At 39.5% G+C, this 72,089-nt stretch overlaps 1 long non-coding RNA gene across 2 annotated transcripts; it reads right to left on the bottom strand.

Moving 5' to 3' along the window:
• Positions 1 to 4,654: 4,654 nt before the first annotated feature.
• On the bottom strand, positions 4,655 to 44,079 carry LOC125150356 (uncharacterized). Of its 2 annotated transcripts, XR_007146329.1 has the most exons (7): positions 44,068 to 44,079; positions 33,920 to 33,921; positions 31,321 to 31,428; positions 18,145 to 18,257; positions 11,541 to 14,218; positions 7,886 to 7,961; positions 4,655 to 6,675 (listed from the first exon to the last, which is right to left on the bottom strand). It is a non-coding gene; the product is annotated as an uncharacterized LOC125150356 (long non-coding RNA). The 2 variants fall into 2 exon arrangements; XR_007146328.1 differs by lacking the exon at positions 4,655 to 6,675 and having other exon boundaries at positions 7,396 to 7,961.
• Between the last annotated feature and the right edge of the window lie 28,010 nt (positions 44,080 to 72,089).

Below are 72,089 nucleotides of genomic sequence, written 5' to 3' on the forward strand. Positions count from 1 at the left end.
ATTAAATTTTATTGACTGCCTCCTACATGCCTCTCTTATCCTCGTATTGTTTTTACCTGATGAAGCTGATATTTCTTTTCTTCAATGTTCAACCAGGCCATTAAGCTACAAGCAGAATGGCTTTGACCTCTCATATTTCTAAGTTGCACGTATTATACAGATTTTTCATCTTATTCAGTCTTTTATTTCCCTGGGAGTCCATCAGAAGTTCCTGGGGGCTGAGCAGAAATACAAAGACGGTTTTGTTAAACACTGTTCAAGGTCGCACCCCAAATCTTTCCTTACTTTCAACCTCCAACGAATATTCCACAAATAGATTGGTACCTAATTATCTCTCTCCTGAGAGTATATTCCTTTCCTATCTAGGATTCTTCCATCCAGTTCCTATCAGAGATAAAGAGTAGCCACTACTCAAGACTAATTTGGAGTCTGAACTTTAGGAACTACTGTCCACTTTTTCAAGTATTGCGTCTTTTCTGAAGTTCACTGCACCATCTTTGCTTCCATGCCGGTCTGCCCAGATGTAGCCTACATGGCATATCCAAATTTGCTATGGGTTTATTCCCCAGACCCATGATCTGGAAACCTTGCCACATACAGATTATATAACATTGTCACGTGCAGTAATTTCTAAATATGAACATGTGAACATATGAGTAAATATGTCTTCTGAACAGGGTAACACATTCTCTTTTTTTCCTTTACTCATCCTTCTGTCCATTTATCCATTCTTCCCTTCCTTCCTCCCTCCATCCTTGTTTGTCTCTATTTCTCTCCTTTTCCCTCTCTCTCTGCCTCTACCTCTCTCTCATCGGAATAATCTGCAAAAGAGGGGCACTCTGAGGGATGACAAGCAATCTGTATGTAACACACTGATGTGTTCATCACAGATTGAGAAATGATCCCTCCTGAAGGATGGTCCATGGAATCAAACCAGTCATTGAATTGTTGCCAGAGATGCTCTGATCAGCCTCTGTAAAAGATAAAAATAGACGTGATGATTAGAGTTAAGTAGTAATTCCTGGACTTTCCTCTAGAGGGAGCTAATGGTCAGGCTAGAGAAAACCAAGTGAGCTTGGTCAAAAACTAGTGAGAAAGCTCAAAGGGAGGCAGCATCACAAGACTGAGTGGAGCTGAGCAACTAATCCTAAACCTGTGGACTTAAAAGACATCAGACACTCCCAAGAAAATATCTGAGAAACAACTGTTGTGAACCTCATCTTAATGCTATTTGCTCATGCTATAGTGCTAATATCTTGATTTCAGTCCTAGAGACTAATTCAAAGATAGTATGAACTTTCAGCCACCTGTCTATTTATCTGTCAACTTCCTGTTAAAATTTGTTGAGCTCATATTATGTACCTAATGTTGTCCCAGATTCTGGCCATGCCAAATCAAATGGTCATTGTCCCTAATCTTAAGGAATTCACAATCTAATGGCGAAAATAAATATAGAAGCAGAGAGTTAGAGTTTAGTGCAAAAGTGTTCATTTGAAGATATACATGTTACATAATATTAGGGAAGAAAGCAGATGGGGGATTAGCATCAGGAATTGATCAACCTACCTATAGCCATCTCAGAAACCAGGAGATAGGCTGACAAGGCATGAGACAAGGTCATCGTAAAAACCCTTGGGTCAGGAGCTTCCCATCATCTATCATATAACTTCTTCACCTGACATGCAAGGCTCACCACTCCACAGTTGGCTCTCAACTCCCACTGGTGGTTTGCAGAACATGTGTTATTATTTTATATGTTCATTTCATTGTATATGCTGTTTCTACCATTTGATATCCTCTCTTCTTTTATTCTGCCCTCTTATCCATCTGATATTTAGACTGAACCACCCTAGTCAATTTTGGATTGACTTCATGCTTCATTGGGTGTCAGCTCAGTTATTACCTATTCAGAGATATCTTTCCTTCTCACTCAGTCTAAAGTGGCAACTCCATCCACATTCACCATCACATCACTCTTTTTTATTTTCCTCAAGGCACTTTTCTATATCTGAATTTCTAGTTCATTTATTTCTTTACAGTCTGTGTAGATCTTGATTAAGAAGTAAATGCCATGAGACAGGGGCTTTGATGGTCTTAGTCACTGCTGTATCTTATGGTCTAGAATCAAGCCTGGTGCATAACAGGTGTGTACTAAATATATGTTGAATTGATGAAATAATTAACCAGTAGATCAATTTTTTCCACTAGGGTGCATGCCTCTTGGGAAAAGGGATCATCACTTTCTTTTTGTGTATTCTATGTCCTTGGTATATTCTCTGACACATAGTAGATAGTCAGTAAATATTTATTGACAATGAATGGGGGCCAAAAGAGTTCTTTCCATCACCAATGAATTCCATCATTTCCTCCCAAAACAATTAAATAAAGATTATTCAACACCACTTGGCACACAAATTATATGATTCCTGTTGAAAATCAAATCAATATGTAGAGAATCTTTTGGGGCAAATCTATTTTGAGGAGCCATTTTTATTGTTAATAATTTTATCAAATAATTTTATCCTTGTATCTGAAGAGAGCTCACTTAGTATCAGATTTCCTGGTGGAAGAAGCTCCATTATTTAGTTCTCATTTCTCCAAAGGCTCAAGGGGAGAGTGGGTGGTGAGGAAGTCATTTTCTCTCTAAAACAATGCCTTCTGAAACTTTCCCTTGAACAGAAAGTAGTGAACATTTTTTTCCAAGTTAATCACACATTTTAATGTATAAGAACCTTGGAGATATTTTGAAAATATGTTATAAATCTGAATGAATCAAATTATCTGGACCTTAATTTATTCAAAACATTGCCTTGGGTCATTTGGAGGGAAAGAATACTGAATCTTTGCCCCCAGGCAGTGTATAATCTGTTGATGCAGACAGGATAGTTGGCACACAAAAGGTAGTAAACTGCCCAATGAAGGGATCGCTTGTGAAATGATAGAGGAATTCAAAAAGAATGGCTGGCATGTCTAGGTCTCACGCTGAACAGAATTGAAGAATCACTCAGGGGGCCTTTGGGTAGCTCAGTCAGTTAAACTTCTGACTCTTGATTTTGGCTCTGGGTCATAATCTCAAGGTTACATGAGCCCAAACTCTGTGTTGGGCTCTGCACACTGACCTTGGAGCCTGCTTGAAATTCTCCCTCTCTCTGCCCCTCCCACTCTTGTGCTGTCTCTGTCTCTCTCCAAATAAATAAATGAACTTAAAAAAAAAAAAAATCAGCCAGTACAACCTGCCTTTCCTGCAAACTTTTCACACATATTCCCATTTGGAGTAGAAGTGTTGGAATTGGAGAATGTATATTTCAACCTTTGGAATGATTTGAATTATCTAATGTTTCAATATATATTATTTTAAGCTAACATAAATGATTTTCCACAAGAAAATTGTATATTATGAGGATAGTGATGTTAAAAAGAAATATCCTGGGGTGCCTGGGTGGCTCAGTCGGTTAAGCGTCCGACTTCAGCTCAGGTCACGATCTCGGGGTCTGCGAGTTCGAGCCCCGCGTCAGGCTCTGGGCTGATGGCTCAGAGCCTGGATCCTGCTTCCGATTCTGTGTCTCCCTCTTTCTCTGCCCCTCCCCCGTTCATGCTCTGTCTTTCTCTGTCTCAAAAAAAAAAAAAAAAAAGTTAAAAAAAATTTTTAAAAAAATAAAAAGAAATATCCTGGAAAGAACCTACCCCAACTCCTTATATGTTCCAAAGGCTTGCAGTACCTCTCCCAAATCAACTTACAGTGACACATCATGAGTATTTATCTCCCTCACTTGGACAAAGCTGCATGGAGACCGTTTGTCTTCTTCTAATAAAGTGTTTGATGGAGTAGGTGGAGTTTTCATTAAAGTAAGGAACGAAAACTCTTTTATCCTCCCTTGTGCTACACTTGGCTTAAGCTTTTGGATATCTCTGACCGTGTTGGCTTCTCTTCAGTTTTTTTAATTTACCAATCTCTTTCCTGCCTCAGACTTTTGCAAATTCCTTCTCTTTTCTGAAAAAGTTTTCCGCGTTCTCATTCTCTAGCCATGTCCTCTGGACTATCACCTGCTCAGAAAGAACCACTCTATTTAAAGTAGGTACCCTCTGCTACAGGGTGCCTGGGTGCTTCAGTCGGTTAAGCATCCGACTCTTGGTTTTGGCTCAGGTCAGGATCTCACTGCTTGTGGGTTCAAGCCTTGTGTCAGGCTCCATGCTGGCAGTACAGAGCCTGCTTGGGATTCTGTCTCTCCTTGTCTCACTGCTCCCCACCTACCATGCTTTCGCTCTCTCTCTCTCTCTAAATAAACAAACAAACAAACAAACAAACAAACAAAAAAGTGGGTACTCTCTGATACTACCTCAGCTCCTTGTTTTTTCCCCCTAGTAATATAGCTAATGTTTCATTATTATCTATTTCCTTCTCCACCCCACCCAGTACCTGCTGTTTTGTAACCTTCATGATGGCAGGCATATGTCTTATTGTCCATTCCTGCACTTCCAGCTCCTAACACAGTGCTGGGTACACAGAAGTCACAAATCTTTGATTGAAGAAATAAGAAATGCTCCTGTATCAGACCCACCTGTTAGTAACATTTTCTGTCAGGCTGCAGTACACATATAAATGTAGTGGTTTGTGATTTAGGCATAGCTTCCTATGCACAGATGTAACCCCACATCTTTTTTCACTGATTTAGCAACGCAGTGTATTGACACAGCATGGTAGGAAATCATTTGGATGTAATGTACAGTTTCGGAAGGAACAGAAGGAGAGCATGAGTTCTTTGAGAGTGAATATCTCATTTGGGAAGGTGAAGTATATGATAGGCTCTGGAAAGCACGTATGTTGATAACTTCCTATGGTTTACTGTTTGGGATTTCTTGGCCACCTGAACTCTTCATGCATTCTGTCTCTGTCTCTGTCTCTCTCTTTCTCTTTTTTTCTCAGAATGTGGTTCGTGGATCAGTAGAGTAGGCATTATCTGAAAGCTTGTTAGAACGATGATTAGATTAGCTTCCTACCATCTCCCTGTTATTGCCACCAAATTAGCTTTTCCATCACCAGCCACTCTCTTTTGCCTCAGTGGTTATGCATAATGGAGTTTCTTAGTGTCTCAAAGGTCTTAGTTCTCTGGACAGCTATAAGCCCTCTGTGATGCGTGTGAGGCTTCCAGGTGCCCGTGAACTTGCCTGAATGTGAAACAGATCTTCTATGAGCCCTTGCATTGGAGCTTCGGCCACATAAATTGCAATCAAAAAGAAAGATAGTAACACCAGCAATAATACATGCGTTACATTTCCATGGTGTTTCTCTCTTTTTAAAGCACTTGAATTTGTTATATTCACTGTGTTCTCTAAAAACTCAGGGATGGGGTAGAACTGGCGTTATTATACCTGTTTTGCAGATGAAGAAACAAAGCTCATAGAGATGAATCTAATTCCCAGATAGCATACTTGGCACATCTTTGGACTTCAGTTCTCTTTGCACTGCGCAAATCAAATCAAGTGAAAACCGAATGTGGGGATGCCGTTATGACAAAACATGGCTGCTGTTTTAAAGATTTGTGAAGTCATTGGGAAAAGCTTAATATAAGCTTTAAGGCCCCAAGAATAGGTCTTCATGCCTTGTGGGCTTTTAATGCTAAAATATTTTATTAAACAGAAAAAAACCTGAGAAAAGTGTTTCAGATGAGAGATGCCATTTGAAAGCAGCTGAAAGCCTTACCAGCAACATTTTGACGAGTTTGCTTGGGTTGAGGCCATCACTCTCTTCTTCTGTTGTGTTTGAAAATGCTCGAGGAATGCCACCTCTGTGTTTGCATCTCTTCAATTTATGACCGCAAATGAATTTTAGTTCAAATGGGATTGTTTCGGGATCAGGTGTTTTATGCCAGCTTCGGAATAAATCCTTAGGTATACCTCTAAGATGGCTGCACTCTTTCGTGATGAGACTGACTGTTGACTGGAAACCATGGCATTTGAAATTCCTACTCAGAATAAGCAGAAGATGAATTGTTTTATTTAAAAAAAATTTTTTTCCCCTTTCTCAAGGAGAGATTGGTTTCACACCTTTGGAAAAGACTAAATGTGCTTTCTCATATTCTCTTCAGGACACTTGGGTTACTTTGTGTGTCCAATGTAATAAACCTCTTCCCATGTGTGGGAAGGGGCGCCTGCCTGACTGCTCAGGGCCACGCAGACATTCTCTTGGCTGTGAAACACTAGGAGCCGAAAGACAAATAGGGCACTGGCTTAGCCGGGAGATCTTTCCTAGAGAGCTTTCTCTGCTCTGGGTACCCTGATGCAACCACCTACAGTCTTCCTATTCCCAGGCCAGACCTTATTGCCTGCACCCCCCGAAACCCTGAACGCCCCTGCTTCCGGCTGCCTCGGCCCCTATTTGGGTCCTTTCCCTTGGCTCTCTCAGCAGTGTCCCTAATTTGGTCTTCAGATTTCCCAGAACTAATGAAGCTTTTCTTTCCTTTGAATTTTTTTTTTTAGACATTCATCTCTTTTCCTTTACCATCTCCCCTTCCTTCTGCTCTGCTTCTTCTTCCTCCTCCTCCTTTTTCCTTCTTCTTTGGGGCAATCCTGTACTCCTTTTGGCTTCTCTGCGATCAGTTTTTCATGTGAGATGAAGACCAGTCTTTTCTGGTGAAATCATGGAAGTCCCAGGATATTGACAATCTGAAGCAATCACTGTAGAAACGCGTCCATTATACTAAGAGAGTAGCATTGTCCAAATGGTAGGACACCGTTTGCCTAATACCTATGTATTTAACCTGGACCCCTGATAAAAGAAAGTCCCATTTTCTCTGCTCTGTTCATGACAGGAAAAGCCTGTACCTTCTCATCTTGTTGCTACACCAGGTCAGCAGTTTTATTTAGCTGCAGTTGTGCAATTACCTACATTTTACCACTTTCCCTACTGTTCCTGACTTTACCTTCACCATGATAATAGATTTAGTCTCTGTGATTTTTGATAATTTGAGATTTACTCTTCAGTTCCCTCTGTATGTAACATAATTAAGTCCTGACCCTTGTGACCCAACCCTGGGGCTGCTTGATGCGGTTGGTTTTTCACTCCTCCTACTGCAGCCTTCAAGAAGTGCTCAGTTGACAGACCCAAGTCTTAAACTTCTGTTTCATAATTAAATAGAGCTGATAATCCGTGTTTAAGAAATCCTTGCCTGGGAGCGCCTGGGTGGCTCAGTCAGTTAAGTGTCTGACTTCGGCTCAGGTCATGATCTCACAGTTTGTGACTTTGAGCCCCACATTGGGCCCCATGCTGACAAAGTGGAGCCTGCTTGGGATTCTGTCTCTCTCTCCCTCTCTCTCTGCCCCTCTGCCACTCATACTCACTCTCTCTCTCAAAATAAATAAACTATAACAACAACAACAACAAAAATCTTTGCCTGATTAATGCGATGAAGGGCAGGGCCAGATATAATTAATCTGATTTTCCTACAAACTCTTCTCCTCTTTATCACTGTTACATATTTATTGAAATGCATATAAGTGAAGAAGGCAACAGGGAAGATACAGCTTACTTTCTCTAATAGGTGTACTCTAAGAACATGTTGTATAAACAGAACGGGCCTGTATGTGAATTCTTATTGAAATATCTTAGGGGATATTTAAAGATACATCAGAATAAAACCTTTACAAAGTAAAATCAAAAAGTCTTTGTATTCTGCATCAGTCAGGATAGGCTGGTTTGTGTTGCAGTAACAATTAACTTCCCAGTCATCACAAACATATTTATTCCTCAATTATTTGTCCAAAGTGGGTTGGTCAGGAAAGTCTGGAAGTTTGGTAGAAGCTCAGTCTTCACACATGCTTCTAGGATCACTCCAGCATGGGGAAGAGAACTCAGGAGACACTTGGACAAGAAATTAAGTATGCTGACCTGGAAATGGAAATCCAATGTTCGGAACTACTCCTGTTGTCCTGGCCAACCAAAAAGGGCTGAGACGATCAATCTTCTGTATGGGTGGAAGGAAATAAGAACTGGATATTAGTGAGCAGCACTAATGATGATCACATTCTGCCCTTTCAGTTACCAAACTTTTGCTCCTCTCTCCTCCCCGCAGGTAAAATACACTCTCTCTCTCCCTGCTCCTTTAAGGGAGACAACCCAAAATCCATCCAGTCATAGCACCAAGCACAAAGTCCAGAATCTCTGGTAGTTTCATATCAAGAATGATGCAACATATAGTCCAGATATAGCTCCTGGTGATCTAGAGACCTATACCTAAAATTGCAGGTTATCAACCTCTTTACTCACCCACCTACCCACACCCAGTGACAGTGATAAAACAGGACCTGGATAATTTCAATGAACACTCTTGCTTGGGTAGTGAACAGACAGGAGGCATACCTCAATTACTGGGTTGTTGCCACTCAGAAGTCTCACTGGGTAGATGTTATCAAGTGCCTCTTCCGGTAGAAGAGGGGCTTCCTGGTTCATTGTACTTATGGTCCTTGGCTCAGTCCAGTCTCACTTTCTATGACCTTCCATGACCACGTTTAAAGTGGGTATCAGGGAATATACAGCCCTTGGGGTTAGGCAGACTTCTTAGCTTACATTCTAACAAATGATGGCAAAAGTCTCAGTGTTACCTTAGGTCATGAACTGTCATGTTCTCTTTTATTTCAGGTTGATTTTGGGGGGCAAGATAATTCTCTCAAGAACTTCATTGGATTTCTTTCTCTTTGATTTCAGTCAGTGTCATGTACCAAAACACATGACAGTTCCTTTCCTATTTGATGAGTGTCTTTGCTTCCTCACTCCCATGCCTTTCCCTTCTCTCACGCATTCACTTCCCTGATGTCAGTGTGGGTGTCTTATGCTGGTCAGGTGTTCAGAACAACACTTTTTATCTCTCTGCTCTAAACAATGTTGTTCATTTTAAAGGATATTCTAGATGTCAGTGTGTGGTAGGTATAATAAGTGTCCCCCAAGGATGTTTACATCCTAATCCCTACACTTGTGACTATGCTGTTATGTGGTAAAGGAGAATTAAGTTTGTGAATCAGCTGACCTTAAAACAGGAAGAGTATCCTAAATTATCCAGGTGGGTCCAATGTAATCAGGTGGGTTCTTAAAAGCAGAATTGGCTGTATGGCAACTAACTTAAAAATAAATAATAATTTTTAAAAAAAGCAGAATTGGGAGGCAGAAGGAGAGTCAGTGTCAGAGTCCGAGTCATGTGATAGGAGAAAGACCTGACCAGCCATGGCTGGCTTTGAAAGTGGAAGGGGGCCATGAGGCAAGGAATGTGGGCAGCCTTTAGAAACTAGACAAGGTAAGAAAATGGATTGTCCCCATGAGCCTCCAGAAAGGAACACAGTATTGCCAACCCTTTGATTTTAGCCCAAAAAGAGCCATTTAAACTATCAGAACTATACAAGTAGATCTGCATTATTTTAAGCCATCGAGTTTGTAGTCATTTGTCACAGAAGCAACAGGAAATGGGTACACATGTTAAACATGCTCAGAGCTTTTACCACTACCTTTTAACCCTATTGCCATTATCCTTAATTTAGTTTTAGCTGCACGGCAGAGTTTGAATCAGCCTTTGTTGCTCAAAACCCCTTCTCAATTACATATTTTACTATTTAGGTATGGGGAGTAGCCATTTCTTCTAACACCACAAGCCCTTGAATTTGTGACCTTTCTATTTCCTTTTTAGTCTAGCTTGTAAACCAACCAGTTCATTCCGTAGCATACCTCTACCATAAGCTGATCTCGCCTTGTCACATAGAGCCGGTAGCAGCCAGCACGTTCCTAACATTCTGTTTTCCAACTTCCTCCCTTAGTTCTCCAGTTTTGTTCGGTATACAGTATGCATTCTGAGATATCGCACATGAAAACATACCAAAAAACATGGATCACCGTTCTTCCAGCTCCATGGATGGTTTCCTCAACAGTTTCTAGTTAATGCTACATTTTTGTTATGGTAGGAGCTCATTTCTGTGTACTAATTTTTGTTGGTTATCTACTCATAATGGAGATTATGGGGAGAGATTACGCTATGCAACAAACAATCCTAAAATCCTGGTGGACTAAAGAAGGAAGGTGTATTTCTCTTTCACACTATGTCTTTTCAAGGGGCTCTGCTACCTTGTACCATCTCCAGATCCTAAACTAGGAGAATAACCACAGTCTGGAGCATAGCAAATCTCTAAGGGACAGGTAAAGAGTGTAAGGCTAATCACATAGTAGCTCTTAAGCTTTCAACCAATAAGTGACACACTTGTTCAGTTACATTACCTGTAATTGGCCAAATCAAATAGCTCACTACCTCAAACCCAAGGGAACGGAGAAATGAAATCTTATGATATGCCTCTAAAGAGAGCAGGCAATATTTGGCGAACAGAAATAATGACTACCACATCCTTTAGTGGCTTTTGTAAATCGAGGTTTATTATAGTAGGTCTCAAGTATATTCAGAAATGGAGCTATATTACGAGAAAAGATGACTCTGCAGAAATATTTTTTTTGCATCTTTGCAATGGAATTGTAAGTGATAGACATATAATCATAATTATATAGTCATAATCAGCTGCTTATTCTGACTTCATATGTTAAAAACCTGTTGGTTTACAAGCATATTTTAGAATATAAGGAATACTTTTTAAAAAGACTGACATAATACCCCAACTCAACACTTCAGTATATATCCAGGAAAAAATCCAAAATTCCAACAAAGTAAAAATGTGTAATTCAATGTTATTTATAACGAGAAATTTGCAACATCCCATGCACTTTTAAAAAGTACAGTATAGGGGCACCTGGGTAGCTCAGTTGGTTGAGCACTTGACTCTTGATTTTGGCATAGGTCCCCAAATTGTGGGATTGAGCCCCATTTCTGGCTCTGTGCTGAGCATTGAGCCTGCTTAAGATTCTCTCTCTCTCTCTCTCTCTCTCTCTCTCCCTCCCTACCTCCCTCCCTCCCTCTCCCTCTCCCTCTCCCTCCCCCTCTCCCTCCCTCTCCCTCTCCCTCTCCCTCTCCCTCCCCCTCTCCCTCCCTCTCCCTCTCCCTCTCCGTCCCTCTCCCTCTCCCTCTCCCCACTCTGTCTCTCTCCCCTGCTCATGCTCTCTTTCTCTCTCTAAAAAAATAATAAAAAATAAAGTATATATACTCACTATAATATTGTGTGGCAATTATGTAAGTATTAAATGCTAGAAATTGCTCCCAACCTGACATTAACTTAAGAAGTAGAATACTGCACATGTAGTTTGAACTTCAGCTTTTATGAATATGACAGGAAGAAAATGAGACAGAAAATATAAATACTAACAGTGGCCATATATAGGTGATGGGTTTATGGTTGGTTGTGATTGATTTTTTCCATTTTTATTTTCCAAACTTTCTGCAGTAACAATATTTACTTTTATTTCCAAAAGAGTCAACATAATAAAGAAGAATAAAAAATTTATTCCTTTCTAAAAAAGGCTTATGATGCCTTTTATCAAGGCCCTTCAATAAAACTGTTGAAATGGAAATCAAAAACTAAAACCATGTTTGGTATTGATGTCCCTCCAAAATCCCCATTACCTGGAATTTAATTAAACAGTAATCTGAGTATGCTGTGAGGAGGCTTTGAAGATGGAGTTGAAGTTCTGAATCCACTGACTTCTAAACACAGTGAGTATCCTGAGTATCCTGATGGGCTTGGTGTAATCACATGAGCCCTTAAAAAGAGAAGAGGCAGGGAGAAGGGTCAGAGAGACGTGGCAGAAGGTGGGGGGGTGGGGAGGTCAGAGATACTCAAAGCACAAGAAGGACCCCAACCCGCTGTTGATGGCTTCGGAGATGAAGGGGGCCACGCATCAAGGAATGCAGGTAGGGATTTGAAGACTGAGAACCAACCCCTGGCTTACAGTTAGCAAGGAAGCTGGGACCTCACTTCTACTACTGTGTGGAAACTGAATGAGTTTGGAAGCAGATCATTCCCCAGAGCCTCTAATGAGGAACACAGCCCTGAGACACCTTGATTTTAGCCCAGTGAGACCTGTCATAGACTTCAGACACATGGAGACAGTGAGATTACCCATTTATGTCATCTTTAGTTGCTAAATAAGTTGTAATTTGTTACAGCAGCAATAGAAAACAATTACACCATGAAATGGAGGTGAAAAAACTATACTCATTCAGAGGGCTCATACAGTTACTGTAAATGAGGATTAAATATGGCTTTGAACTTCTTGACAGTCAAGGCAGAAAGGGAAACAGCAGGTGACAGTTTTATTCAGGAGAGCTCCAAACATTCCTGCGACAATTGCTTTAATCGGGACCTCCTCACAGACCTCTTTGCCTTTAGTCGTAGGCCATCCCAAGTCCAACTTTTATATTTATTGCATAGAATGATCTTTCCACAATCAAACTGGATTGTCATTTTCTGCTTAATATCCTTTGGTTGTTCCCCATCATTTACAGGATGAGTTTCAGGCTCCTCAACATGACACAAAAGCTCCTTCAAAATATGACCCCTGCTTCCACTTCCAAATTCACCTTCTGCTGTGGCCATAAAACCACCTGCACTCCAGCCACATACTTACAGTTTTCTCACACCGACACTGCTTTTACTCCTGGTGTTTACAGATGTTCCTTGGGCCCAGAATGGCTTTTCCTTCTTATTCTCCTGGGAAATGGTTCATACATCATGACTCAACTAAAGTGTTTTCTCTTTGGTGAAGCCTTCCTCACTACCTCCTCACTCATCCCCTGCATGAATACTAAGTCACTCCTCTCTCTGTCCCCCTAGTGTGCCCTGTTCCTTGTTCTGTTGCAGTATTTAGGTATTGCAACAAAATCACTGCCTTACATATCAGCCACTTGATGGTGACTCACCAGAAATACATATTATCTGAGTCTCGCTTTCCTCATCTGTGAAGCAGAATAATTGCTTTCATAGGTTCTTGTAAGAATTAGTTATAATGTCTGTAAAATGGACAGCACAGGCCCTGGCACACTATAGATATTTGGGAAATGGTAGTGTGACATAGAAAAAAAAAAGCATCTATGAATATGGTTGTTACTTAAGAGACGAATTTTATTTTATTTAAAAGGTTGAAGGAAAATACCAAAATAACTTTTGAGATAAAAACAAATATAGAGGTGCCTGAATGGCTCAGTTGGTTGACCATGTGACTCTTGATATCAGCTCAGATCTTGATCTCAGGGTCATGAGTTTGAGCCCTGTGTTGGGCTCTGCACTAGGTGTGGAGCCTACAGAAAAGAAAAAGTTAACTGACCTAGAAAGAATGGCAATGAGTTAGCTCTAAGTTCTCACATTCAGTAACAAAGACTGGGAAAAATATGTGGTTAGTAGTGAGAGGAACTTAAAAGCTCACAAAATGCCTTCTCTCACCTAGAGAGGAGTCATAGCTAGCATTTCAATTTTTAATTTCTTATGAAAAATAGGTTAATAATTACCTTAATCTTCAGTAGATTGGGCAAGTTAATTCATACATTTTACATTGCTTTTTTTCAACCAAAGGCAAAAAAGTAGTGAACTTAGCAAGAAAGAGGAAAAAGAGAAATTAAGAAGATAATGCAGAAGTGTCAAACATATTTACTATAAACACTGGCAAACAACCCTACTACAAAAGCAAGTACATGATATTAGTGATATACCTAAAATAAATAAACTTGGAAAGGTAGAAAATAACTCTTTGGGCAAGGCCTCACCCTGCCAATGAAACCTAATGGAAGTAGGAGCAGCAAAGATGTTAAGTCAAAAAACAGAAATAAAGTAAAAGGCATTTTAGTTGGAGAAAAAAAAAATAATTTAACATTATAAAAGATACAGTCACTGGTGAAATGTGTCAGTGTATAACATAAAATGTGTGTGTGCAGAGCACCAGAAGAAATAATCAGTGACACAAATGTACAAAATGTTGTTAGATCTCTTAGATCTCTTTGGACATTCACATATTAAGTTGGCAAAAGGATTGAATCAATATGAACATAGAGAATTTGATCACTATCTTAAGATTGGTATTTGTTTAGAACTTAGGAGCCTTTGTGTATCACAGAAAATTAAAAAAAATTAATTTCAAGTGTAAAAGTTCACTGGTCAAATTCTCTGAATACAACAGTTAAAGAAAGACAATTCCACTAGAAATTATAAAAGGGGATGCTTGGTTAAGCGTCTGACTCTTGATCTCAGCTCAGGTCTTGATCTCAGGGGTCATGAGCCCCTGTGTTGGGCTCCATGCTGGGTGTGAAGCCTATAAAAAAAAAAAAAAAAAAAGAAATTGTAAAAGAACTTTCTATGTAACTATTGGATTAAAAGGGAGATCAAAACTATCATTATAAATTGTTAATATATATCAAAACTTGAGGCTATATCCACATCTATACTTATAGATACATCTTTAATGCTATGATTAAATAAGAAAAATGAAAATGAATGGATGAGGATTAAATGGAGAAATCAGAAAAACCAAGAATAAGTTCATGGAAAAGAAGATAATTATAAAAGTAAAATCAGCAATTGATGAATTAGGGTTATAAAACAGTAGAACTCATGAATGATTTCAAAATCTGGTCCTTTTGGAGAGAAATTCCTCTTTTAAATAGCTTAACGCATACATAGCATTATCAATAAAAAACTAATGAGATGAAAAAAAACAAATAGTGAATGTAAAACTAGGACCAAGTAAGCATATAAAAGCACACGTGTCAGCCATTTTCAGAGAAATGATGAATTACCAAAATGATGTAGAAGTAGCAAACTTAAGTTCATAAAAAACCATGAAGAAACAGGAGAAAAATGTTTGGCCACAGTTTTATGATCAAATATTCTTTTAAGGACCATATAATTTCTGTGTTTTTGTACTATGTTAGAAGAGTTTTGCTGTTTGCTTATTCATTGCCACTAATAATTCAGTTTGATAAAGGCACTCTCTTCCCACATAAGCACACTGAACTATACATAATTTCACTCACGAATAAACACAAAACAAAAGATCTAACTAAAATGCTAGCAAATCCTATACAGATATATATTAAAAGAATAATAGATTATGACCAAATGGAATTTATTATAAGAACATAAAAATACAGTGTTGTCTGATATAAGAATAATGACCCCAGAACTATGACCCTGAAAAAATCTGCAAATAAAGAAGAATTTGTATATAATAAAGTGATGAAAGAAACCAGAAGGGGGGTCTAGGAGTTATTCAAGAGATAGTGCATACATACTATTGGTTTACTATTTTGGCAAAATAGAAGTGTTCATCCTTATCTCATGATTTATATCAATATCAGATAAAAGTTAAATGATAAAATAATAGGGTGCCTGGGTGGCTTAGTTAAGCACCCGACTCTTGATTTCAGCTCAGGTCACAATCTCACAGTTCATGAGTTCGAACCTCACATTGGGCTCTGCGCTGACAGTGCAGAACCTGCTTGGGATTCTCTGTCCCAATGTCTCTCTCTCAAAAATAAACTTTAAAAAAAATGATAAGAGAATAAGGGAAGGAGAGAGAGGGAGGGAAAAATATAAGTGATGACTAGGGAGAGAGAGTGGCTGGAGGAAGGGACAGGGAAGGAAGGATAAGCAAAAAGAACACAGAAATCACTAAAGATAGTGTGGGCAGATTCTCTCTGAGGGATAGGAAAGGACTTTCTAAGCATAAAAGCAATGGTGAAAAGCATGAAGAAAAATATCAATTGATTTAATTCCATAAACATTAAAATTTTGGTACATACAAACCCATCAGTATCAGTGTCAACTAACTGTTTTTAAAAGGTGCCATGAGTAAGAGACTGGGTTAGTCTTTTTGATGTATAAAATATATTCAAATGGAAAAATATACAAATCAAAAAAAGAAATACAATTGATGAAGTGTTACGAAAATACCCTTGGTAGCTTTGGTACTAAGCAGAAAAACTATGGTTTAGTCGACAATGTCCTGGAACCATGATAAACCTATAAAATTAGAAAGAATTAGGAATCCAAAGTTGTATGAACAAAACAACACCACTCATTACAAAATGTTTGTAAGGAAAATATATTTAATATTTTAGTTAAGGAATTCTCAGGTGGAAAAATGTGTAAATAAAATCTGAGTAATGAAAAAAGAAGAATTTGGTCAAATGATAGATTCAAAACTATAAAGCATAATTTAAATGCATTTTCAAGTTATTATGTAATTTTTGTGTTGGATTTAACTGTTGTAGGAAAAGCCCAAATTATAGGGCCATCTCTGGTTACTGGCACAAAGCTTAAAGAATCCAGGGGCCGAGGAGGCAGATAGTTGAGAGCACAGGTGTTTATAGCCCTTCTCTGTTCACTTGGCATCACTGAGTTACCCTGGGCTGGTAATTTAATATCTGCAAGTTTCATGTTTATTCATTTGAAAAATGGGCAACTGTGGCTATTGAGAGAATCGAATTATATAACCCATGCAGAATGCTTACCATGGTTCCTGACACTTAGAAAGTACTCAAGAAATGTTGACCATTATCCTTCTAATCACACTGGCACAATGCATCAGGAAATGTAATTTGGTGTTTTCTGAGTGGTTGTGGAAAAGAGACGAAGTGAAACCAGCTGAGGTGCTTTGGGACCCAGTTTGAACTATCAAATGAAGTTGTACCTTGGCTGAGTCATGTTATCTCTGTAATCAATCTTTAGTCTCCTTCCCTTTAAAATGGCGTTATTGCCTGCTTTGCCTCCCTCCTAGAGCAGCATATCAAAGTGCTTTGGAAGCAGAGCACAGTGGAATTTACCACTGTTAACAAGCCACCACCATTACTATGGCCAGAGTCCCTCTTTTTCTTATATTACTGACATCATTTCCCAGCTGGTGAAGGGAACTCACAGTGATCTTGGAAAACCTTCGTTTGGCATCTCCCCAGTGTGAGGTCTAGTACAAGGGGTCCAGGGCTGAAGAATATAGGCTGTATGATAGGAACTCTGACCTCAGGCAGAAAGATTGGTCTGCTAGCCATATTGATAGAGAAGAAAGACCAGACTTGGGGAGACCAGCCTGGAGGAGTTTGCAATAACACAAGTAGGAAGTAATGAGGGCCTGTGCTAGGCAGAAATGATAAGGGAAGTGGGTGAGCCCTCTGAGTTATCGTCTGAGAATGGGGGTCTGGTTGGTGAGAGTTTAGCTTACATGCCTATTGCATGGTCATCTTTGTTGCTGGAGCTCAGCATATTCCCATCCAGTCACTTCCTGTCACCCCAAATCCTGGATCAGAGATGATGGTCAATAGTGATGACAATCATAATGAGACTAGTTAATATTTATGGAGTGCCAGCTATGTGCCAAGCAAAAGTATTAGTTCACTTACATTGGCTCCTCAGAGAAATCTGATAAAATTGGTGCTGTTATTACCTCTATTTTTCAAACAAATGGAGGAAGAGAAATGTTAAATAGTTTACTCAAGGGTACACTGTAGTAGGTAGTACTTACTAAATTTAAGCCCCAGGCAGTCTGACTCCAGAGTCCATACTCTTATCCATGGTTCCCCAGTGATAATAACGATGACAGTATTAAGACCAAATATTGTGGGCTTTCTGTGTTATACCCAGTACTGAAGGCCGTACGTGAACTCTCCACTTGATTGATCAAGTATCGGCAGCTCAAACCCAGAAATTCTTTTAGCCAAGGCCTCCACTCTTGTACTAAAGAATTAAACCAGGCCAGTGCTCCTGACTGTAGCTACAATTCCTTTGAGTGTAAGGTCCACATCCAGGGAATGGAGCATTCAGGGGTGGAAATGGGTCTTGCAGAAAAGCACATTTCTATTCTCTAAAGTTCTGCCTGCTGCCAGAAGCCCTCCAGGTCTCATTCATTTACTCCATCTGGAAGGAAGCTTGCCAATGCCTCGACCCAGTATTGTGCCATCCCTAAATCAAGGGAAATACCCTTATGTCAATGCAGAGAGGCTTCCGGGCCACCACCTTACTAACATGAGCCCTGCAGCATATTATGTCACTTATTATTGTTAGTAATTCCCTTTCAAAAGCATTGTTTCTCCTCATTTTCCCTCAATTTTTTTCCCCCTGAATTTTGGCTATCCCACTCTCTTGGGCAGGTTAATGAATTTCTGTGAGCCTTAGTTTCCTCATGTATAAAATGAGGATAATAGTTGTGGGGATTAAATGAGATAGTCCATGCAATACAGTACTTACCTCAGCATTTGACCCATATAGTCAGTGCCCCATAGACATTAGCTATTACATCATCTTCTGAGTTTTCAACAACCTCACCCCATGGAGAAGGAAGGTATGGTACCCTGGCATCACTGAAAAATATTAATAAGTATAAAGAGTTCCTCAAAGAGCTGCCTTATGTAGAAAAAAATATAAAGAAAGATGGGGTTCTGGTTCCTCATCATACACTTTGGGGTTAAGAATAATTTAGGAACACAGGCTGGTAGGAAATTAACTAGCCTTCTGAAACATAACCTAAATTGCTAGAAAAACATGCTGTGTATTTCCATACAAAAGGCTCAAGGGAGAGCTATAATTATTGAGATACTAAATCATTTCAACTTTGTCCATCCCCAACATTGTCACGTTTGTTTTTCTTCATAGGAGAAAGGAGGTTGAATCTTGGATGGCTGGTGACTTGGAGGATGATGAAGGGGTAGGGAGAGTTTTATAGAAGACCTTCAACCCGCATAGTCTCTAGGAGAAGGCGGATGGAAAGGAAAATCCCAGGAGGAGGAAACACAATGGAAGGAGGAATGTGAGATGCAGGTGGATTAGAAGCAGCATCCCAGGGACATCAGTGTGTTAATGACTGATGGGGAGGGGAGGTTGGAGGCAGGGGTTGGAGGCTTTGAACCCCTCCAACTTTTGGGTTTTCATATACTTTTGGAGCCTCCAAAAGTATATGAAAGGGGATCTTTGGTGGAGCAAGAGAGGAATGGTGAGGCTAAGCCACAACACCAGGCACTGTTTTACCTTTGGAGCCACGGTGCCCCTGGCGGTGTTCCCTTACTGTCAGGACTGAGGAGAGGTCCAGGGGTGGGTGGTAGCTGACCCTGCCTCGTCCCTTTAAACCCTCACATCTCCCCCTGAGGACATGCAGCCAGAGCCAGGGACAAATGCAGGTTATCATCTCAACTTTTTCATGGCCTCTTCCCTAACTGCTGATTCTGACCCATCTGCGCTCTGTTTCTGAACTCTTTCCATTCTCCTCTGGCTTTGACTACATTACTCTGATGGGTACTTACGACTTCTCTTTGCTCTTGGACCAATAACTCCTGGCTACAGACTGGCACCTCCTTACTTCACACACGCCTTTGTCCACCCACATTCCCAGGGGACCTGGAGACTCTGTGTAAATAACTGGTTGATATTTACCAGTTATTTCTGGCCCTAGAGTGTGTTCTGGCCCAGCAAGGTGGACCAGATCAGGTGAAAAGCCTCATCTGGTTCAGCCAGAAAGTGCTCAGAGACTGGGAGGAAGAGCACCAGGGAGCTTATGCCTTCACACTGCTTCTCTTTACTTATTTGCTCTAAAGGAATCACTCCTCTCCCTTCTAGGTATGATTGCTCCGGTTCTTTTCACATCTATATGGTTGGTCGTCTGCATATTTGAATTACATTAGTGAAAAAAATTCAAATGAACAAATCCAATAATGTAAAGACTTTCAAAACTGGGCTGAGAAGTATTCTGAAAAATGAATACAAATGATTTCACTATATATATATTTTTGTTAATACAGAATACACTCAGCCTGGAATGATTTTTAGCTTCCCAGGGAACACGAAGTTTGATTAAAGAAAAATATATGCGTTTATGAATCCAAAAGGAACACAAGTTAAATGTGGTAAATGCAGACATTCTTATGAAAGAGGAACAAAGAAAACAGAAATCAAATGAGAAAATAGCCCCAGATATTAACATATGAAGAAATAAAATTTAAAAAAAAAAGAGGCCTCTTTGCTTCTAACTCTTCTTGAAAAGTTTTAGAGTTAAGAGCAAGGGAAAAATCCTGAGCTCATAAATTTATGTTACTTGATTACTTTTTCAAATGTAAAACAAAGAAAATCCTTGAGAGTAGAGAAGATACTGGGAAACGGGAAATGCTTCCATGCAGCATTTTCTATTTGCAAGAGAAAAATCTCAGGCTCGGAAAGAAGTACGTAAGCATGGATCAATAGCTCTGATATTTACCTTTCCTTGTAGAAGAGATTACAGCAATCTACAGTATCTGATTCATTGTCTACATAGTACTCTGGTTGCTGGTGCTGAGGCTACAGCATGTAACCCTAAGCAGGACTGACTTTTTAAAGAAAGAAAAGGCCAACCCCCCCCCCCAAAACCAACCCAAACAAACAAAAAATCATAAACACCACCACCACCATCACCACCAACTACAAACACACACAAACCCCTCTTATACTCTAAAACATATCCCTGGCTTTGTCCTCCTGAAAACAACGTGAAGATGATTGCACGGTAGCAAAAAGGTCCCTCGACTTTACTCAAATATAAGAAATGTCGAAATTGAGCTAAAAGATTAGATTGCCTAATAAAACAATTGATAAACACAAACCATTTGAGATAGATACAAAGAATGGACCATGACAACCCTAGAAGATTGTTTAATATAATGTCAAAAGCTACCAATATAAAAGATTCCAATTTACTCCTGTCTCCAGATGCTGGAAAAGCTTTTGACAGTTAATTGGAAGCTTTTATTTTTGACACTGGAAAGCATGGACTTGCCACAAGAATTCATTTCATGGGCAGAAACATTATCTGATCATCCAAAGGCCAAAATTAAGGCTAATGTGTGTAATTGGAGATCTTTTCTTTCTTTCTTTTTTTTTTTTTCTTTCCATTTTTGACAAGGAAGCAGCCATAGGCCGTTCACATTTTCCTCTATTATTTGGTTCATCAATAGAATCTCTGGCAGGCAAGATGAAGGAATAAAAATGGGGTACTTAAGGCCCACAATTTTATTGTGAGTAGATAATGCGGTTCAATTCTGGGTTGCATGTAGATTTGTGAAATCCACTTCTGGGGAGTCAAGTGGGAGGCCGAATCCCCTCTCCTGGTAGAGGGGCCTATTTGGTTTAGTTCAAGAGGTATTTTCCTCTTAGGAACAAGTTCTTTATTGCTAAATAAAGATGCGTGTTACAGATGGTGCCTTCTTTGTCCTTGGAAGCAGTAACCTATTCGGAATTCAGCCTATTTCTCCTGTTCTTGCCCAGTTTTGTTTTTTTTTTTCCAGAATAATCTCTATGCAGCGGAGCAGAACTTCCAGTATTAAGTCATATATTTTTCTAATTTCTCTTTTCTTTTCTAATTGAGTATATAAAGAACTCAGGTTATCTGATGAGGAAATAGGTGCAAGAGTACTACAAATTTTTATATATACACAGAAGGTACAGATGTTCAACAAATCACAAAGGAAGCAGGGTAGAGAATTGCTTTAAAGCTAGTTGCACCTAACTGTAAAAAAACAGTGGGAGGTGTGCAGGCCTTATCCTCTCTTTTTAAACAACTTTATTGAGCTGTAATTAATATATCCTGCAGTTTACTCATTTAAGGTGTACAATAAAAAGCATACAATTCAAGGGTTTTGGTATATTCACAGAACTGTGAAAGCATCACACAATCAATTTTAGAATATCGTATCATCTCTAAGAGAAATCCCATATGTAATAGCAGCCACTCCTTACTTCTTCCATCTCTAAAAGCCCAAGGCAATTACTAACTCACCTTCTGTTTCTATGTATTTGCCCATTCTGGACATTTCATATGAATGGAATCATACAGTATGTGGCTTTTTGTGCCTGGCTTCTATTATTTGGCATGTTTTCAAGATTCTTCTCTGTTGTAACACAAATCATAACTTACTTTCTTTTTATGGATGGATGACTTTTAGTTGTATGAATGGACCACATTTTATCCATTCATCAGTTGATGGACATTTGACTTTCCACCTTTTGACTATTATGATTAATGCTACTATGAACATTTATGTACAAGTTTTTATGTGAACATGTTTCCATTTCTCTAGGATATATACCCAAGAGTGCACTTCCTGGGTCACTTGGAAACTCTGTATTTAAGCAGACTGTTTTCAAAGGAGGGGGTACCATTTTACATTTCTCCCAGCAGTGTATGACAGAGTTTCTTCAGATCCTCATCAACACTTGTTATTATCCGTCCCTATGATTATAGCCCTCCTAGTGGGTGTGAAGTATCTCATTGTGATTTTGGTTTTCATTAATATCATGCCTTAACATGGCTTAACACGAAATAAAACATCTTTTTAGTTGCCTATTGGTCCTTTATATATCTTTTTGAGAAATGTCTGTTCTTACATTTGCCCATTTTAAAATTCATTGGCTCCTTACTACTGAATTTGAGTCCTTTATATATTCTTGATACAAATTTTTTATCATATATATGATTTGCATATCAAATGTCCCACTCTGTGGGTTTTATAGTTTGTCTTTCCATTTTCGTCATAATGTTGTATAACCCAAAAAAGTTTTTAATTTTCATAAAGTCCAATTTACCTATGTTTAGTTGTCTGTGCATTTAGCGGTATGTGTAAGAAACCACCAACTAATCCAAAGGTATAAAAATTAGTACCTATGTTTCTTTTAGGAGTTTGTAGTTTTAACCCTTACATTTAGGCCTTTGATTCATTTTGAGTTAATTTTTTGTATGTGTTGTGACATAGGAGCTCAACGTCCTTTTGCCTGTGGCTGTCCGATTGTCTTGGTGCCATTTGTTGAAAAGACTCTTCATTTCCCATTGGTTGGTACTGGCACTCTTGTCAAAAATCAATTCCCCATAGGTATATGGGTTTATTTATGGGCTCTTGATTCCTTTCCATTGATCTATGTGCCTATTTTTGATATCAGTACCACACTGTCTTGACAACTGTAGTTTTGTAGTGCATTTTGTGTCAGGAATATGAGTCTTCCAGTTTTTTTTTTTTTCTAAGACTGTTTTAATTGATTCATCCAGATGAATCTTGGGAACAGCTTATCAATTTCTGCACAGAAGCCAGCTGGGATTTTGATATTGTGTTAACTCTGTAGATCAAAAGATGTAGGGAATGTGCCATCCTAACAATATTAAGTCTTCTGATCCATGAAACTGGGATGTCTTTAATCTTTACATAGACTCTGAATTTCTTTCAATGACGTTTTGTAGTATCGCAGAACATAATTTTAGCCCTTGCTTTATTAAATTATTCCTAAATATTTTATTATGTTTAATCCTATTGCAAATGGAATTGTTTTCTCAATTTCGTCTTCAAATTCTTTATTGCAAGTGTATGGAAATAGGACTGGTTTTTGTGTATTGATTTTTTTGTTTGTATTCTTGCTGAATTTAATTAGTTCTGGAAGATTTTTGGTGACCTAGAGACTTAGGATTTTCTTATATACACGTTTGTTGCCAGCAAATAGTCATAGCTTTGCTACTTCTTTCCAATCTGTATGCTCTTGCCTGATTGCCATCACTAGAACAACCAGTGCAAGGTTGAACAAAAGTGGTGAGATCAGACATCCTTGTTTTTCTTGATCTTAGAGAGAAAACATTTGTCTTTCATTGTTAAGTATGATGACTGTGGGATTCTTTGTTGGTTTGTTTGGTAGATGCCCTTCTATCAATAGAAGGAAGTTCCATTTGTACTTTGTTGAATGTTTTTGTTATGAAAAGGTGTTGGATTTTGCCATATACTTTTTCTGTGTCTATTGAGATGATTTGTGCGTTTGTTCTTTATTCTCATGATACGGTATATTACATTGATTTTTGGATGTTAATGCTACCTCCCATTCCTGAGATTAGTGCCCCTTGGTCATGATTTATATAATCTTTTATGTATATTGTTAGAATCCGTTTGCTAGTATTTTGTTGAGCATTTTTGCATTTAATTCATAAGAGATATTGGACTATAGTCTTCTTATCTTGTGATACCTTTGTCTGATTTTGGAACTGGGGTAATAATGGCCTCATACAACGAGTTGGGATGTATTTTCTCATTTTCTGTTTTGGCAGTGTTTGTAAAGAGTTGGCATTAATTCTTCTTTCAGCATTTCATAGAATTCACCAGTGAAGCCATCCAGGCCTGGGCTTCAATAGTTACAGGCTTATTCAGGTTTTTAAATTTCTTCTTCATGAGTTTCCATAGTTTGTGTCTTTCTAGGAATCTTCCAGTTGCATCTAAGTTATTTAATTTTTTGGCATATAGTTTTTAATGATATTCTTACATTTTAATTTCTATAATGTCAGTAGAAATTTCTTCTCTTTCATTCTTAATTTTAGTAATTTGAGTCTTTTTCTTTTGGTCAGTTTAACTATGTCAACTTCGTTGATCTTTTTCAAAATTTTTTTATTTAATTTTATTTTTTTAATCTACATCCAAGTTAGTTACATATAGTGCAGCAATGATTTCAGGAGTAGATTCTTTAATGCCCCTTACCCATTTAGCCCATCCCCCCTCCCACAAACCCTCCAGTAACCCTCTGTTTGTTCTCCATATTTGAGAGTCTCTTATGTTTTGTCCCCTTCCCTGTTTTTATATTATTTTTGCTTCCCTTCCCTTGTGATCATCTGTTCTGTGTCTTAAAGTCCTCATATGAGTGAAGTCATATGATATTTGTCTTGCTCTAATTTTGCTTAGCATAATACCCTCTAGTTCCATCCACATAGTTGCAGATGGCAGGATTTCATTCTCTTTGATTGCCGAGTAATACTCTATTGTGTGTGTGTGTGTGTGTGTGTGTGTGTGTGTGTGTGTGTGTGTGTATATATGTATATATATATACACACACCATGTGTGTATATATATATATATATATATATATATACACACACACACACACACACACACACACACACCACATCTTCTTTATCCATTCATCCATCGATGGACATTTGTGCTCTTTCCATGCTTTGGCTATTGTTGATAGTGCTGCTATAAACATTGGGGTGCATGTGCCCCTTCAAAATAGCATCCCTGTATCCCTTGGGTAAATGCCTAGTAGGGCAGTTGCTGGGTTGTAGGGTAGTTCTATTTTTAATTTTTTGAGGAATCTCCATACTGTTTTCCAGAGTGGCTGCACCAGTTTGCATTCCCACCAGCAGTGCAAAAGAGATCCACTTTCTCCGCATCCTTGCCAACATCTTTTGTTGCCTGAGATGTTAATGTTAGCAATTCTGAGGGTGTGAGGTGGTATCTCATTGTGGTTTTGATTTGTATTTCCCTGACGATGAGTGATGTTAAGCATTTTTTCATGTGTCAGTTGGTCATCTAGAGGTCTTCTTTGGAGAAGCGTCTATTCATGTCTTTTGCCTATTTTTTCACTGGATTATTTGTTTTTTGGGTATTGAGTTTGATAAGTTCTTTATAGATTTTGGATTCTAACCTTTTATCTGACATGTTGTTTGCTAATATCTTCTCCCATTCTGTCAGTTGCTTTTTGGTTTTGCTGATTGTTAGTTCGTTTTTCTTTTGTTTCCCTTGCCTCTGGAGACATATTGAGTAAGAAGTTGCTGTGGCCAAGATCAAAGAGGTTTTTGCCTGCTTTCTCCTCAAGGATTTTGATGGCTTCCTGTCTTATATTTAGGTCTTTCAACCATTTTGAGTTTATTTTTGTGTCTGGTGTAAGAAGGTGGTCCAGGTTCATTCTTCTGCATGTCGCTGTCCAGTTTCCCCACCACCACTTGCTGAAGAGACTGTCTTTATTCCATTGGGTATTCTTTCCTGCTTTGTCAAAGATTAGTTGGCCATATGTTAGTGGGTCCATTTCTGGGTTCTCTATTCTGTTCCATTGATCTGAGTGTCTGTTTTTTGTGCCAGTACCTTAGTGTCCTGATGATTACCGCTTTGTAATACAACTTGGAAGTCTGTGATTGTGATGCCTCCTGCTTTGGTTTTCTTTTTCAAGATTGTTTTGGCTATTCATGGTCTTTTCTGATTCCATGCAAGTTTTAGGATTGTTTGTTCTAGCTCTGTGAAGAATGTTGGTGTTATTTTGATAGGCATTGCATTGAATATTTAGATTGCTTTGGGTAGTATTGACATTTTAACAATATTTGTTCTTCCTATCCAGGAGCATGGAATCTTTTTCCATTTTTTTGTATCTCCTTCAATTTCTTTCATAAGCTTTCTATAGTTTTAAGTGTATAGATTTTTCACCTCTTTGGTTAGATTTATTCCTAGGTATTTTATGGGTTTTGGTGCAATTGTAAATGGGATCGAGTCCTTGATTTCTCTTTTTGTTGCTTCATTGTTTGTGTATAGGAATGCAACTGATTTCTGTGCATTGATTTTAAATCCTGCAACTTTGCTGAATTCATGAATCAGTTCTAGCATTTTTTTGGTGGAATGTTTGGGTTTTCCATATAGAGTATCATGTCATCTGCAAAGAATGAAAGTTTGACCTTCTGGCCGATTTGGATGCCTTTTATTTCTTTGTGTTGTCTGATTGCTGAGGCTAAGACTTCCAATACTATGTTGAATAACAGTGGTGAGAGTGGGCATCCCTGTCTTCCTGACCTTAGGGGGAAAAGTCTGTTTTCCCCCCACTGAGGATGATATTAGCATTGGTTCTTTCATATATGGCTTTTATGATCTCGAGGTATGCTCCTTCTATCCCTTCTTTCTTAAGGGTTTTTATCAAGAAAGAATGCTGTATTTCGTCAAATGCTTCCTCTGCATCTATTGAGAGGATCTCATGTGGTTCTTGTCCTTTCTTTTATTGATGTGACTAATCACATTCATTGTCTTGCGGATATTGAACCAGCCCTGCATCCCAGGTATGAATCCCACTTGGTCGTGGTGAATAATTTTTTAATGTGTTGTTGGATCCGGTTGGTTAATATCTTGTTGAGGATTTTTGCATCCATGTTCATCAGAGAAATTGGTCTATAGTTCTCCTTTTTAGTGGGGTCCCTGGTTTTGGAATCAAGGTAATGCTGGCTTCATAGAAAGAGTTTGGAAGTTTTCCTTCCGTTTCTATTTTTTGGAACAGCTTCAAGAGAACAGGTGTTAACTTCCTTAAATGTTTGGTGGAATTCCCCTGGAAAGCCATCTGGCCCTGGGCTTTTGTTTTTTGGGAGATTTTTTATTACTAATTCAATTTCTTTACTGGCTATGGGTCTGTTCAAATTTGTTTCTTCTGGTTTCAGTTTTGTTAGTGTATATGTTTCTAGGAATTTGTCCATTTCTTCCAGATTGCCCATTTTATTGGCGTATAATTGATCATAATATTCCCTTATTATTTTTATTTCTGCTGTGTTGGCTGTGATCTCTCCTCTTTCATTCTTTTTTTTTTTTTTTTTTTTTTTTTTTAAAGAATCTCAGTTCTTCAACGTTTATTTATTTTTGGGACAGAGAGAGACAGAGCATGAACGGGGGAGGGGCAGAGAGAGAGGGAGACACAGAATCGGAAACAGGCTCCAGGCTCTGAGCCATCAGCCCAGAGCCCGACGCGGGGCTCGAACTCACGGACCGCGAGATCGTGACCTGGCTGAAGTCGGACGCTTAACCGACTGCGCCACCCAGGCGCCCCTTTCCTCTTTCATTCTTGATTTTATTTATTTGGGTCCTTTCCTTTTTCTTTTTGATCAAACTGGCTAGTGGTTTACCAGTTTTGTTAATTCTTTCAAAGAACCAGCTTCTGGTTTCCTTGATCTGTTCTACTGGTTTTTTGGTTTTGATAGCACTGATTTCTGCTCTAATCTTTATTATTTCCTGTCTTCTGCTGGTTTGGGGTTTTATTTGATGTTCTTTTTTCAGCTCTTTAAGGTATAAGGTTAGGTTATGTATCTGAGACCTTTCTTCCTTCTTTAGGAAGGCCTGGATTGCTATATACTTCCCTCTTATGACTGCCTTTGCTGCATCCCAGAGGTTTTGGGCTGGGGTGTTATCATTTTCATTGGCTTCCATGTACTTTTTAATTTCGTCTTTAACTTCTTGGTTAGCCCATTCATTCTTTAGTAGGATGTTCTTTAGTCTCCAAGTATTTGTTACCTTTCCAAATTTTTTCTTGCAGTTGATTTCGAGTTTCATAGCATTGTGGTCTGAAAATATGCATGGTATGATCTCGATCTTTTTGTACTTGTTGAGGACTGATTTGTGTCCCAGTATGTGGTCTATTCTGGAGAACTTTCCATGTGCACTGGAGAAGAATGTATATTCTGTGGCTTTAGAAATGTTCTGAATATATCTGTTAAGTCCATCTGACCTAGTGTGTCATTCAAAGCCATTGTTTCCTTGTTGATGTTCTGATTAGATGATTTGTACACTGTTGTAAGTGGGGTGTTGAAGTCCCCCCCCCCCCACCCATGATGGTATTATTATCAATGAGTTTCTTTATGTTTGTGATTAATTGATTTATATATTTGGGTGTTTCACATTTGGAGCATAAATGTTTACAATTGCTAGGTCTTGGTGGATAGATCCCTTAGTTATGATATAATGCCTTTCTTCAACTCTTGTTACAGTCTTTATTTTAAAGTCTAGATTGTCTGATATAAGTATGGCTACTTCGGATTTCTTTTGTTGACCATTAGCATGATAGATGGTTCTCCATCCCCCTTACTTTCAATCTGAAGGTGTATTTAGGTCTCAAGTGGGTCTCTTGTAAATAGCGTATAGATAGATCTTGTTTTCTTATCCATTCTGTTACCCTATGTCTTTTGATTGGAGCATTGAGTCCATTGACGTTTAGAGTGAATACTGAAAGATATGAACTTATTGCCATTATGTTGCTTGTACAGTTGGAGTTTCTGGTCATATTCTCTGGTCTGTTCTAGTCTTTGTTGCTTTTGGTCTGTCTGTATTCCTTCTTCCCTCCCTCCTTTTTTCCTTCCTTCCTTCCTTCTTCCTTCCTTCCTTCCTTCCTTCCTTCCTTCCTTCCTTCCTTCCTTCCATCTTTTCTCCTCTCAGAGAATCCCCCTTAAAATTTCTTACAGGGCTGGTTTAGTGGTCATGAACTCCTTTAATTTTTTTTTGTCTGGGAAACTTAATCTCTCCTATTTTGAATGACAGCCTTGCTGGATAAAGAATTCTTGGCTGCATATTTTTCTGATTCAGCATATTCAATATATCCTTCCACTCCTTTCTGGCCTGCCAAGTTTCTGTGGATAGGTCTGCTGCAAACCTGATCTGTCTTCTCTTGTAGGTTAAGGACTTTTTTTTCCCTTGCTGCTTTCATGAGTGTTTCCTTGTCTGTGTATTTTGTGAATTTGACTATGATATGCCTTTTTGATGGTTGCTTTTTGTTGAATCTAATGGGAGTCCTCTGTGCTTCCTGGATTTTGATGTCTGTGTCTTTCCTCAGGTTGGGAAAATGTTCTGCTATGATTTTCTCCCATAACCCTTCTAACCCCTTTTTCTCTCTCCTCCTCTTCTGGGACCCCCTATGATTCTGATGTTGTTCCTTTTTAATGAGTCACTGATTTCTCTGATTCTTAAATCATGCTGTTTTGCCTCAGTCTCCCTCTTTTATTCTGCTTCATTATTCTCCATAAGTTTGTCCTCTGTTTCACTGATTTTCCACTCTACCACATCCATCCTGGCTGCTGTGGCACCTATTCGAGTTTGCAGCTCAATTATAGCATTTTTTATTTCATCCTGAATAGCTGTTACTTCCTCTATCTCCACATAAAGGGATTCTAATCTATTTTTGACTCTAGCTAGTATTCTTATTATCTGATTCTAAATTCTGGTTCAGATATCTTGCTTGTATGTGTGTTGGTTAAGTCCCTGGCTATCGTTTCTTCCTGCTCTTTCTTTTGGGGTGAATTCCTTCATTTCATCATTTTGAAGGAAGAAAATAAATTAATGAGGTAAAAAAAATTTTTAAACAATTAAAATTTAAAAATTAAAATTAAAATATTAAAAACAACACACACACACACACACACACACACACACACACACACACGAATCAAACAAATGATGCTAGGTCCTAGGTGTGTTTTGGTCTGGGTGCTAAAAGGGGTTTGATAGATTAGAGAAAAAAGGGGAAAGAAAAAAAAAAGGAAATCATTTGAAAATTTGAAAAAATGAATACACTGAAATAGAATAAAATGAAATGATGGAAGTAACACAGAATTTGGAAAAAATTACAAAAATAAAAAATATAGTAGAAAAATTAAAGAAAAATATTTTTAATAAAAATTGAAAATAAAAATAAATTTTTTCTTTCTGTATTCGAGAAAAAGAAACGAAAAAGAGCCAAACAAATTTGAATAGATGGATCAGTGAACAGACTGAAATATGATTGAAATTACTTTGTTTTCCCCTAGAAGTCAAACTATGAAGTGCTTTATAGCCCATAAACTAAGCAGGCAGAGAGACTTGTATTCTTGAAGAGCTAGGTTGGCCCAGTTGGGCGGGGCTTAGTGTAATGGCTCCATTCATCACTAGATGGCGCTGCTAGCCTATTGGGGTGAATTGTTGTGGAGCTTGTAGGTGCCTATGCGCATGCGCGGGACGGTAAAAATGGCGTCACCCAGCTACCCCCTCTCTAATGTTGGAACTCTGTCCTCCCTGATCGGCAATCATGCACCTGTCCTTTGTCTTCGGCTTCCATCCACTCCCTGCTTTTACACTGTCCGTGACCAAGCCGCAGGCAGCACCTCCCTCCTGAGTTTTATCTCAGATGCGGCTGTTTTTCCCGACCCCTTACTTCTGAGGGACTGCGGCTTTGACTCGTTCTGCCCCTCTGCGGGTCCTCTCACAGAGACCTGGGGTCTCCACCCCTGGGAATATTTGTGGGAGCGTGCTGCTGTGGACACCCAGAGACTGTGGCTGGGTGCCAGCCCGCCCCAGAAAAACTTCACGCGATTGTGCAGTAGCAGCATTTCAGGGATTATGGTATCACAACACGCATCTGGCACCAGGCTTCACCCCCAACTACCTTGTTCCAGCACCAGTGAATGTGGTTTTTCTCCCGGGTCCACTGGGGCCTTTGCCTGTTGTGGGGGGGCACACAGCCTCTGCCAGGTGTCCTCCCAGCAGGGGAACCACCTCTCCCATGTGGCCCAAAGACCCCCGGACTTCACTCTGCTCCTGGGGATTCGCCTTTGACACCAGAACACCTCCAGGTAACGAGCTGCGGAGTTTCAGACTCTGCACTCCCCCTGTTTATAGAATCTTAATGGCATTTAAACCCTCTCTTTTCCTCTTTCTCCCTTTTTAGTTCAATCCCTGTAGTTGTTGCCACTTTCTCTCCAGCTTTTTTTTTGGGGGGGGGGGGTGCTTTTCCCATATTCTCCCCACCCCCCATCTCCGTCCTCGCTTCACAAGCAAAAACAGCTCCGGCCCTGCGGCTTCTCTCTTCCCCAGTTCACCTCTCCGCACCGCGTACCTTCTGAGTTCTGTGGTTCAGGTTGTGCCGATTGCTGTGCTAATCCTCAAATGGGTTTTCTAGGTGTGCAGGATGGTTAGTGTGATCTGGCTGTATCCGCCATCTTGGCTCCTCCCCGCTTTGTTGCTCTTTTTTAATCTTTTCAAAGTACACACTTGTAGTGCAGCTGATTTCTCTGTTTCACTTTTCACTTCATTAGCTTACGTCGTATTTCTTTTTATCATTTCTTTCTGGTTGCTTTGTTTAATTTTCTCTTTTTCCAGTGCCCTAAGTTGGAAGGTTTTACGTTTGAGTAGTGCATTTGGTGGCTTCTTTTCCTATTTTGACACTGACTTTTCAAATTACATAGGGAAGGAAAACAAACCATTGTAGACATGTCCTCTTCTTCTACCCTCAGTCTTTTTCATGTCCACCTGCTCCTTCTACCCCTATACCATGATAATGTTTATATCCATTTACATGTGTTATTGTCTGTACATGTATCTGGATATGTATTTGTTTATATACATATTATTCTGTCCATGTTTTTCTGCAAGTTGGTTCGACCTCTAACCTTATGACTAGGGTCCACATTATATCTTATTAAACAAATTTACTTTTGCTGTTGCATATATTTTACATGTAAATTGGCTATTTGCATATCACCTGTGAATCACCTATTTTTTATTTAACCTATAAGTCTATTGGCTTATTTTGTTTTACAGATGTTATTTATATGATTACTAGTCTTTTTTCTGTTACACAAGATGCAAATATTTCTTTTGGTAAAAAGACATTTATTTATTTTTAATTTATTTGTCGTGTCCTCACTCTTGCAGAAAGTTTTAGTTTGGATGTTGCCAAATTTGTCAGCTTTTACCTTCATGATTTTTTCCTTTGTGTTTGTTTTTAAAAGGCCTATCATATCCTAAAGGATTAAGTATTCCTCAATATTTACTTTAAAAATTTTGTAATTTTCTCTATATTTGTGTAGTTTATCTGAAACTTGATTTTGTGAATCCTGTAAAGTGAAAATCCAGCTTTACTCTTCTCTAAATAGCCAATGACTTTCCTAATTATATCGATTATTTATCTTTCTTCCACGGGTTTGAAATGTTAAATCTTAGAATATTAAAGAGATTTTAATAGATTTTTAATATCCATTCTCATATATTCATGGGTTGGGTTTTGGGCTCGTTAGTTATTTTTAATTTATAATCAAGATGGCAATATTTGAATTACAATAGTTATATACTCTGTCTTGATATTTGTCACCAAATTTTATCATTTTGCATCTTTTTTCTTAAAAAAAAAGTTTTTTTAATGTTTATTTTTGAGACAGGGAGAGAGACAGAGTGTGAGCCAGGGGAGGGGTAGAGGAAGAGGGAGAAGAATCCAAAGCAGGCTCCAGGCTCTGAGCTGTCAGCACAGAGCCCGACACAGGGCTCGAACTCATGAACTGCGAGATCATGACATGAGGCAAAGTTGGACGCCTAACTGAATGAGCCACCCAGGCACTCTTGAATCTTTTTTCTTTTTAAATATTTTGACGGTTCTTACAAATTTTATTTTCCATAGGAATTTTAGAGTAAACACGTGAGATTATACCTGAAAAATACTATTGAGGTGCGATTGTAATTTGCATGAATTTAAAGAGTAATTGGTGCAAACTTGACAACTTGTACACTATTGAGTCTTCCCAGGAATGTGAAATATTTCTGTATTAAAGTTTCATTTTATATCATTTAATAAAGTTTTACTTTCTCTGTGATGACCTGAACATTTTTTAAATTTCTAAATATTTTATAATTTTGTTTTTGTTTAGCATCAAGATCAATATACAAAAATCAAAGATGTACGCATTGATTAGAACTAGAAAATGTAGTGGCACAAAGAAAGTTTTGTGGCCCAATAGATTTGGAAAATGTATAAAACAAAGTCACATATACCTTGTATTTTTTTATTTTTTATTTTTGTATATCTTTTTAATGTTTATTTATTTTTGAGAGAGCGTAAGCCGGGGAGGGGCAGAGAGATGGCAACAGAAGATCCGAAGCAGGCTCCGCCACTGACAGGTTTTCAGCAGCAAGCCTCACTAACCGTGAGATCATGACTTGAGCTGAAGTCGGACGCTCAACTGAATGAGCCACCTAGGTGCCCCTAAATATGACTTTTTAAATGTAAGAGTACTTGGAACATTTAATATACGTATGTGGCGAGTAGAGCTCCACCAGGGGAATGTAGAATCTGGTATGTCTTCCAGGAGTGTCTCTTAACCAGTATGTCACTGTACTTTTGTTCAGTGGATGTCTTCATTGTTGCTGTTTGTAAAACCAACAGTCAGGGTTATATGTGCCTAGTTGGGCACAGTTTACTTCAGAAGCCCTGGGCAAGACTAACTTGTATCAATAGTTCTCTCTAGAGAGCTTTACACTTCTCTTAGAAAGCAAACCAGTTAAGCCAAGAAATTAGTCAACTCTCCTCTGCCCTCTGGAATACTGGAGTAGGTGGTATGAACTGGTGTTCACAGCGTTGAAGAATGAGTGTGGCCCTCGAGGACTTTCCAGCCCAATAAGCTTTGTATCAAAGGTGCCTTCCTTTTGATCCATGGAAATAAGACCACTGATACCAGGTTTTTTATTAAATGAAGACACAAACACAGATGGGTTGGTGGTGAGTCCAAGTTCATGTGAAGTGGAGTTTCAGTGGGGAACAGAACAGATTCATTTGACTACACTTCCAGCACCTTATTTAACTGACCTGACCTGACTTCCTCTCCTACATACTAGATCTAATAGATTAACTATTGGGATCGGAAAAGTGAGTGGAAGCTAAGCATTTTGGAATATCAAAATAATTTAATTGGATCCCAAATGAATTAAGATGTGTGGGAGTCCAAATTATATCCCAAATACCAAGTTTGCATAAAGCCAATTTAAAAATAGTTTAAATTAACTAAATAGAATGACTGTCTCATGCTAATAGAAAGAATGCAAAAAATTACAATGAGTGTGTATTGAAAAAATTTTATTCACCTCAAACCATAATTATTAAACTTGTATCTCAACAAGGAACCTTGAAATTAAAATCAATCTGAAGTATGAAAAAATGAGTTCTCAGTATCTAATTTGAAATGTATGTAATATAAGTATGAACAGAAAATAAAAGTGTTGGTTTTGTTCATTTTAATGACCAACATACTTCTGAAGGTGACACTATTTTTTTTCCTAAGCAGTAAGTATGTACACATAGAATTCTGTAGGGACCGTTTATCTACAAAATTTTAGGTTGGCACCTTCTGTTTATTAAACCCAAGTGCAGAAAAAGAATGTTCAGTTTTCTTTTTGTTTTCTCTCTCTCTTGGTTTTGCTTCTCTTCCAACCTGGAAAGCTCGCTTGTGCCTTCTAGAAGCTCAGTGAACTATTCTTTTGCTCTGACTAAACAAAGCCCTTAACTCCCATCTTCTTTTTTTGTTGGATCCAGTTGGAAATCCAATATGGCTTTTTACTCCTTCCTTCAGAGGCAGCTGGAAGTAGTAGTATAACATTGAGCACATTGGCAGATTCTCCATAGTAGCAACTACCTTTTGGGACTGTCGTGAATGAATGGCACATGGAATCAAAGCCAGCATGATTGTGATGTTTATCTGGGAGGGAAAGAGGGAAAATCAGGACAGAGCAAAATGATGTGTTGGTTTCTCTCATTATTCCTAGATTTCTTGCTTGGGAAGTCAGATGGTAGAGTCTTCTTTCTGGACAGGATTTTGAGACTTGTTGCTCTAAAATTCTCTACTTGAGAGTTTAATCTAGTTCTGTGGAGATCAAAGTATCCAGGTACTTTTCCAATTCATGATGCTGGAATAGACTCCTTTGTCCCTTCTTCAACTATTGAATGCCATCCAGGTGCTCAGGCTCTGGGCTTCAAAAAGAAAACCCATTCCAGAGATTTACTGGGGAGAGAGATTTAAAACAATGACCAACTTCTTTTCATTGTTTTTTGTTTTTTTGTTCTTGGCAAATGTTAAGGTTAATGGGTCATCCAGCAAATGGATAAGGAAGACATTTTGTGGCCCTTCACTCCTGAAAATACAGGTTGTTGGATTCTCTCGCCTCTGAAACAACTTCAGCTCCTAATTAAGGAGTCGGGGAAAGTACCTTCCTTCTTTGCTTAGTTACTTTTCTCATTTCCCTCAGTGGGCCTGAAGAATGACTTGCTTGGCTTAAATAAAAGCAATATTACTTATATTTGTTTATGTTAACTATCTGACTTTTATGCCCACTGAACTTATGACACTATAATAATTATTCATCTCATTAAGTATGAGTTGGATTAACTTTGTTATAAATTACATGTGATAATGGTGCTGAGTTTTATTTAAATGAAGTTAATGGTGTTTCTCATCAATGTAATTATTTGACTTTAAGTTTTAAAATTTTGAGGAAATTTCTGAAGCTGGTAATAAAATTGTTGCAATGACACGCTAAGCACAATTTTGACTAAATAATGGATTCATTAATTCATCCATTCATTCATTCATGCATTCAATTAACATTTATTCAGTGACTAATACTGTACTAGGAGTAGGAAAGCCATGGCCCTACCTTCTAGGAATTAACCCTTTAGGATGGGAGACAAGGCGCAGACAATTATAACACAATGTGACAGGTTACTAGATAAGGCAATATGAGGGGCTCCTCACCCACACTGAGAGCCAAGAGTGGAGGACAGCAGGGAGGCTTCCTGAAGTAAATTATACTGGTGCTGACAGGTGACACGTAAGATTTAACCAGGTAGAAACACGGAGAAAGGCAAGATGTAAAAGCAAGGAAATAGCATCATCAGGGGCATGGAAGCAGGGAGGGACTTGGTAGATTCAGAGAACTCCAAACACTAGTGTGACTGTCCTCTTATGTGTGGTAGGGTGTGTTTAGTGTGATTGCAGACTGGTGTGTGGTCTCAGATGTGGCAGAGATGATGTCAGAGAGATAGGCAAAAGCCACATTGCAGAGGGCTTGGGCTGACTCTTCCCTAGAGGGGATGAACAGCCCCTATAACATGCATTTCAGTTTCTTGACCAGATGCTAGCCTGTTAGGTATTGCTTGTCCATTGCAATAAGCATTTACTGTGCTCCCATTGTGTGTCTAGAATTGTACTCTGCCCTGGGATGAGTACATCTGCTTTAAGGAGGTCTCGGATGCAATTATTACCCGAGCTTGGCTTTTCATGTATAATACAAAATTTAAGAAACCATAACTGGTAAAGTATAAACATCCTTTTCCTAATTACACGTTCTACATTTTTAAGCAAAATCTATTCACAAATCAATTGAAACACACCTGGGGTCTTTATTGAAATTGATCAGTGTCTTTCCCATAAAGCATCTTTGAAGTGTTTAGTTCATGTAGTTCTGCTTTTTTAGTTAACTGGCCAAAGCATAGATCCTCCAAAATGCAGGAGGAAGGATGGGAGACTTTAAATCACAATGGCATTCAAGATTTGGAGTGTCTGAGATAGATGGAGATGCACACAAATTAGGAAATAATGACCTTCCAATGCTGCCATGTGATAGTGAGGAGGCGGGAACTTCACTGTGGGTTCCATGTACTTCCTCCTGCTACCACAGTTCTTTGAATCTTGATTTGATGGTAATCATGCCACTGGACACCATGGCAGTGATTTGCTAGCTTAGAGGATTAGGAAAATCGCATCCTAGCTGTGAACCTCTCCAGCGTAAGTTCTGTGATATTCTTGAGCAATTGTTTATTGAGACTATAACAGAGGCCTCATATATGTTGTTTCTAAACTTCATGTCATTGAAGGAAAACCATGGGCATGAGAAGCTAAGGGATAGTGTATTTTCTGTTGGAGCCAATGCTATTCCTCTTCTGTCCTGTGCAGTCTCACAAGGAATGCTATTTCTGTACAGGTCAGGCTCATCTTTCCTCACTAAAGGCTTTGTGGATTTTTCTCCTTTAACTATTTTTAAAATTGAGATATAATTCACCTACCATAAAATTCATCCTTTTAAAGTGCACAGTTCAGTGGTTTTTTTTAATACCTTTGCAAGATTGTGCAGCCATTACTATTATCTAATTTGAGAACATTTTTATTATCCCAAAAGGAAATCTTGTACCCACTAGCAGTCATTCTACATCTGCCTCCCCCCACCCCATCCTCCAGTCCTTGGCAGCCACTAATTTGTTTTCTGTCTCTATGGAATTGCTCATAATGGGCATTTATATAAATTGAATAATACAATATGTGGTTTTGTGTCTGACTTCTTTCAAAGTTCATCCATGTTGTAGCCTGTATCAATAGTCCATTCCTCTTCATGACTAAATAATATTCCCTTGTATGGATATACCACACATTTGTTTATTGATTCACTAGTTGATGGATGTTTGGGTTGTTTCTACTTTCTGTTTTGAAAAACACTGCTCTGTCTTCATGGTTTTAGGCTACACTATGTGATGTTTTCATAGGACGTATCACATTATATTACAGCTATAATGTATTATTATTGTATTGTCTCTTTCTCCTTAGAGTTCTGTAAACTCTAAGTGCACAAAGCATATTTGTCTTGTTAGCCATTATATCAAGCATAGCACATCCATGTGCAAAACATGTGAGTGAATAGATTAAAGAAGGCAGTTCTGTAGCTCTAGGTGAGAACTTCGAACTGCTCATCTAGCCTGCCTTCTGTCACTTCACCAAGGGGCTGTGTCCCTCACTCTGTTTAGAGTGTGTGTTAGAGACTGAGGATCCTGCGCTCGATTTTTCCTGACATTTTTGACTGTCGGGAGAGTGGAGGTTACATTGATATAGCAGCCTTATAATTTGTTTGGTTGAGTTGAGTGTTACCACCTATCAACAAAAGTCAGAGGGAAGCTAGATTTGTTCTGACAGTTTGTGCTAGGAGCATTTGGGACATTTATTAGTAAGGGAAGTAGACCATGATCCCAAGTTTGTCTGTTGTCTTGCCAATTAAAACTGCCTGCCTGAGTATGTGTCATGGCCCCACCGTGGGATTCTTCCCACCGGGATACTGGAAAAGCCCATCAGTGTGAAATTTATTGTTTCTTTTCCTTTTATCCCCCTTTGTCTAACTCTTGTTCATCATCCTGGAGCTCATTCCGCCAGATTTTCTGTGGCTAGTGGAAAATGCTGCCTAACTCCCAATTCTCTGTTTCAAAGATAATAGAATTTAATCAGGGCCAAATCCTCTCATTTATTTGTTGCCCTGGTTGTTGGGGCCTTTCTTTCCTGTGGGATATCTCGTTCAGGTACTTAGACCTATTTCTCCGACTTGAACCCGGGAAGAGATCCCAGAGGAATGCGGGGCACCGGGGGCCCGTAGTGGCAAGTCTGAATGTGGCAAGTGCTCTGGCAGCCTCTGCTTCCCCCCTCCCTCCTGCATCTGCCTGCTCCTTAGCCTAGTGAGACTGACAGGAAGGGAGAAGGAAGCTGCCAGATTTCCTGTATGCGTGTCTGTGGGAGGGAGATGGGGAGGGCTGGCAGCCATGAACTAAGTGGGCTCCATTCCATCTATCTCTTCTGATTAAAGCAAAGCAGATTCAGGCTGCTGCCTGTGAGCTGTGATGGGAGCCATAGCTCAGAGACAATTCCTGGAATGACTGTTCTAGACATTGCACCCATTTCTACCCTGAAGCAACTTACAGGCTGAGGGGGTTGAGAAGTCTAAAGCTGTTGGTAGTGTATGCTTGGTATTTGGATGAAAATCTCCATGTGCTATTATATAAACTTCAGAGAAAATACTGTGAAAATATAAATAAAGATGTCCTTAAAAGTATGCGTTTTTGGTGGAGCATCTCATGGCTTCAATTTTTATGCTGTTTTACTGCTGTCAATCTCTCCCATTTAGGGTAAGATGGATTTGGCTTCCAAGTAGCTGTCCTAAAAGGCTAAGGTTTAAAGATCCAACATATCCATTGTTTCATCAAGATCCAATGAATGTAGTGTTTGATTTCAACTCTTTTGCCTGATTGTTGCAACAGATTCCAGATCCTTCTGGATGGTCCTATACACAGGTATCCATTTTTGCATACGTTCTTAATTTCCCAGACCAGTCTAGGGAAAGACTGTCAAGAATGTGGGTAGCAATCACAGTGACAATAAAATCTATCTAGGGCCTCCATGGTGGTGTGTCAAAGACACAGGCCCCTCTCTCCTTCCTCCCAAGCAGGATCTTGGCGTGGCTCATCAGGTCTTCTTAGAGAAGATAAAATTCTGCTGTCAGCTCTGGAGTTAAGCTCTGCTTGGCCATAAAGGTGTTAACAGTGGACACTCTTCCTATAGCTCATTTCATAAGGATGTCGCTTCGATGCAAGTGAATATCATGGCTCTTCCTTTTGCTGTGATGGACCCCATGTACTCTCTGTCATTGCTATCACTTCCACAGTCACTTTAAGAACTGCTGAAGTGACAAAGTTGCCCTGGTAACATTTTTCTGCTTTCATTTTCTTCCCCATGATTCAGAGGGCCTCTATTGTTAATGACTTTTTTTAATTAAACTTTTAGGTTAGCTTCCCGCTTTTTTGAGAAACTTGAAATCAATTCTTTTGGGATGTATCAGGGAGTATTCTGGAGGCATTCTGTATTGCCCCTCAGAGTCACCGTCTCTAGTAATCAGGGTCCCAGGGTAGATACCAGGCATTTGAACCCTTTCATCTCAGCATAAATCCCCTCATCTTTTAACAATGTCTTAATCTCTCATAAGACACACCAAATGCCCTAGTACTCTTCTTCCTAAGAGGGAAGGAAAAACTATCAGGTGCTGATAAATGGCATTTGTTGTGGTTTTACTCAGGATAAAATACATCGTGCTATGGTAACAAACAACCCTAAAATGTCAGTGGCTTAAAACATTTTTTTTTGCTCATACTACATGTCCAAAGCTAAGTAGTATCATTGGAGTTATTTAGAGGTTCCGACTGATAGAGACTTCAGCCTCCCTGTGACATTTGGGGTTTGCAGCAGTAGGGAAGAGAACAGGTAAATACAGCTCTTAGATACTTCCACTGGGAAGTGCTACCTGTCACTTCTGTTCTCTTCTATCAGCCAAAGCAAGTCATTGAACAGGACTCTTGGTGAATTCTGGAAGTAAGGAGACGGGGCTTAGCCAGCAAATAGCTTGGGAGGAGGTTTGAGTGGGTTAGAAGGTATACATGATGAGCCCAGTGCTCCCACAACTGATTTTCTGCTGATAGCATGTATTGTTTCTTTCCAGGGAGCCTAAAGAAAATGAAATCAATTGGCACAGATTCTGTAACTAAATGGTACTCTTACAGGGGTAAAGCTATTTGGAACCTCACTCCTTACTCAGAGCGTGAAATGCCACAGGAGTGGCTGAAGTGTGGTGAGAGTCAGCCCGTGGGGCTACTCTGGTCTGCCTCTCTTCTAATCGGCCACCATCGAGGGAGAGTGTGGGGATCACTGAATGCACGTGAAGTCCTGCCTGCTGCACCTTCCTGGTGAGCCACACGATCTTCCCACAGGAGAGAAAGCAACGGCTATGGGTTTGAAGCAAGAGTCACATACACACTGAGTTTCTGAGTGGTGTATGACACAGCAAAAAGTTGTTTCAAGTAAAACCAAAAGCATAGGACAAATGCAGCTCGTTACATGGTATAGAGTTTTCAACCATTGCCTCATACTTCTCTAAGAACTTTTATTATACTATCTAATTTGGTTCCTAAAAAGTATATAGTATATCAGTTTTAGCCTCGTTGCCTGCTTTATTTATCTCTTTAACCTTTGCCACCACCCAACATTCTAAATATTTTACCTATTCATTTTAATTGTCTGTCTTACCCTAGAATTCAACCTCCTGGGGGCTATTTTTTTTGCCAACTATAATATCCTCAGAACTGAGAACAGTACCTGGCATAGAGTAGGCCCTCATCAATTATTTATTAAATACATAAGTGAACAGCAGTAATTCTTATTGAAGCTAATTATTACTAATTATGGAAAATAGTTTCCTAATTTACCTTCACTCTGTATTCAATATCCGATGCTATTTGAGGACCCACTAAATGCCAGGCATTTTATACATCAGGGAATAAAACAAACAACAAACCCCTGACCTCCTATAGTTTTATATTCCCAGGGGTTGGTATGGAGGGAGATAGTCAACACTAATATTATATTGTATTATATTATATTATATTATATTATATTATATTATATTATATTATATTTTCAGTATGTAATACTCTGAGAAGTGATACATGCTAAGAAATAAATGAGAACAGAGTAGATGAAGGGGATTGGGAGTTTTAGGCATGGACAAGGGATGGAAGGAGCACAGGCATCATTTTGGGTGTTCAGGGGAGGCCTCACTGACTAGGTAAGATTCAAACAGAGAGCCTGAAGGAAGGAAGAGAGTTGGTAGCCCCGTGGATAAGGTGGGAGGAGTGTTCCAGGGAGGGGACAGGTCAGACAGGAAGTCTGAAAACTAGTAAGGAGGCCAGTGTGGCTGACACTGAGAGAGGGGTGGGGGGAAGTGGTAGGAGATGGGGTCAGATGACGGCCTGGTCAGGCAGGGCCTCATGAGACACTGTGAGGACTTGAGCTATCATGTTCAGTGAACTGAGGCCTTTCTAGGATTTTGGACGGGGGAGTAATGTGATTTAACATAAGGAAATAGCCCCCTGATGATAACATAGAGAATGAACCCTAGATGTCATCAGGCCCGTGGTGAGGTTATAGCTGCATCCAGGCTGGATGTGACCGTAGCTTGAATGGGGACAGAGGTACTGGAGGTAGTAAGAAGTGATAAGGTTCTGCAAATATTTTCCAAACTCCCATCTGATGGCTTCTTTCTGCCTTGCCCAGATGTAGGTAGAGACAAGTTTTGGCACATTGTGAAGTCACTTGGGTCTACCTTCCATGACCAAACTCCTCTCCGGTCCTCAGTACTTCCTCTGCAGACATCTGTCCTCTCTTCCTGGCATGTTAGGTCTCCTTGCACCTGCTCTCCTATCAAACAAGAGCACTTACTTAGTGAAGAATTGTGGCTTGAAATTCATTTGCATTTTCAGCCTTTACTATGTGAATTATTTAATATAAGCTGTGTGCTCTTTCCTTTTCAAGGAACTTTATGCATCACAAGCAGGAAAGGAGAAATGTGGTCTTAGAGCCCAACTGCTCTGCTTTTATCACCTGATGCTTCTTATCTTTTAAGTCTGGCCCCTCAAATCGCTGTAGCCGCTCCATAGGTGAACCTAGAAATAAGTCTGATAGCATCTTTTTGGTGTCTTGGGAGAAGGTTCAGAAGAATAAGCCTGGGGGGTGCCTTGTGGTTTGTGGGCAGGTGACCTGGACAAGGCCAGTTTGAAGAAGTCTGGAAAGAAGGCACTAATGTCATCGGCCAGCAGGATCTTTCTTCTTTAATTCATTATTTATTTATTGTGAGAGGGACAGAGAGAGTGTGAGCAAGGAAGGAGCAGAGAGAGACAGAAAGAGAGAGATTGAAGGAGAGAACCCTCTGCAGTCAGTGCACAGAGCCTGACGCAAGGCTCAAACTCAGGAAACGTTCAGATCATGATTTGCGCCAAAGTTGAACGCTTAACTGACTAAGCCACCCAGGTGCCCCCTCCCCCTTTTTAATGTTTATTTACTTTTTGAAAGAGAGAAAAAGAGAGAGAGTGCAAGCTGGGGAGGGGCAGAGAGAGGGGGGTGACAGCGGATCTGAAGCAGGCTCAGTGCTAGGATCTTTCCCTTCAACCTGCTCGTATCTCTATCCCCAACTCTCCTTTCCCTCTTGTCTCTCCTTCCTTCCTTCTCACTCACAGATCAAAAATAAAACCCCAAACATTTCTAATTGTCTCATGTCAAGCACATTAACTCTCTTGGACACCTTTGGGGCCCCGCATCATTGGAAATAGGTATTTTTCTCAAGCAAAGACAGTTTCCTCACAAAAAAGGGTTCTGTTGTCAACATCACCATAATAGCTTTTTGTAATCTTATTACATTTGTCACCTAAATAATCTCTTCTTTTCATGTTGTGTGTGTGTGTGTGTGTTTGTGTGTGTGTGTGTGTGTGTGTGTGTGTGTGTGTGTGTGTTTTGGGGGTTTTAGGTGATGACTCAGAAATTAAGAGTTTTAACTAAGTTTAATAAAATTGTTTAGTAGCAGGGTTGAGATGATAAAAGGACTCCTTTCTGCATTCATGTTCCTTCTTTGGTTTAGCATAGGTGGTCTACGAATTCTAACATTTGTCAATCCTATTGGTGGGGCATAGTCAGGTTATTATAAAAATAAGACAGGAAAGTGATGGAGGTCTGAAAGACGAAATACTGGTCGCTGCTCACTGGTGCTGGGACATGGTACTCTTAAGTGCTATGTTTTTAATGCAACACTTCCTCATTTGGCAGAATTGCATGGCATTAAATACAAACTTCCAGGTGCCTTACATGTTGTGGTAAAATCACATCGCACTCCTAACTTCTTTGTGCACAGACGGGCCCAACTTTTCCTGAGGTTTCTGTAAGAAATTACCACAACTTGGGGTGCGTAAAACAATGAAAATTTATCTTCTCAAACTTTTGGAAGCCAGTATTCCACAACCAAGGTGCCATCAGGACTGGAGCTCACCCTGGAGGCTCTGGGGGGAATCTGTAACTTAGCCTCTTGTAGCTGCTGGCAATCATTGGTTTTCCTTGGTTTGTGACTGTGTCATCCCAATCTCTGCCCCCGTCTTCACATTACATTCTCCTGTGTGTGTGTGTAAATTGCCTCCTACCTGTCTCTTACACTTGTGACAGCATTTAGCATCCCCCCCCCCCCAATCTTTTAGGATCATCTCCTCATCTCAAAACCCTTAATATAATCACATCCTTAAAGACCCTTTTTCCAAATAAGAAAACACAGGTTCCAGGCATTAGGACCCCATTCTCTTCAAGGCTATCATTTGGCCCCCACCAGCCTCAACCTAAACTCGGTCCTTGGTCTCCCTTCCCTTATAATCTCTTCACAAGTTTTAAAAACACAGAGTACACTGTTTTCTATCAGAATTCACATTATTTACATAAATATATACCCTTACTACTAGGAATTTATCCAAAGGATACAAACATGCTGATTCAAAGGGGTACATGCCCACCAATGTTTATAGCAGCACTAGCAACAATAGCCAAATCATGGAAAGAGCCCAAATGTCCACCGACTGATGAATGGATAAAGAATAGGTGGGCATACATATACAATGGAGTATTACTCAGCAATCAAAAATAATGAAAAAGAATGAAATCTTGCCATTTGCAACAACATGGATGGAACTAGAATATATTATGCTATGAGAAATTAGTCAGAGAAACACAGATATCATACGACTTCACTCATATGTGGAATTGGTGAAACTCAACAGATGAACATGGGGAAGGGAAGGAAAAATGAGATACAAGCAGAGTGGAAGGCAAACCCTGAGAGACTCTTAAGTACAGAGAACAAACTGAGGGTTGCTGGAGAAGAGGTGGGTAGGGGGATGGGCTAAGTGGGTGATGGGCATCAAGTAGGGCACTCTATGGGATGAGCACTGGGTGTCATGCATAAGAGATGAATCACTGGGTTCTATTCCTGAAGCCAAGACTACTCTGTATATTAATTAACTTGAATTTAAATAAAAAAAAAAAGATTACATAGGCCTTTTTAAAAATGTTTTCTAAAGCACAGTTGGTAAGCCTTTTCTATAAAGAGCCAGAGAGCAAATATGCTAGCCTTGTACGCCCTACAGTGTCTGTTGCAACCGTTCTCCTCTGCCCTGTAGCAGGAAGGCTGGCAAAGCCAAGAGTAAAAGAATGGGTGTGCTGCATTCCAGCAAAATAAAGACCAGATTTGACATATGGGCCTTAGCATGCTGACCCCATTTTAAAGACTTCTCTACATCTCTTTGATCATTTGTACCTCTAAATGTGAAGTTTTGATGTTATATTTCACTCTTCTTTGCTATTAGAGATCTTACCATTTACTTACTTGTTTTTTCCCTACCAACAAACTACAACATTTGCACAGAAATGCAATGAATTGTAGTTTGGTACTTCCTAGGTAGATTAAAAAATAGTTTTCTTTTTCTTTTGGCTACACCTTCTTGCATCTTCTGTTAAATGATACGTTCATTAAGAGAGCAGGTATTTGTCCTGCATGTATTGGATGCCAGCACCCCCTGTGACCAGATGTACATTGTGAAGGGATTTAAGAGTGAGAGTCGTGTGGTGGATTTAGGAGACCAAGTCATCAAGTTTGAGTGGTGGATGTGATATGGACACACTAGGGAGAAAGAGATGTCAAAGATGACTTCTCTGTTTCTGACTTGACAATGGCTGGAGGGTGTTATCATTCACTGAGATGAACAATGCTGGAAGAGGAACTTTTGGTGAGATTGTAATTTGATATTGGATGGGTTGACTTTGAGGCATCTTTGAGGTCTGGTTGTCCCAGAGGCTTTTGCTTACTACCTATCTAAGCATTTCTTCCTCTTAATTTTCACCATTTTCTATATATGTAAATGTATGTAAGTGTGTATGTATACATAAATGTGTATATATACAAAGATGTGTGTGTGTGTGTGTGTGTGTGTGTGTGTGTATACATAGTTCCTCTTGGGACTATACCAGTAATCTATCATAATTTTGACCCACTTCACATAGAAATTCTGATAAGAGGTAGGGTAGTTATTCTTACACCAATATGTGCAAACAGAAAGAACTAAAATAGTATTTCTTTTTTTTTTTTTTCGAAGTTTATCATGAGAGAGATAGAGACAGAGATAGAGAGAGAGGGGGCACTCGTGCACACATAAGGTGGGGAGAGGCAGAGAGAGAGAGGGAGAGAGAGAATCCCAAGCAGGTTCCATGCTGTCAGTGCAGAGCTCACTGCAGGGTGCAATGTTACGCCCATGAGATAATGACCTGAGTTGAAATCAAGAGTCGGACGCTCAACCCACTGAGCCACCTAGGCTCTCCTAAAATAGCAAGTATTTCTTGAGCACCAGCTATAGATACATGTTTATTTCATTCTTACAATTAATCTATGATGTATGTACTAACATTTTTTTCTGTTATGTTTATATGTAAGGGGAAGCTTTGAAGGGTTAATAATTTACTCAACCTCTGAGTTAGGATGTGAACCCAGTCAGTTTTTTCTTATTGCTGAGTGAACTGATAGCTCTGTAAACAATTTGCTTAAAATTTCACACATTAAATAAGACTTTACCTGGGAGATCTTCCCAGAATACCCCACCCAGCCCTAGAAATAGTCTAGATGTCCCTCCTATGAACTCCCCAAATGTTATGTTTTTTCTTTTTCCATAGCATTTATTGCATCACTTAAAAAATTTTTTTAACGTTTATTCATTTTTGACAGAGCACGAGTGGAGGAAGAGCAGAGAGAGAGAGAGACAGACAGACAGACAGACAGACTCTGAAGCAGGCTCCAGGCTCTGAGCTGTCAGCACAGAGCCCGATGCGGGGCTCGAACCCACACACCATGAGATCGTGACCTGAGCTGAGTTGAATGCTTAACCAACTGGCATCCTTATTGCATTACCTTTTTAAAGACAAAATCTTTCAAAGGCAATGACTTTTATTATTTTATCTCTTTTCTTACAATACTCAGCAGAAAATCAGTGCTCAGCACATGTTTTCTGAATTAAGAATCTCATCTCTGCTGAAGAGCTGTTAAACTGATGCATTTTACCTTTTGTAGGGTCTTGAGTGCATACCACCTCTGAATGGTTAGTTTGGGACATCTCTGTTCCAGTGTTACAGTAATTTTGTGCTTGAGGATTCTTGACTAAAAAGAAAGCAAAGCAAGCAGAGCAAACCAAAATAAAATGTAATAAAATAGCAAAACACTAAGAACGAATCTCAAATCCAGTGGAGTCTGATACAAACATTTTGGGGTAGCTGGCCTTTATCTAAAGGAAGTAAACTCTTGAGTAAAGGGCTGTCCATGAGACAGAGTTGCAATTCATCAGCTTCAGGTAATGGCTGAAGCTGAGCTCGCCGAGGCAAGATGAGCATCTGACAAAAAAAGGAGGCTTCAAAGCCTCTTCTCACACTTTGAATCTATGACTTCAAAGGTCTACCTACTGTGGCCCGATTTAGGTTACATATTTTAGATACATTGTCTCAGTCCTCACAACTTTTGGATAAAGATTTTATTGTTATTATTATTAAACATATTAGGAGGTGAGAATCAGAGATGTTATATAATTTGCCCGGTGACACACAGCTGCTAAGTGGTGAGCACAGGGGCAGCTACATTGAAGCCTTTGTTTTATTATGCCACTCAAAGTAATCACATTCCCAAGTGACTGGTAGATTGAAGGGGTACAACCCTTCAAATTTCCCTAAAGCACTTCTCAGACTGTAGTGGGCATCAGACTCACTTGGCATTCTTGTTAAAATGCAGCTTTTGATTCAGTGTGAGGCCCGAGTTTCCACATTTTTAACAAGGTCCCAGGTGATGACACGACTGCCGGTCCATGGACCACACTCGCAAGCACAAGAGGCCGCTGACGTTAATTACCAGTGTGATAGGTAAAATGGGGTACAAACTAGTGCCGAACAGCAACCAGTGCCACACTTTAGGTGGAGAACAGCAGCTGTGGCAGCGAATCTCGGAGGCTTGTCATGCTTGGTGATGCTCCTGGAGACGGGCTGGCTCACAGGCGGAGGGAGATTGATGACCCCTTGGAAAGAGAACAGGATAGAAACAAAGTGAAGATTTGTCTGTCCTATCCTCCATCACCCGTAAATGCCTTTGGCTCACCGTGTTATTGTTCATTTCTCAATACAGGTTCACCGAGTTAGCTGGTTACGTTCGAAGAAGGGCCACAGAGAAACTCCTTTCGTCTTGGTCGTTCCTGGAGAGCTAGACTTTTGTCAAAGCTTCTCCTCAACGCACAACTCTGATGAGTTAGAGAGGGAAGAGATGAGGTTATGGCCTCCCTTCTCCCCAGCTCTTTCTTCCCCATGCAGAATATTAGCAAATCTGGGGAATCCGAATCTTAGGGCCAGAGTGGAACCCCAAAGGAAAATGTATGCAAGAAATGGCCCCAAGAGCTACCACAGCTTCTCACTCTCCCAAACGCTTCATGATGTGTTCTGGCTTTTTCCTTTATGGATCAGAAAGTAGTGGTATACCCCATCTTCTGATAATGGGTTTGAGGCTTGGGAAACTTAGCATCTCCCATGGAGCAGTGAATGATTACTAGGAAAGAAAAAAAAGGAGGAAAGTGAGACAGGGAAAAAAGGAAGGAAGGAAGAACAAAAGTAACAGGGAAAGCTAATTGATCATTTATCTTTGCCATTTCAATCGCTATTTAATAGTCTGTTCTTATAGCAGGTGTTTGAAGGGATCCTTCAGTACCAAAAAAGCACATTTCAGTTTAAAGGACATTTCCTCCTCTTCTCCCTATCCTATCCGTCCCTTTTGTTCTATGACAGTTATGTTTTATATAGCCTGTTAGAATGGATATAAATAGGAAATAGAATTGAGAGGCAGCATGAAATTGTGGTGCAAAAACTGACCTAGGGTCTAAAGCTTTGGATTTTAGGTTTTTCTCTGCCATTAACTTTTTCCCGTGGAAGTCGGCCGGGAGTCTTTGAATTTCAAGATTGATTGAAGCCCTGTTCCAAGAACTGGGGAAGTCTGAAGCCCTTCCCGAGATTTCCTCAGTTTCTGTAACAGCTTATGCTTTGGCCACCTTGGCCTCCATTTTCTGCCCCTGGTGAGTGTGTGTTTTCTTTGCTAAATCTTTTTTGCTCAACTCAATAAGGGCCACTCACAGCAGTCACAGACATGAGGCTGCTGAGGATAGCACATCTCTTGAATGTATGTCGGTCATATCCACACGGCTAAACACAGGAGGCCTGGCAGCCACTGCCTCGCCAGGGACTTCTCCCGGACGCTGCCACTTGTCTCCATTAACACTTGCGCTTTTTGCCACCTTGCTGCTTCCCCTTCCCTTTCTCTTTCTTCCTTTCCTTTCTTTTCTTTCCTTGTAACTCACATGCACAAAAGCAGGAATGAAGGCTCTGCTTAGAACGCTTTACCTCTAATACTGTCAAGGTCTCCTTTTCTACCACAATGAAGTATTTTCGTAAAGCAAAGAAGGATTCCAAGGCCTGATATTACCGTAATAAATTAAAAATCTTATTACATCTGTCACTTAACATGAAAGAATCTTTTATGTATCATATATCATATATATCATATATAAATTTCTTGTATAAAAGAATCTTTTATATATCATGTATCATATATATCATATATAAATTTCTTTTATAAAAGAGTATTTTATATATCATATATAAATTTCTGGTCCATATATTAGGTGATGGACCAGAAATTAAGTGACTTAAGTTTATGGGATTGCAGAGGTGAGACAACATGGAATCCTGTGCTTTTTAAAGCTAAAAACAGGTGTCCGACAAAGCCTAAGGTTTGCAAATCTTATTTGCGGAGCACAGAGAGGTGAATGTAGCCACAAGGGTAAGTGTGTGGGGTTTGGAGGTGGTGAAGCAAGGAATTGGCATGGTAACTCCCGAACCGTCCATCAGCACCAGGAACTGGGCCTCCTTCCCAAATGCTGTTCCTTATGCAATAGTTTCTTCTTTATTGGGTGAAACTGGATAAGACCAAATACCAACTTGAAGGTACTTTAAATATTGTGGTGAAATAGCCTTGTTGAAATCAAATGGCAGTTAGAAATTCACGAATAAGAGAGTTTTAAAAAATGCATAGGTTTTCAAAATTATTAGATCAGTATATCAGTACTAGAGAAAATGTAAGGATGAGAGAAAAGAAAAAGTAATTTGGAATCTCAACATCCAAACAGAACAAGGATTGTTATTTTCTATTTTCTTGTGATCATAATATGCAGCTAGTTTTGTATCTTGATTTATTTCATAAGAATTTTCTGAGTTCCATGTACTTTCCATGTCACTGTTTTCAATAGTTATAAAAACAGAACATTTGATCCTGCTCTTTCATTTAAAATAAAGTTTATAATTTTGCATTATTAGGAATAATTATGATGTGAATGTGACCTATAAATAGATAAAATATACTTTCTTAGAATAAATTCCCAAAGATTAATTACTGAGTCGAAGCCTCTTACCAGTATTTAATGCTTCTGCTCTACGAGAAAGGGCTTCAGTATATCTTTATCAAATAGAATATTCTAACTTTAAAATGGCTAATTTAGTAAGTGAAAAATGGCATCCAGTTTTTCTAATTTGCCCTGGATTATAAGTGAGTAGAACATGCCTGTACCTTTTTCCTTTGGATTTATTATTTGTGTCCTTAGCACATTTATCTGTGGTCATTTTACTGTTTTCTTACTTTGTGGCTATCAAGAGGCTTTTTAGAAATATAAGAATGATTAGGCGAGGCAGTGCTTTGTTTAAAGCACTAGACTATTTCTGTTGAGAGTTTTTTGCCTCTAAAAGCAAAGGGGTGTGGAATCCCATTCCATCCTGGCATGTGCTGACTTTTTCGGCAGATTTCAAAGCTGTCTCTGGGCTTCATGTCAGTGTGACCTAGAAAGGAATGAAAGCTCAGCCGGCCCAGGTCACTGTCAGAGCTGTAACCTTCACTCTGATTTCCTGTTTCCCTGAGGTTGGCCTCAATATAGATTCCACATTCTCAAGCAAAGTGCATCATTGGATTTATTTTCTTTTTGCTTTGTCAAGGCAGATTAATGCACGTTGAGGTTAGAGGCTGCCCAAGAATAAATGGCAAACAAGACAAAACTCATTTTGGGATCGCCCGTCTCACTGACCAGTGAGCTCATGCTGCCCCCAGAAGCTTCAGGATCTGCCTATTGTACCACGTGTTCTGGACCTTTTAAGGGCTTCTCTTGACCATTGAAACCTCCCTGTCAATTATCTTCTTTCCTCTGAATCCTGTTGTCTGCCAGCTGTTCGCTACAGTGTCCTTGGGTTAAGTTGTAACCATTTTGGATTGCCCACTTTGAAAGGAGTCTATAGACAAAGGAGAGGTCTCTCTGCTTTGACACATGTGTCGGTCTTATTTATATGCTATCACTATTTCTTCTGTTAAAAATCTATCTTGTCAGATTCTTTTCACATACACTTTTGACTAAGAGTTTTCCCAGTTGCTTTTCCAATTGGATGATATCTCTTTTAGCTCTCATCCTCCCTACTATATTCTTTGCTCTCTTCTATTGGCATATACTGAATTACAGTAATTTCCATATTCATCCTTTCCCATAGTGGGTTATATACTCTATAAAGTAGAGATTGTGTCTGTTTTTCTTTTTTTACTTTCTCACAATTCATCAATGTATTACCCTTATATAGTGAGTGCTCCCTAGTTGTTTACTTGAATCATTTGAGTGATACTAATGGCCAGAATTTCAGGCACTTTTTGGCAGGATGAAGCAAAGGGAAACACTTTTTACTTCACATTATTTAATACAGATGGATGCTGGACATGGCTTCCAGGAAGGGCGGCCATTAGTTAAGTACGGCAGTTCCTCAAGGAAAGCTCAAGGCAAGTTTTAGTTGGTTTGGCGATGCTCACTCAGCAAGATCCCTAAACGTCCGTCTTATACCTGTATTTTACAGGAGACAATATTGTTTGTCAAAATCAGTAGAGAAGGATGAATACTTACCCAACCGCTAGGATGTAATGGTTCAGAAATCCACTGGGTAAAATGTTGTGTTCTTTTGCTACAAGTTTTCCTTTATATCACTTGGTGTTACCTGGACAGTGATACAGTGACAATAGCACAGGAGTTCTGGTTTGTCCTTTTGGCTCTTGGCTATTGTGAAGGTGAAGAGCTGTCAAGCCACAGCTCCAGTGTTGGCTCCTGAGGGAGACCCCTCTTGACTCACACAGATAGGTCTCAGTACACTAGTATATGAAACCTGACTTCTGGAAGTGACCCTCTCATCCAGAATTGTTAATATACTGGTATGTCTTGCTATTTTCACGATGATAAATACACGACTGTTGCACAACTGTGATTCTGGCGATCTTGGTTTTTTAATTAGTAAAGGATGAAATATTAAGCATTTAAAATTTCTGCTTTAACATATTTCACAGAAACTTTTGAGACATGTCTCTTCCCTATATTGTTACATAGAACGCACTGTAAACAACTCAAGGGTATTCAGCAGTTTTTCAAACCAAGCAATTGGTTTTTTCATAAATTTAGATTAATAGCTGGTAATTAGTAATTAGCACTATTCCAAGCACTAGGGAATGCTGTAAAGATGAGGAAGATCTTGCCCCTATTTAGGATAAGTTTAGACCATATTCTTCACAGGACAAGACATTCTGTGAAATGCCACGTCATAGAGGTCCTAGTACTATGAAGTTTGTTAGCAGATGAGCACATGTGGGGCAGAGTGCCTACCCTTCCTCTACCCTGTTTGCCTGTAGAACTTACTTTTCAGAAAAGGCTTCAAGTTTCATTTCACTTTTTAATCACTGGAATTCACTTAAATGACATTTGGAGCCATGGATGTGGCTAGTTTTCTTCACTTTGGATCAATAAAACAAAGGCTTAAGGTATATTTTTCTAGTTGTCTCGACTTCTGGAAGAATACCATGTCCACTGTGGTTGGTGCTTTTGACCTGTCTGTACAATATTACTTCCGGTTCCTACATCACCAACGCAGTTGGCCATGGGCAACCCCTCCCAGGTTTGTACTCCACGGCTCCTAATTTGATTTCTGTGGTCTGCCACACCCATTTGCTTCCGAGTTTTCAGTTATTGTGAAGGCTAATGGTTATGGGAAACTGGCAATCATGTAAAAAACCTTCTGGACCCTGTTCGGGGTCTAGCATTCAGATGCCACTGTTTTTGCCTTATCTCTTAATTCTTCTTTTCTTTCTCTTCTTTTTCTTGTACTGAGATCCCTACAGCTCAAAGCATGGCAGAACCTTTTGCAGAAAGAAGAACATGATTACTGAATTTAAACCAAAGTGTGTTAAAGATATAAGACCAGACTGACATTTAAGTTTTCCTGGGTTCAATATGTAAGGAATCTAGATTTTGGTTTGGGAGGTCCTGCCTTCTCCTCAGTGACTAAAAGAGTGTATGAGTAGTCTAAGCCAGGCATAATTTACACATTGCCCTTGACCATGACCAGGTTAGGAAGGAGCATAGGAACTTATTGTGGCTACTGACACGTGAGAAGATCGCTGGTGAGCAATTATAAAATGTTTTCTCTCTGATAGATATATAGAACACGATGTTTGCTTTTCTTCTGGATGTGGTTGTGTCTTTGTGGGATGCCTCTAACTATGGTTGGCATCTTGGCAACATAAGTTTAGCTGGGACAAGTTGGGGGACAGGCTGAGTTGGGCACACAGAGAGATGGGACAGCCTTACACCTGTTTAGTGCTCAGGGCTTCTTACATGGGATAGTAAATATCCCCATTATTTTGTCCTTTCAAGTCAGAATTTAAGTTACTGGCAGGCAGATCCACCCTAACTGATCAAGTGTGATTTGCTTGAGTAGGCTGAAAGACATGACTTGACAGATCATTTTCCTCCCGTACTGCCATGTTTCCTAAAGTTCTACCAAAGACTCTTCTATGAGCTGAGCCATCGAGACCTCTGTTAACTATAAATCTGCTTTTTGGAGGGTGTAACACATTCACATTTTATCTCAGTATTGAGTAAAACTCTCTCATTTGTCACCAATTTCCTGAGAAAGTAGCAAATGAAACAGCAACGTTTGGTGAACAAGAAGCCAGAAAAGACTACAGTGTGGGATAATGCAAGGAAGAGCGGTTTAAGAGGATGGGCTTCAAAGCGGATGAGCTGGGAACACTATGTGATAGCACAGTAGAAGCAGTGGAGGTGCACTGAGCAGAGAGCAGGGGCCAGGCCAGGCCCTGGAGACAAATATGACTTATTCCAAATAGAGTTTTCCCATCCAGAGCAGCCTAAAGTGGCAAAGTTCCAAGCTAGGACACAAAAAAATGGCGGGGTTTCTCATTTAAACTTGAAGATTCTATGGTTCCTGCATCTCCCACTGTATATAGATGCTATCAGGTTTTACATGTCACAGTTTTTCCAGTTGGCTGAAGAAACTCAGCCTCTGTGACATAATGGGATTTAATCCTAGGGCAAAATATTTATTCCTAAAAAGTAGGCTCTGGGTGTAATGACTTTGGCGTATACAATTTGATTTGGGTTTGATAAGACATATTGATTTCAAGTCTTGAAAAGAACATTCTCTTCTTGCCTTTCCCCCCTCCCTCCAACTACCTGCCATCCTCTTAAAAAGATAGAATCTTTTCTCCGTGTGTTTCAGAGTAATAGAAAGTTGCTTTTTTTTTCTTCTCTTGGTGGACATGGAATGGAAAAAACCCAACTTGAATAGACGCCACGTGAAGAAATATATTATGTGGAGGCTGAGGACAGGTGCACCTTCTGCAGCCATTCTAGAGCTCATTTTCTAAACAGAAACTTCTCAACTCTGCATTTCAGTCTGATGATGATGGGCTCCCGCCCGCCCCCCCCCCCCCCAGGTGCTGCCCACACGAGCAGAGCATATGGTTCTGCTAATGTGCAATAAAACTTGAGAGAAACCATTGAAGCCTGCTCTCTTCTGGGAACAGAGAATCTTTCCAATCAATTCTCCCATGATCCACCCATGTCCTCTTGGCACCTCCCTTCTGGGCGCTGCCAAGCATTAGCTCCTGGCTGCATTTCATCTCTGCTTATTTGCTCCTAAGAGACTAATCCCGTGTATTCCATTTGCTGCTTTTAGAAAGGGGAGGAGGAGGAGGTAAATCAAGAGATGAAGTTGTTTGGGAGATCACCTTAAGGCAATTTCAATAATAAATGACTGCAGGGCCGAGCTTCACATCCTAATTATAAATGACTACTTGAGTGGATGGGCTCCTTTACAAAGTGCTTGGAGTTATGGTTTGCTCTGCGCGTGGTACTATTTCAAAAATACGCCTTTGCCTTATTATGCAGCCCACGGAGTGGCCAGTATAATTAAGTTGCCAAACAGCTCCCCCCGCCTCTTTGTCACCTTCTCTTTTCAATTACTGCAAAGTTTCTGAAAAATTCAGATGAGTGCCTTCCATTTCCTACTTGATCCAAGCAAAGGAGGCCAGAGTAAACAGATGGAGCTGCTGCTGCTGTCCTGCAGGCAAACAGCCTCGTGCTGCCGGACTGGAGGGAAGAGATGCGTGGACTGGGGTGCTTTGGGCTCCATGTTGTGGACACCTTGACTCCACAGTTCAGAATCACAAGTCTCATGGTCTGAGCAATGGGATCATCTGTCTGAACTCTGTGAGGTGGTGCCCAGAGTAAGAAGTAGTATATGAGGGCGTCAACAGTGGGATTCAAAATTTCAATAAGTAATTACACATTTATTAAGGTGAAAATTAGTTCATCTGGCACTGTATCAGTTGAACTCTCAATTAAGCAGCAATTTTGCCCAATTATAGTAAAATACAATTAGTGCCTATAATGAGGGCCCTGAGTCCCTGCAATTATTGGAATGCCTTCTGAATCATCCAAGAGGGATCCCACTGTGATCAGCACAGTCAATGTTACATTTGCTATCATTCCATTTTTCAAAGTATGGGATGCCTTCCTTGACCTAAATGGTAACTCACAGTCATAGGAAACTTACTGTCCTCTATTGAGGTGTGGTTGAAAAGATTGTGCATACAAGGTGTCCCATTTATGAGAAGCATAGGAGAGATTATTTTAGAATCCTGCTGATTATCTGACTTGATTGACTTGTGCAAATGTTTCTTGCTCTGCTTTGGCCTCTCGGAAGCTTATGGCCTGTAGGCTCTTACTGCGTGCTTGAAATGGGATGCTAATCTTATTCCTTGATTCTGTTCTCTCACCTATTTGTCCTTAGTCCCTTGTTCTCTCAACCATTTATTATATTCTTTTTTTTTTATTTTTTGTATGTATTTTGGTAAATCATCTCATCTTGTTCGGAAAATGACTGGAAATGTAAATGCTGTGTTTCCTTCCCTGGGTCACGTTTACTTGTTTAGAGAATCAAGTGTCACCTAATTTTGAACAGTAAATGTCTACTAAGAGTGAGATTTTATGAGAAAACTGTGAGATGGAACTTTGTTTCTTCATCCAATTTTATGTGTAGATAGATGCTGGGTTGTTTAGATCTGTATCTTTGAACATGTGAATGTGACTTACAACTCATGAACGGACACGCACCATCGATCGTAAAGCTGGGAGATCCACACTCAGTTTCTCTAGGACTTCTCTGTTACCCAATATGAATCGATATGTGGTGTTAAGTCATAGCATTCTATGGGTTCTAACACATAGAGTTGGATTTTTGTAAGGCATCATAAGACCCTATATAAACAACAGAATACATTATGCAGCTCCTTAAACCTTGAACGTCCTGTCTTGGTTACAGTCTCATTATCCTCTCTTAATGGAGTATTAGTACAGTATTACTACTCATTTTTCAAGTCTGTACCCTTTCTGCAGAATGTGTTTACACAAAAGGCCGAGGAAAACATTTTTTTCCCTGTTTAAATTGATGATGAATAAGTGGGTCATACGCTTGCTGTGGTGTGTTTTGGGGTGAAAGAGAGTGAGAACGGTGTGAGAATAAGAGGGGTGCTAGGGTGAAGGCTGGAGCCATCCCATGTTTCCATGTCTCCCTGGAGCAGTAAACCCTGCTCCATTAGTACAGAATGAGAGGCCATTTGGGTAAATATAGTCACATAAATATATCATTAGGCAGTTTTGTAAAATTCACATTATTTACTCAAGCAAATATGTAATTAGAACATTTTTTAAAACACAGATTATCTACCAAAGAGACTCAAACTGTTCCTTTGGAGCATTTAAGCCTATTGGGTAAAACCGTAATTAGGCCATTAATTAAACCCAAATCATATTATTTATTAAAAGGTGCTTTGCTGATCTGATAAGCATTTTCTTTGCTCTTTTAAAGCATTTTAATAATTGATTATTGTAAACCCCTTGGCTATCACTTGCCCTTCATTCATTCCTTTCTGATTTGCTTCTTGTTTCATTTTATGATGATGGTTATAGATTTAGATTTCCCTGTGGATAATATGTGCAAAAATGCCTGATCTAGCATTGCCACCCTCTTTCCCAGCACATCCCTTCAAAGATATGAGGAGGAAAAACCAGCTTACTATTTTTTTTTTAACTATGTCCCTTTTGAATTTTTTTTTTCCCCAGAGGAAGTGGTTAGTAGTAATTGTCCTTTTATATTTCCTCATTGTTACACATAGACTTGATAGGATAAAAGTTCTTTCAAGTTCTGGAACATTGAAGTTAGGTGAACTTTCTGGGAATGAATTTGTTCTGAACCGAGTCAGAATCCCTCTTTGGGCCAAAGCATGTATACTTGTAAAATGCTTACTTCAACGTAGTCTTCCGTTTGTGGTCTTGATAAGAGGTGATGACCCACATAGCGAATCAAACCTTCATTCAGTGTCTGGTTTGGATAGAGCAGTATTCACTTATGGTCTTCCAAGGAACACATGTCCCAGAGGATTTTAACGGTGGATGTGGGAAAAGGGTAAACTGTTATAGGCCTTGCCTTGCTCCAAATCCAGTCTCCGTATTATAGCTAGTGATTTTTTTTTCTTTTTTTCTTTCTAAAAATGCAATCTGATCAATCAGTTTCTCTAAAGCTTAGAGTTCTTTTTTGCTCAGTCTTTGTTTTTGCTTTACCCTTTGTTTGGAACCCTGCCTGTCTCTTGACTCTTTTTTGACTAGGCAACTCAAAAACTTAATGCAATGTGAGTTAAGAACACAGAAGTAGGAGCCAGACTGTCTAGGTTTGAATCCAGCTCTCCTTCTAATTAGCTGAGCAAACTTGGCAAGTCACATACCTTCTTTGCTCCTCAGTTTCCTTATTTGCCCCCTCTTAGATGAAGATCAGTGTGAATTAATACATAATACATTTACACATAACATAATACATTAGCACATACGTTAATACATAAAGTGCCTACATATCACTATTATTTACGTCTTTTGTTTCTGGGAAGGCTTCCAGAACCCTCTGCAGCTTGGTTTTCCCTGGAACCTCTCCTGTTTTAACCCCTACCACACATTGCTTTGTGCATACCTATTGATTACCTTTCTCTTACACAAGTTTAGAAGCTCTATCAGCAAAGAGAAAAGTTCATCTTCTTTAATGTTTTATCAATAGCACCTAGCTGGGCACCTGGGTGCCTCAGTTGGTTAAGCATCTGAGTCTTGATTTGACTCAGATCATGATCCCAGGGCTGTGGAATCAAGTCCCATGCCAGGCTCTGCACTCTCTCTCTCTTCCTCTGACCCTCTTCCCTGCTCATGCTCTCTCTGTCTCTCTAAAATTAAAAAAAAAAATAGCACCTAGCACACTGCTGGTAAACTAGTGCCTTGTCTAGAAACACCTACATTATTTGAGGTGCTGTGTTAGGTGCTAAAGATGCAGTAGTGAACAGAAAGAACATTGCTCACCCTCCTGTATAGCTTACTATCTACTAGGGAGGATAGATATTAAGCCAATAACTATGTAGAAAATATAAAATTATGGCTAAGACATGCTATACAAGATAGGTATGTCATTTCATAGGAGTTTAGAATGGGGGCATTTGGCCTCATCCGGGAGTTAAAATAGATATCTCTGAAGAAGTGATACATGGAAAAAAATCTGAAGGATGATGAATGGTTACTCAGTAGGAGAGAGAGAGAAACACATTCCATTCGGAGCAAATAGCTTGTGCCAATGTCCTAGGTATGAACCCAGCAAGTGTGATGAATTGCAAAATGTCCATGTCTTCCAAGTGATGATGTTGAGGAAAAAAGGCATGCTACATGAAGCTGGAGAGAGAGATCAGGACATGCATGGAAAACATTGAAGACCATCCTAAGGTTTTTGTCTGTCATAAGTTAAATAAGAAACCACTGATCTCTTTTAAGTAGAAAGAGGACATGATTACATTGGCACTTAAAAAATACTCATTTGGACATGTCTGTAAGATGGAGAATAGATTAGATGAGCATAGCTGATGGTGAGTAGAAGTACATATAGCCAAGTTATATGTTGCTGCAAAAAAGTCTGAGAGAAAAATTGTGATTACAAGGACTAAGTTTGTCGTTTAAATACAGAAAAATGCATGGATATGAGAGGCATTTAGCTACAAAGTCAACAGGATCTGCTCATGACTGGTTATGGGTGGTGAGTCACAAAATGAGGCCCTCATATTGGTAAGCAAATGAATGATTTTTTTCTATCATTTTCCTGCCAGCAGATGGTAGGAAGAGGATGAAATTTGGGAGGAAAATAACAAGCTTTTCTTTGGACAGGTTGAACCTAAGAGGGCTTTGAGACATTGTAGATTTGATGTCAAATAGGAAGTTGGAAAAATTGTTCTGGAACTTAGAGATGAAGACTGGAATATTGATATAAATCTGGGCATTGTCTGCAGATAGGTGGATATATTAAAGCAATAGATGTAAATACATTCACCTAGGTAGAGACCCTCAAGTAAGATGAGGAAAGAGCTAGGGACAGTCCTGAGGACTCCCCACAGCTGTTGACTAACAGGTGGTCAATGAACTGGTAAAGGAATAATGAGAAACACACAGAAGGAAGAAAACCAAGAGAATTGTATTGCAGAAGCCATGCAAAAAGTGTGTTTCAAAAGGAGGGCAAAGTCTATTGTGTCTAGAGCTGCTAAGAAGTCCTTTGGATTAGTGGCCCAGAGGTTATGGCTGGCCTTAACAGGGATGAAGCAATGAGGGAATTCAGTGATGGAATAAATTTAGTAGAATCTGGATACTGAAAGAGAAAAATCTTTTCTTTAATAAATACTTTCTCAGACCCTGTAATAAATGTATCACGACTCTCACAAAGCAGGATACTAGTATGTGGGTTTTTAAGCTTCGTTGTCCGTGGTGTCCTTCTTTTCCTGGTGCATCTTACAGGATAAGACGTCCTATGGAATCCCAGTTTGGGAAATGTGAGGCTCAGAGTATTATTTGGGTGACAATTCTTGGTCCTGCCAAGTTTCTCATTTCATGTGGGATGGCTTTTTTTTAATCTACTTTTCTTGTCTAATGTTAGACTAGAGAGCTAGAATTGTTGGTGGTTAACAAGGAGGTCTCTGAAGCTAGACCTCTAAGATTTAAATCCTCTTGCATACTGGGTGAACTTGAGCAATGTGATGGTTAATTTAATGTGTCAACTTGACTGAGTTAAGGGATGCCCAGATAGCACGTAAAACATTATTTTGGGTATTTCTGGTAGAGATTAGCATTTGAATTAGAAGACTAGGGAAGTTCTGCTGTCACCAGTGGGGGTTGAGCAGGCATCATCCAACTCAATGAGGGCACAAATAGAATAAAAAGGTGAAGAAAGGGCGAATTCTCTCTTCTTGATTTAGGACCTCCATCTTCTCCTGCCCTTGGACATGGGAGTTTCACTGGCCTGCAGATGGCAGGTCATGGGACTTCTCAGCTACCTAACCAAGTGAATCAGTTCATATATATAATCTCCTAGTTCTGTTTCTCTGGAGAATGCTAACTAATTCAGGTGAGATACCTAAACTCTCTGTGCCTCAGTTTCCTTGCTTGTAAAATGCAGATGGTGATAGTTGTGTGAAATTTAAATGAGCAATTTAAATTTTGTGTGAAATTTAAATGTATAAAGTATTTAGTAGACTAATACTTAGTGGCAATTTAAAACTGTTAGTGATGATGATTAGAACATCAGAAGGGCCATTAGTTCTTTTTATTATAACAAGGAATGAAATAACTAGTTTCTGTCAATATACTGAGGAGAAGAAAACACTTTCCTTCGGGGTCTACTTGGTAGCAAAGATGAAGAAAACACAACCTGGGAGTATGACCTCATTTTCTGCATGTTTCAATTTATGCTTTTTTTTTTTAAGTTTCTTTATTTATTTTGAGCGAGTGAGAGAGAGAGAGAGAGAGAGAGAGAGAGAGAGAGGGAGGGCAGGAGGGGCAGAGAGAGAGAGGGAGAGAGAGAATCTGCACCGACAGCCTGGAGCCCAGTGCGGGACTCGATCTCATGGTTCACGAGTTTGTGACCTGAACCAAAACCAAGAGTCGGATGTTCAACTGGACTTAGCCATCCAAGTGCCCCTTTTCTGTTTTTTAAATCAAATGTTTATTGAGTCTTTCAGAGAGTCTAGAACTATCTTGACTCTGTGTGCCTGCGTGTGTTGGGCATCTACTCTGATGCATATCAGGTAGGCACCTTAAATTTCACGAAAGGGACTGGCCCTATCTTCCATTCATTTGATTAATGAAGTCTGAAGCTTTATCATTCATACCTAATCCTTGTTTTTGCCAAAGAATATTAATTGTCTGCTGCTCAACTTTTATCAAAATCTTTGTTAAAAAGAAGTGACTGATATTCTTACAGAATTACATAAAAGATAATCAGTTTGACATTTCCTTGAAGTTCCTTAAAATTTACCCCTGGATCATCAGGCTGAGAGGCTGGTAGGCTTATAACCCATTATTGTGACCTTGTAGAATTTCTTCTCCACAGCTGTGTGTACTGGGCCCTGGGTGTGCCTCAAGGCATGCTACCAGAAGGAAGTCTGTGAAAGTCACTCTCTGGCGTTAATACCATGGGAGATTTTTTTTCTCAGGCCTCTGTGCCTTTTCACAAACCACTGATATGCTATTACTGATAAAGGCTCTGAGTTTCGGAACTAATTTATTTCTAATTTTGTTCTGTCTGGTTGATAATATGCCTATAACTGAATTTACAAGCTTCTGCTATGTGTTGATGGCTTCTCCTTACCCCTCTTTTCTGCACACTGCTCTGGGCTCTGGAACCTGACCCATATGGACTGTATCAAGGGGATTCTCTGCCCTCTGGTTTCCATTAGATTTGGTCCATGAGAGGTATCAGAAAGAGATCTAAAGGCAAGAAGAGAATGAAACTAGGTACTTATTCCCTGAGCTCTCTGCAGGTTAGGACACTGAAGGTTAGCGGCCTCCTTTTGTAAGTCCACAGCTCCTACCAGGTGGCCCGTCCCTGTTCAGTTCTTTCTCTGGGTACCAGTAACCACTCCCTCACCTTGCTTTTCAGGTCTAGAGTAGTAAAAAAATTCCTGGTGGAGGTTTTTTGGTTATTTTCCCAGAGGCACTCCACTACCCACTTTTTCCATTTCTTAAATCCTTCCGGCACCTTTGCAAATAGTCCCTTTATTAACCTCTCCTTAATGGATTCAATTTGAATGTGCCATCAGATTCCTGCTGAGACCCTGACTGATAAACTCTGGCAACTGCCGGGCACACCAGCTAATCACCTCTTAGTTTTACTGTGCCCTATTGTATTTATGGATTTATCTTTTATTCCTTTGAATTAGAAACACCTCTGTTCTATAAAGCACCTCAAAATATTCTTTTGCAAAGAGTCAAAGCATAAATAAACAAATGCGTATGCAAATAAATATGCTGGGTCCTCTGCTTTACGCTGGGATGTGAAGACAATTAAGTCCTAGTCCTTGAGGAGATCACAGTCTGTGAGGAAGACATTCAAGGAAGCAAATAATCGCAGTGCATGATGAGTTATACAGGTCTTCCGGGGACCTGATATGTTCCTCACTGCGCTGAGATGTGGGGTTGGGAGCTGGTCAAGGGACCAGAGTGGATGAGGACTGAGGTGGTCACAAAAGGTGGGGTTGTTAAAGTCAAGTGAATAGGGTGGTGACAGGCCCTGCATGTGGAAGGGCCAGTGATTTATCTCTGAAACACCCATGATCTTGCTTGGTGTGTTGGGCTTCCCATTCACTTCCTGTTGGGTTGATTATTTATTATTTTTAAAGTCTGCTAATTTTCAAGCCTTTGTGTAGGAAGAAAAAAAAAAAACTTGGAAAATGCCAAATACTTTGTTATTCTCCAAAGATTTATGTTTAACTCCAATGCGACTCAATTGAGTTAAAGATTTATGTTTAACTCAAATGAGCCTCGCAATATGTGTCTAATCCCGTCCCCCTTTCATGTACTGCAAGGCTTACATAAATCACATACCCGCTTTATCAGAAGTGTTTTTAAAGAATAAGATAGATTATTACTGGGAACATGAGCAGCAGGTAAGTCATGTCTAAGTAGCTGAATACACACATTTTGGTTTCAATAAGAGGTGAGAATTGTAACAGTGCTTTAAAAGGAAATTGTGATTTACTATCTGATCTTGGAATAATCCAAAGAATGGTCCATCAAGAGCCTGCAGGCAGACACAATGTGTCCTGCTATGTGTACTAGAGATGGCTATTTATTATCTGTCACATATGTTAAAAAAAAAAAAAAGACTAAGTGATCAAAATCTCTGAATTGTTTAATTTTGGATTAATCAGAAGATGAAACGTGGGCTCCGGGTCTTTCATCAGCTTTCAGAATGAGTCCTGACCTAGTCTGCTAACTTAAAAATAAAACCGAAAGCAAACCTTCCCTGCTGTGTGAAAAGGTTTGGCTAGCAGGCCTCCTGGACTCTTTTGTCTGTAGGGTTTTTAATGAGGACCAAAGTCTAGGTTCTGGAACATTGTGAATTTTGATTACAGTGGGGTTCCGGCCTGGTTGGAATGGGGGAAATGTCAGAAACCTCGTGAGCTCCCCAGCCAGCTTCTGGATGAAAGGCTTGGGAGAAGCTTCTCAAATGCTGCTCAACTCTTGGTTTTTATCCAAACCCAAACTCTAAACCCACAGAGGTTCAGTAAGCACAAAATCCCAGCCAATTGTTGGCTTTGTAAAATGCCAATTCCTCTTTTAGCAAACAATTATAAGGCATAATTGCTAGTAGAGAAAATCAATCGACCTTCATAGATTTTTAATTGCCCATTTTATTTTGCTTCCTCATAAGTATCAAGAAGATGACATCAGATTTAGTACAATACCGTGTTTCTGTTAAAATCCTGACATCTCAAAAGTGAGGAGGAGCTTTAATGGTCTCCCATGATCAACGTGCCTCTTGACAGCTCTGATCTCCAGGGAAAGCGTGCTTCAAGAGTACACTGAAGCTAAGATGTGCTCAGTCTTAGCTTTTCTCCAGAGACTTCTTCAGAGCATGCCAATTAGTGACTTGATGGGTGGTTTGCATGTATTGATAGACATCAGGACATAAGGATCATTCCAGGCAGTGATAACTGAGCCACTCAGCTATAAGATGTCTGTAATTAATTTTAACCCTTATCCAATTTAGAGGAAATAACCTTTGGTCAAAATAAACAGCTAGATGATACTGTTGCAATCACATGTGTTCATGCTCCTCCGATAGGGCAATGGATCTCAAATTCTTCAATTTTTTCAACCCATGTGGTGAGACAAAAGATCTATGGGCCAGTTTTGTTTGCCCTTATAAGGTGAGGAGCCACAGTATATCAGCGGGGGGTGTGTGTTTGTGTAGGGGGCAGGAAGTAAATATTCTTTTTATTTGAGTACAGTTGACACATAATGTTACATTAATCTCAGGTGTACAACATAGTAATTGGACAAGTCTTTAAATTATGCTGTGCTCACCATAAGTGTAACTACCATCTGTCACTATACAACGTTATTACAATATCATTGATGATATTCCTTGTTCTGTACTTTTTATCCCCATGATTTATTCATTCCATAACTGGAAGCCTGTACCTCCCACTCCCCTTCACCCATTTTGCCCACCTCTCTGACAACTGTCAGTGTTTCACTGTATTCAGAGGTCTATGTCTGCTATTAAAAAATATTTTTTAATGTTTATTCACTATTGAGAGACAGAGAGAGAGCATGAGCATGGGAGGGGCAGAGAGAGAGGGAGACACAGAACCTGAAAGAGGCTCCAGGCTCTGAACTGTCAGCAGAGAGCCCGACGCAGGGCTCGAACTCACAAACCTCAAGACCATGACCTGAGCTGAAGTCGGATGCTTAACTGAATGAGTTTCCTCCAGGTGCCCCTGTTTCTGTTATTTTTAAAACATTCTTTATTAGAAGGTAAATGATATGGCATTAAATGGGATAAGCTGAATTGATAGCTACCTTTTATTAAATATAAATTAGCCACTTATTGTTCCTTCATTTTTTGAATACTTATTGAACCCTTAAGCCCTGTGTCAGAATGATGTAATAGAAGATAGCTCTTATCCTTAATATAAATACCCTGCTAAGTAAGCACAATGTGCTAGGAGAGTTCCCATGAGGAGCATCTACCTACCATCAGAGGAAGGGAAATACTCCCTATTTCCTTACATGTGGCCGGGTATATTCCATCACAGTCCTGGTTTAGCTGCATAGCATTGATTAGGACCCTGGATACCCAAATTCCCAAACAATGAGTGAGAGAAGGCAACACAACATAGATTCAAAAATAGGAAGAAAGTATAGAGTGAGTTGTGTTTTCATAATTCCTTTTATCCTGCTTTCATCAAAGCACCGATGTTTACTTGGATTAAAGTGCATTTAAATTTTCTTTAAACTTATTTATTTTGAGAGATAGAGAGAGAAGTTGGGGGGGTGGGGCAGAGAGAGAGGAAGAGAGAGAATCCCAAGCAGGCTCTGTGCTATCAGAGCAGAGCCTAATGTGGGGCTCAATACCATGAACTGTAAGATCATGACCTGAGCTGAAGTCAAGAGTCGGTCACTTAACCAACTGAGCCACCCAGGCACCCCTAAAGTGCATTTTAAATAGGGATAAAGACACATACCTCAGTTTCACATCTAGCCTCTGAAGACTTAAATCTGCTTTTTAGAAAAACACAAAATTCTGTTACTATGAAACTTTGTTTTTCAAACTGACATCTATGGTATTATCTTTTCAGGGAGTCCACCAAAGCTTTGAGAACTGAAAAGTTTTATGTTTCAGTTTTCAAAATGATTTTAAACATTTGTACAAATCTGTCCTGGCTTATTTGGATGGCCAGTTTGTTAACCTTCCACTTGATTCGTGACCCAAACTGCAAATGTGTTTGCAATTGCCTGTTGCAAGTGATTGCCAAGAGAGGTAGAATTTTACTTTTAGTTATGGATTTTTTTTATAAGTTAAGTGGTCAGGTGACTACTAATAGATTTCAGTTCGTCCACGATTTTTCCCACCCTCCTCTTTGGAATGGTGACTGTTTATTTCTCAGTCTTGAGAACTACTGCTATAAAACATTTTCAGTTGGTATAATGGAATTTCAGGTCTATACAACCGGGTGCTGTGAGGACTGACCAAGAAGGCACATTTTAAGTCATAAGGTAACAAGAGATGTGTATTTTCCATTTTCCTCAAGTTAACGATGGAGGTTTTCCCATAGTTATTGAGCACTGAATGTATGCCAGCCTTTATATCAAGAATTTTGCATACCTCACCTTGCTCAACCCCCAAACCTTATGAGACAGCTGTTAACCCTATTTGATGAGGTTCAGAGAGTTTAAGTACCTTGCACAATGTTACATTGTCAGGATTGAAATCCAGCCTCTTTGACCTGAAGGGGCAGGGTTATTTGCCATATGGAAATGATAGATACAGAAGACAGGAAGGGAAAGGAGGGAAAATATGTCTTTTAAAAAAGCAAAAATTAACTTAGCTTTGCAATATTATCTAACTCTTTGTAACCTAGATAATACCTGCATTTCAAAGAACTATGTTTGTTCATTGCTGTAGTCAGCAACCAAAACCTATACTGTCCTTTATCAGTAGGACCTATGTATTTCCCTACAGCTGACCTCTCAGACGCTTTCATGTTTAGCCCAGAATGTTGTTTCTTGACCATTTTACACATTGTTAATCCTTAAAGAGATACTATGTTCAAAGGTTACTAAAACCTCAATGTTTTTTATGCTTCTGACAGAGCTTAAACATTTCAAGGCTCAGCTTCATTTCAATAAATTTGACCTATTATCCCGACATCTTAAAATTCTGCAAATGCTTAGATCATTAACTCATGCCATTAGAAGATTGCTATGGTTCTCTGGATAGTAATTCTGTGATTGATTTTCATACAGTTTCCCAAATTTTAGGTTACTTTAATTTTGTTTGGGACTAAATAGGAGAATACTTTTTTTTTTTGAGAAAAAAAAAACTCTAAATGTGGATTACTGCAATATTCTTACTAATTATTATAATAAAATGAGCCAAAAGAATATAAACTTATTATTTAACTGCATTTTTCAGAGTTTTAGAATGAGGGTGACTTTGAACATGAGAAGCCCTCCAGAACAGGAACAAAAAAACTCTATCAGTAGTCTGTAGATGTCCATACCCCTTTATGTATTTATTTGCTTTTGGCATGTCTAGAACACTTGATGGTCTTATTTCTTTGACAGCTTGTTTCGGATTTGGTTATATGACAACTATCCCCTGAGGTATGAGTTTTACCAATTGGAGATTTTCTGAGCAGGGGATTCCACAGAGAAGTGCAAACCAATATAACCATCTTGGGTGTGATGTTTGAGAAAAATGTCTACTGCTAGGAGATACAGAAAGTGAAAACCAGGCTGCTGTGGAGAGGCAGAATAAGAAGAAAGGAGAAACATCTAAATGCTAAAGAAGACAAGATGTAACTGTAAAACTAGGAAACAGATGATCAGAAGCTTCCACAAACTATTTGGGTCTTACTTGCTAAGTCATTGCTTATGTATATATAATAGTTCACCCACCCTAAACCCCAAAGTAAATGAGGTGGGCGTTTTCACCTCACAGTCTACACATTATGCTTTGTTCTGATTTTACACATTCTTTGAATCTAACACCCGGGAAATGTGTCTAAATCAGTAATTCTAGGTTTTGACAATAGTTTTGAAGTAGAAAAGAGTCATGGCGTAAAGAAAGAGAAACTGAAGAGAAATGTGTTTAACCTGCCTGTGAAGGGGTCATCAACAAGAAGACTCTAGGGGAAAGTTAAGGTGTTCATAGGATTTATAATGAATAATAACATATATTCATTCATATATGGGGACATATAGGAATAAACATTTATTGAGCATCTCCTAGTACTAGGCACTATATTGAGCAGTATGGGCAAAGTAGAGAACAGACTTGGACCCTGTCCTGTAAGTATATTAAGAGAGACAATGGCCAAGTAATTATAAGTGTCTAGAGAGTTCCAGAAGGAAAGTGCAAGGAGTTAAGGAAATACATAGGGAGGGGGCTTAGCCTCGTGTAGGAATTCCAGGTAGTGTCACTTAAAAAGGATAAATACTAATTAGTCAAAGCAATGGAATTGTGAGGAAAGGAACCTTCCAGGTGGACACACCATTCACCTCCATGAAGGAGAAAGGTAATACGAGACAAGTGCATAAATGCAAACTGAAAAGGGCTGTAAAGAACCAACAGACACCATGACAGGAGGACCTTTTTGATAAAGTGCTCTCAGAAGAACTCTTTGAGGAAGTGATAGTCCAGATGAAATCTGAAGAGTCAGAAAAAAAAATCAGCATTGAAAAGAGCAGGGAGCAAGGTGTTTCAGGTGGAGAAGACAAGGCATGTGAGGGTCTTGAGAAGAGGAATCCCTTTGTATATGTTGGGAACAGAAAGTAGGCCAGAGTCCTCAAACATGAAGTGTTAGGAAGAGAGTAGCTTGGGAAAGCAGGAGCCAGATTTAGTATGATTGGGAGGCTCTATACAGTTTATCAGGGGAGTGTTTGGGGAGTTGTTGACAGGTGGCTTGACAGCAGGCATGGAGACCTCACAATGACTGAAATATCAGGAAATTGAGGCTATGAAAAATTAAATAGGTTTCTAAATGTTTTTGTACACTGGAAATGACAGAGCCAGCTTTTGAACTGAAGCTTATTTAACTCCAAAGCTCATGCTCATTGGGAAGGTCTGTGTGATCGAATCACTTACACTAATGATTGACAAGGAAGTGCCCTGAGAGAAACATATTCAGAAAGAACTCTGGGATTTTTCAAAATCCCCACTCCCTAGGGAAGGACCCTATGAATGTACACTCTAAGATGTTTTTGAACTAATTTTACCCAGATCAAAGGCTAAAGGAGGAACAAACTCTATAAAAAAAAACCTAAAAGCCCTCTAAAAAGTCCATACACAGATGATCCTTTTTTAATTTTTTTATTTTTAGTATTGACAAAGATTTTTTAATATTTATATTTTTGAGAGAGAGAGAGAGAGAGAGAGACAGAGACAGAGACAGCGACAGCACAGAGCCCGATGCAGGGCTCAAATCCCCAAACCACGAGATCATGACCTGAGTGGAAGTCAGATGCTTAACTGACTGAGCCACCCAGGTGCCCCTCATGATGATCCTTCTAAGTTCTCTTTATTTATTTAAAGATGTGAGAGCCAAAACAACATTTTTTTCGGATGTAAAATGTTCTCATATTTTATAAATGCAAATGAAATAGATTCTTCCCTCCTTTCTTACTTCTTTGGGGTTCATTTTCCACTAATTTCTTTGCTATTTAAATGTGGTGTCTTGGCTTTTGGAGTTCCCTAAAATTATGTTGTGTCCTTTATTGATGGTGACAGTCTAATACATAGTGAGCTGGCACCTGCTTCCTAATTCCCCATCCCTATTGGCACAAAAGCTTGTCTTCCACTGGGCACCTTGGAATAGTGATCAGGCATGGAGTGGGGTCATGGCCACCGAGTAGCTCACAAAGACACATTTTTATCTCTGATTCCAACGTGGTTTCAGGAGTTTTCTCAGTTTTGCCTTCTTGAAGAATCCTTCTGCTGAAGAAAATTACAATGGCCATTTCCCAGAATCTTTGAAGAAAGAAGAATGGATTAAATCTTTCGATGGGAGCAAAGAGTTTGCACTAAAAACACAGCCTAATCATTGTGGTGAACACCGTCTGTTCACTGGTGATTTGGGCAAGTGAGGGAGTCCTGGAGACCTGACAGCTGGCTGGCAGATTTCTGAATGAGTGAGGAAATTTTCCAGTTCATCTGTGTAGAATTTAGTCCGACATTACAACATTAGGCTACCCATCTGCAGCTTGCAATTGGTATAGACAAGAGAATCACTATTACTTTGTGGAGACAAGCCACAAATCTGGAATGAGGCAGACTGGCATGCCTGTTTGGGGTTGGCAGGGCCAAGGTTTAGTCTATTGTTGCAGGCCTGCCTGCCAAAGGAGAGTGAGAGTCCGATTGCATTAGGCCCTCATCACACACAATGTCTTAGAACGGACAGAATGTGGGGAATGAACTGAGAAACTCTGACTTTATGAAGGTGGCTGTTCACACTCCCTTGCTTGTTGTTTGGGCCCTTCCTAATGGGCTGGTGTCTTTTCATTCCAGAGGCCATTTATTACTGGAGTTGGATGGATCTGTTTTGATGCTGATATCAGTTTATGGGTTATTATATCCATTTGCAAATCATGACTCAAAAGAGGAAACTCTGGGATGCGAAACACTCCATATGCCCATAAATCACAAATTGAATCAAAGTTGGCAACATGAAAGTGATTGTGTTGGGAGTTTGAAAGCCTCACTCAGCCAACCTTTATTGAACCTCTGATATTGTATGCTACAATGCTTGGGGGACTGCAAAGGAAATAAAGAATGTGGAGGAGTATATGCAGAAAGGATCTTAGAGGTCATACAATCCAAATGCCCATCTCAATAGAAGACTGGTTCTTTGCCATTGGACTTGTTTTTTTAAATGGGAGGGTAGCTTTAAAAAAAAAAGGACTTGTGTGTTGGCCCAAGTAGAGCAAATAGAAAGAATGTAGCCCTTCCTTCCTTCCTTCCTTCCTTCCTTCCTTCCTTCCTTTTTCTTTCTTTCTTTCTTTCTTTCTTTCTTTCTTTCTTTCTTTTTTTCTTTTCTTTCTTTCTTTCTTTCTTTCTTTCTTTCTTTCTTTCTTTCTTTCTCTTTCTATTCCAGCAAAACTGATTGGTTGACTCTAAAATAGTTATACTATTAGTAATATTAAAGAAAAAAATGAAAGTAGTTGCAATTTATTGACCTCTTACCAAGTGTCACTTTACAAGCATTGTGTCTTTAATCCTCAACAAAACTCTGAGGTAAAAATTAACATTAGTTTCCATTAAAATATGTGAGGGTTTTGAAGTTCAGCTAGATTGTGTGACTTGCCCAAGATCGGAGAGGAGAGCAGTGCACAGAGCCAGCACTTAAACCTAGGTGGAGTCTCAGCTTGTCTCTATGTGGGAGAGGAAAGTAGATGTTGAGTTGTAAAAATGAGATAAATACCTTTTCCAGCACTTTTGAATTGTGTACATGAGGACAAATCTTTTCCACTCTGAGTCTCAGTTTATTCATTTTAAATGGCAAAAAATAGTGGTCTCTAAGCACACAAGGGGGTCAGATGAACATACAGAACAATGCATGTGAACTTGTTTAAAAATTCAAGAGCATTATTAACGTGATCTTTCATTTAGGCAGCACACATTAGTTGAGTGCTTCCATTGTGATCAGCACTTTGCTAGCACAGTGTTGGAATAATGACCTGTGGTGGAGGCCACAGAGGACTCAGCTTAGTGTGAGAAGAGGTGAGCACATGATTCCATTGTGGTAATTGTCATGGCATCAAGAGGAGAAAGAAGGACACTGTCTGCAGAGGTTAAAGATGACTTTAAGAAGCAATGTCTTAGCATTTTGTCAGATGGAGAAGTAGGCTTATGTCTGGCCAAGAAAACATCATAATGACAAGTAGAGAGAAGAGCAACAGAGTATGTTAGCATAAAAGTAACAAAAATATATTTAATTGAAGTATGATTAACATACAGTGGTATATTCATTTCAGGTGTACAACATAATGATTCAGCTAAAAAACATATTTTTAAAAAATGTGTATTTCTTTTGAGAGAGAGAGAG

The sequence above is a fragment of the Prionailurus viverrinus genome, chromosome D4, assembly GCF_022837055.1.
Source record: "Prionailurus viverrinus isolate Anna chromosome D4, UM_Priviv_1.0, whole genome shotgun sequence".
Lineage (NCBI taxonomy): Eukaryota > Metazoa > Chordata > Mammalia > Carnivora > Felidae > Prionailurus > Prionailurus viverrinus.